The sequence below is a fragment of the Oncorhynchus masou genome, chromosome 3 (genome assembly GCF_036934945.1).
Source record: "Oncorhynchus masou masou isolate Uvic2021 chromosome 3, UVic_Omas_1.1, whole genome shotgun sequence".
NCBI lineage: Eukaryota > Metazoa > Chordata > Actinopteri > Salmoniformes > Salmonidae > Oncorhynchus > Oncorhynchus masou.
The window spans coordinates 16026832-16098421 of NC_088214.1; the positions used below are offsets into that span (position 1 = coordinate 16026832).

At 43.4% G+C, this 71590-nt stretch overlaps 3 protein-coding genes across 6 annotated transcripts; 2 read left to right on the forward strand and 1 right to left on the reverse strand.

Moving 5' to 3' along the window:
* The first annotated feature begins 5907 nt into the window (after nucleotides 1–5907).
* On the forward strand, nucleotides 5908–16471 carry LOC135511044 (DNA-directed RNA polymerases I, II, and III subunit RPABC1). Of its 2 annotated transcripts, XM_064932521.1 has the most exons (7): nucleotides 5908–6075; nucleotides 7210–7384; nucleotides 7547–7662; nucleotides 9139–9219; nucleotides 11525–11583; nucleotides 15181–15259; nucleotides 15352–16471. In XM_064932521.1, exons 1-7 carry the CDS (start codon nucleotides 6019–6021, stop codon nucleotides 15415–15417), a joined length of 633 nt encoding a protein of 210 aa, XP_064788593.1. In that variant the 5' UTR covers nucleotides 5908–6018; the 3' UTR covers nucleotides 15418–16471. The 2 variants fall into 2 exon arrangements, with proteins under 2 accessions (XP_064788593.1, XP_064788603.1); XM_064932531.1 differs by lacking the exons at nucleotides 11525–11583; nucleotides 15181–15259.
* On the reverse strand, nucleotides 15691–30786 carry LOC135511029 (rho GTPase-activating protein 45-like). Of its 3 annotated transcripts, none has more exons than XM_064932499.1 (21): nucleotides 30559–30786; nucleotides 29472–29874; nucleotides 26093–26260; nucleotides 25888–25972; nucleotides 25699–25771; nucleotides 25510–25588; nucleotides 25194–25328; nucleotides 24882–24943; nucleotides 24659–24763; nucleotides 24192–24272; nucleotides 22245–22409; nucleotides 21990–22127; nucleotides 21388–21749; nucleotides 20967–21190; nucleotides 20491–20550; nucleotides 20168–20322; nucleotides 18298–18483; nucleotides 17964–18101; nucleotides 17002–17213; nucleotides 16618–16843; nucleotides 15691–16173 (listed from the first exon to the last, which is right to left on the reverse strand). In XM_064932499.1, the coding sequence occupies exons 1-21, from the start codon at nucleotides 30643–30645 to the stop codon at nucleotides 16003–16005; spliced, it is 3315 nt and encodes a 1104-aa protein (XP_064788571.1). In that variant the 5' UTR covers nucleotides 30646–30786; the 3' UTR covers nucleotides 15691–16002. The 3 variants fall into 3 exon arrangements, with proteins under 3 accessions (XP_064788571.1, XP_064788563.1, XP_064788581.1); XM_064932491.1 differs by having other exon boundaries at nucleotides 17002–17249; XM_064932509.1 differs by lacking the exons at nucleotides 15691–16173; nucleotides 16618–16843 and having other exon boundaries at nucleotides 17063–17166.
* A 7746-nt stretch (nucleotides 30787–38532) lies between these two features.
* On the forward strand, nucleotides 38533–56302 carry LOC135511055 (kidney mitochondrial carrier protein 1-like). The gene is made up of 9 exons (XM_064932543.1): nucleotides 38533–38775; nucleotides 38882–39029; nucleotides 43356–43450; nucleotides 47392–47477; nucleotides 49589–49684; nucleotides 49755–49879; nucleotides 49990–50116; nucleotides 51846–51926; nucleotides 53140–56302. Exons 1-9 carry the CDS (start codon nucleotides 38712–38714, stop codon nucleotides 53179–53181), a joined length of 864 nt encoding a protein of 287 aa, XP_064788615.1. The 5' UTR covers nucleotides 38533–38711; the 3' UTR covers nucleotides 53182–56302.
* Nucleotides 56303–71590: the final 15288 nt, after the last annotated feature.

Sequence of the window (71590 nt, forward strand, 5' to 3'; positions counted from 1 at the left end):
TCATATTCAGGTCCTGATTGATCAACAAGCTTATTTGACAAATAGTGTTAAATAACATATTTTTTAACATGAAAAGACCCAAACGGCGTTCCATAGAAATTCTGGTTGAGAATGAAACGACTGAACAACGAAACAGCACAGCAAGTAAGTAAAATAAATAGGTTTTGATTATGTTATACTGGTAATGGGGACAAATGTTAATGACAACAAAATAACTTTTTGGTCAGTATGGTGTGTGTAACTTTCATTTAACTAGACAAGTCAGTTAAGAACAAATTCTTATTTACAATGAAGGCTTATCTCTGCCAAACCCAGGCGACGCTGGGCCAATTGTGCACTGCCCTATGGGACTCCCAATCATGGCCGGATGTGATACAGCCTGGATTCAAACCAGGGACTGTAGTGCCGCCTCTTGCACTGAGATGCAATGCCTTAAACCGCTGCGTCCATGTGTGTGTGAACTATACTAGAATGCTTAAAAAGGCCGCTAAAATTGTAAATATCAGTATAGTTTTTTTTTGGCAAGGAAAATATTGGATAGTGGTATCAGCCAAAAATGTCATATCGGTGCATCGCTACTCTGAATACTTTGCGAATGCACTGTAGGCTCATACAGGCACCAGTTTGGCAAATAACTCGCAAGGTGGGTTAGTGTTATACTGTTTGGCTAAACAGTAAAGACAGAACATCACATTTCTGATTTGAGTCCTAGGCAACACCTAGGTGCACATGCAGTGTCAGGAGCGGAGGAGAGGAATTGCAGTTTTTTGCTATTCGAAAGTTTATAATGTTGACGGAGGTCCTTTGGCTGACAAATAACCTGCATACAAAATTCCATGACCATCACAGCCCTGTTTTCCTTCCATAAACTGTCCACATTTCAGTAGGGTACACTGATCCTCGATCTGTGCCTCGCAGCAACTCCTTTCCCTCCCGTCGCCCCCACTCACCCGTGCTCTCAGTCCCATGAGGAGTTGGACCCTCTCTCTGTAAGTCATCAGTTCAGGGACTATTTCCAACACGCTGGTGGCAAACTCCTCCAGCAGCCCATAGTCCATGATGTCTCTCCGCTCTACAACCTGCCACAGAGCTGCACACACCAGGCGCAGTGGAGGAATAAAAAGACGCATAGAAGACAGAGGAAGAGGAGGACCTAGAGGAGAAAATGAAACATTTAAATTAAAAAACAAGCTAGTTACTATAACTTGGGGGGGCATACTTCATATATGTCCCAACCCTTTTTGCTCTTGTTCACTCCCCTTTTCAGTGGGTTATACTAAAAAGCCGAATCAATGAGTTAGCCAGCTAACTTGCCTGAATATTCTGAAATAACATTCAATTTTTAGAAAGATAAGCTTGAAATGGGGATGTTCTAATTAACTCAACAAACCAAAAAGACATATGTATGTTTAGATTTCTTAATTAACCAGAAAATCAGTTTCTAGTTGTTTATTAAAGTTAGCTGGTAGGTGTAAACAACCGTGACATCCAATTTATTTTCTACAGTGCCATCCATGTCAGATCAATGATGAGGAGTAACAGAGGCAGAGAAAACCTTATGGGAATAAAATTCAGCCTTGATCATTGAGGAAGCTGTAGAGATCCTATAAAATTATTAGAATTCCTAATTCTAGGGAGGAAGCTTAATAGCAGGGCTGACCAAACTGAGGCCAGAAGGCCAAGTTAACGATGTTTGGTTTGGCCCACCTAGACCACGAGAGAAAACATTGCCCTGTGCCTTGAAATTCCATTAAAAATCTTTTTGGGAATTACTGAAATAAAATTGGCTACATTGGGAAACGCTAGTAGTCACAAACCACCTGGCTCTGACTGACACCTACCCATGAGCCCGTCTCTTTCAATTTACTGGAACCAGCCATCCGACACCGGACGTCCATGGACGATGAAAAGTAGTTGAAATATGGTCAGCCCGCCCTGGCCTTAATTTTAACATCCACAGATTCATATTTTTGGTTCGGTCCGGACTTGATTTGGCCCAGACATAGAGGTCCATGATTGGTACAGATGTGGTTCACTCTACTGTCCTCTATTAAGCTATACTTTGACGTCCAAACTTGTGAAACATAGACCTCTATGATTGGTTCAGATTTGGTCCGGATCAATCAAATTTGGTCTTGTTTGGGGGCAGAGCTCATTAAAATAATAGCCAGTATGTAGAATACTACCCAAATATGCAAAAGGAGGATATTACATATTTATAATTTTGTGTACCTATTTAGGACACATCACCATGAAGATAATGACATTCATATAGTACAGATCAGAGACCCATGATGAAATTTCATTATGGCAATTCAGTTACCGGGAGTAAATCCACGTTATTTACTGCAGTTCAATAACCAAAAGAGATTTCAAACTCAAAGTGTCACGTCATAGCTGACCCCCCATTATTTTTCTGAAAGCATCTTTTAATCTGAATTCGGAGCAGATATTTAAGAGTTTTGGAAAACGTAGTCACACAAAATACTGAGGGAGATTGCATCTACACAGTTCTTCCAGTAAATGTGTTTTTGGAAAATGTTCAGTGTAAATGGCTAAAATAGTCATTGTACATACTTCTCTTCAAAGGCAAAGTGCAGCAAGTATGAATTTGGTCAAAATATCTTTGATCTGTTGTACTTGCCAGGTATACTACCTGATTATTGTGGTAATTAGTTTCCTGACACCAGAACAAGCCATCCGATCAGAATATACTATGAAGTACAAGAATTTGCTGTCCGTCTAGACCAGGGATGGGCAACTGGCGACCGCGGACCAGTCCCCTCCACCCCTTAAACAAAACACATTTTAAAATTTGGTAATGCATCAGCACTTTTCCCCCCCCTTTTTTCTTCTTCAAATTTGATTCAACTATCTTACTTCAATAACAACAGCTGGAAGAAATGACATCACACCAATTTGTTTTTCAATAAAAAGAAATTGCAAAAACAAGTGTTGAAAAAATAATTCTGAATATTTCCCCTAATGTTATTAGCCTACCTCTTCTTTCTCTCTCCAGTGTTGCTTCATTCTTTCCTAAATGCAATAAGTTTCGTTGTCCTTATATTCATCATTCTAAGGACATGCTTGAATAATATAGGACTAGAATGAGATGCAGAAGGCTTGCACTTCTCTTCATGAAGATTGAATGGTTATGGGTCTGAATAAATAACTGAATAACCTACTGCCATTGCGTGTTCACTCGTTCAAAATGATCTGTAAAGTTCTAATGGCTGCTGTATTTAACATTCAGCAAACATGAATGTTTTCATCTTCTAATATTCTATTGGCATAAGAAATGCTAAAGAAAATCATGTCCCGCAAGCTGTTCGAGTCTAGCATTTCCTGCATGGGACTCCGAGAGTAAAGGAGCATTTTCTAGGGAGGCCAGTGGACCACGCATATTGCGCAAGAGACAGAGACTATACGTACGAAGATTATTATGCATCACCCATCATTCATATATAGGCCTGATATAAATCTTGAACTGGATTAACTGGAATGATGGAATTGATGGAGAGAACTACTGAGAGTATGGTCATGCGTACAATGATTTAAACCAACAAGTTTCGAGTGATAGGCTGTTTTAAAACTCTGCAGCTGCAATTAAAAGAAAATTACAAGTAAAATAATAAGGTGACCCCCAAAAGCCAAATGGAGATGTGTAAATTAAGACACGAATTTGGTCTTTATATTACTGTACCATAATGTGTAAATTAAGACACGAATTCGGTCTTTATATTACTGTACCATAATGTGTAAATTAAGACGCCAATTCGGTCTTTATATTACTGTATCACAGGCAGCAAATGTACGCCTACCTGTGATACGACAAAAAGTTCCCATGATGAGATGATAGGTCTACATGCATTGTGGACTGTGCTCCATAGTGAGATGTCTGTCCCCACCCTGTGCGTTGATGATTCATCATGCAGACAGAAGGCCGTAGAGAGCCAGATTTAGACAATGCATAAACATTAACTGTTCCATTTCACGTTATGATGTTCATATAAATATTTTATTATGATTTACCAATTTTTTTGCAGTTATTTCTCCCGGGAAAGGGGAGTGGTTTTTGGCGGTAAATCTCGGTAACCAGCCATTCAAGCCTAGTAGTGACATCTCAAGGGTTATCAAGGAAATTGTATGCTCTTGAGCTCAATTTGGAGTGTCACAGCAAACACACATTTATTTTCTATACATTTGCAACAATTTCTAAAAACATGTTTTCACTTTGTCATTATGGGGTTGTGTGTAGAAGTGTGAGAAAAAATACTATTTCATACATTTTGAATTTAGGTTGTAACAACAAAATGTGAAATAAGTCAAGAGCTAAAGGGAATGAATACTTTCTGAAGACACCATCTGTTTTGTCTGAGGTAGGCCATGAAAGCAAGCATGGAGAAAATTCAAAAATAGAATCATATTTGCCATATTCTAATAATTCTCATGTGCCAATGTATCCTCCGTACCATGGTGAAATTTGCACTCCTGTAAATTTGAAATAATTGGATGGTGAAACTTGCATCCAGCCAGCCAGCAAAGCAATGCAATTCATGATTTATTTTAAATATTTCAGGACCATCTTGAATCTCACTTAGGGCCCCCCAGCACATATTCACATTTTTAGCCTTGCAAACATAGAAACTTGGTTGCAGTTTCTACAATACAACGGGAAAATATTTAATACTGGTAATCAGAATGTGTTAGGTGTCAAGATATATGGGTGCAATTTGATTGTTTGAAGTGCAATTCTACAATTGTTTTCAAGAAAGCTATTGTTTACCTATTATTTTTTTGTATATTTGTTGGGCCCACCAGTCAGATTATACTTTGGCCCACTAAACCCAAAAGTTTGAGCACCCCTGCTATATAGCTACACACATTACACTAAATTCAACACGTATTACACAAAGAAATACTACTGTCTGAGTTGCAATACATTTCTAATGATTTATATTGAGTTCGAACGCAGGATATTCTATCTGGCTATAGATATTTTACAAAATGGCTGTGGTTTAACCTCGTCCCCCAGGCTCAAGCCAGGGGTGTAATCATTAGTCCAAACAGTTGCAAAACGAAACAATTTGCAGCTAAAACGAGAGTTTCTAATGGACGAATTCAGGGAGGTCCATCACGTTTCATCCAGTTTGCGTCTGCTTAAGAAACGTTTTTCAACATAATTGGCGTAATGAATACGCCCCTGGGCCCAGCTTCAGTCTCAGGTTGAGGGACTGGGGGGAAGGGCTATACATTACGGACATTTCTGACGTGCATGACTAGCCAAATCGAAAAATGACCCGTAACTTAACTTAACCAAAACATTAACCCTGACATTAAGCAAATGTTTTACAAATTCTGACATTAAATATCGATTTGCACGTCAGAAAAGTCCGTGTAGCCACTAAACAAATAACCTTTTATATATGGCCCTTTTCGCGAGACTGCTGGCAAAGATGGTGGTTGGCTAGCTAGCTAGCTAGCTAGAAATTGTGGCAGCAATGCACACTGCAACAGGTCACCTGTACAATTAATTGCAATATATGGATAGTTTACCCTTTTCCTCCCGAAGCGTTTGCATTTTGTTGTTTTGCAAACATTAGCTTGACCAAAAACAGTGGCTCTCTTGACAAATCTATCCGTGAAAATCTTGTTTACGACATTAGACCCAGAGCTCAATGCATCCGACGGTGCATGCACAGTAAGAAATGATTGCCTGTTTTTTACTGCGATGACATAATCTTCAACGTTACAAATTTGAAATATATAATATTTTAATTTGAAATGTGACCTATTTAATTACATATTAAATTATGAAACTGTTTATGTAGCTAATCGTTTAAACGAATTGTTCAAATATCAATATGGCAGGCAAAATTGTAGACAAACAAAAGAAGACCTCCTAAACACGTGATTTTGAAGTGCGGAAGTAAAGTTGTGATTTCGGGAAAATTTCAGTGAAGATTTGTTTTTCACGGGTGGAAAACATTGGAAAATAGCTAACCTATAAAATACATTATGGATGACGAGGAGGAGACCTACAGACTATGGAAAATCCGCAAAACAATAATGCAGGTAAAATTGAGAATACTTCATCCCAGGTACTCGGTTTACAACTTGTTGTCGAGTACCGGAGGTAGGCTGGACACATGACATTTTTAACAATGTTTTTTTTTTTTTTTAATAAAAAGTAGTTAATTGCATCCGCGGTGGAGTCCAGTATCATAAATTAGTTTTGAAGTAATCACGAAAAAACAGGTCTTAATATAACAGCATTTTTCACGCTGCCAGCTCCTATTAGTTATATTGGGCACTGTGGCACCAACTCGCCTTCCGAAGGTTCTAATCCCATGTTGTTGTACAATGTCACAATGGCAGCTTCTCTATAGTTGGCAATGAACACCTGCTCACGTTGTTTATAGTTAAAATGTAAACAACAACAAATTACTCATGGAACTCTGAGGTCGTCCCATTGTTTACTATACGGAAATATAGGTATGTCTGTCTATTTAGCCTAATATCTCGAAATGTGTATATTTAGTTTTTGTATCTGGTCATCAAACGTTAGACCAGAAATAGTCAGAAGTTGCCATTTTTTCCCCCCGTCTTCCTGTTATGCAGACATAAGCACACTTGGCACCATTGAGGTGCAGATGTTTACTTTCTACACAAGTTGTTATTTTTCAGTTTCGTCCTAAGAACAGATTGTAGTGGTAAAATAAAAAGGGATACATTTTTTGGTGCCATTTAGGCTAAATTGAATTCTAACAGGCTGACGACACCGCTCGCGTTGCAAAATAAATGTATTAATCTATATTATTCAATTATTGCACCCACATTACTTGTGCGCGTCAACGAGCGTCTGCGTTGCCAAGGGCTAAAATAGAAGGCAGTTCTATTTCTGACGCAGATCGCCCTGCAAGTCCTGCCTCTCCCTCTCCCATCTCCTCATTGGTTTTTAGAAGAAGGTACCCACGTTCCATCTCCTCTTTGGTTATACCCACATGGGTGACTGAAAGACGAACGGGGTCAGTGGTGGAAATGCACAACAGAAACCTGCGTCCTTCTTTAGTTACAGGTGTCCAGAGCATGCTAGATAGCTAATTTGCACAGGTGGTTGCTTCTGTCTTCCGTCTGTCTTCTGTAATTGATTCTTCAGCTACCGGTAGCTAGCTATCTCCACTTATTTGTTTTTCCCCTTTCACATAGTTGTGCCACGACAGAGGCTACCTTGTGACGCAGGATGAGTTGGACCAGACTCTGGATGAGTTCAAGAGCCAGTTTGGGGACAAGCCGAGTGAAGGGCGCCCACGGCGGACAGATCTCACTGTGCTGGTCGCCCACAACGATGACCCGACCGACCAGATGTTCATCTTCTTTCCAGGTAACTAGAAGACAAACACACCTGACTGCCACAGCAGCATGCATTTCCAAGGTGTCACAAGCTATTTTCTGAAAATAACTTTTGGTCTGTGGGCATCAGTTGTCTGGACCTTTACTTCACTACAATTGTTGCACATCAATCAACAAATCTCTTTGTCCACAGAGGAGCCCAAGGTGGGAATCAAGACAATAAAGATGTACTGCCAGCGCATGCAGGAGGAGAATATCACACGTGCCTGCATCGTGGTCCAGATGGGGATGACGCCTTCCGCTAAACAGGTGGGGCAGGACTAAGCCATTAAGCTTCTCTGTTGCTCTTTAGCCTTCCTTCCCGCTCGGAGTAATCACTTGTATAATACAGTCATACACAGTGTATTCAGACTTTTTCCACATTTTGTTACGTTCCAGCCTTATTCTAAAATGGATTAAATACACATTTTCCCTCATCAATCTACATACAATACCCCATAATGGCGAAGCGCCAATTGTTTTTTATTTTTTTCAAAACAATTAAAAACATAAACAGATACCTTATTTACATAAGTATTCAGACCCTTTGCTATAAGACTCTAAATTGAGCTCAGGTGCATCCTCTTTCCATTTATCATCCTTGATGTTTCTGCAACTTGATTGGATTCCACCTGTGGTAAATTAAATTGATTGGACATGATTTGGAAAGGCACACACCTGTCTAAATAAGGTCCCACAGTTGACAGACGGAAGCCACGCCTCAGTGAGAGGCACATGACAGCCAGCTTGGAGTTTGCCAAAAGGCACCTAAAGGACTCTGACCATGAGAAACAAGATTCTCTGGTCTGATGAATCCAAGATTGAACTCTTTGGCCTGAATGCCAAGTGTCACGTTTGGAGGAAACCTGGCACCATCTCTACGGTGGAGCATGGTGGTGGCAGCATCATGCTGTGGGGTTGTTTTTCAGCGGCAGGGACTGGGATCGAGGGGAAGATGAACGGAGCAAAGTACAGAGATCCTTGATGAAAACCTGTTCCAGAGCTCTCAGGACCTCAGACTGGGGTGAAGGTTCACCTTCCAACAGGACAACAACCCTAAGCACACAGCCAAGACTTTGCAGGAGTGATTTAGTGACAAGTCTCTGAATGTCTTTGAGTGACCCAGTCAGAGCCTGGACTTTAACCTGATAAAATGTATCTGGAGAGACATGTAAATAACTGTGCAGCAATGCTCCCCATCCAACCTGACAGAGCTTGAGAGGATCTGCAGAGAAGAATGGGAGAAACTTCCCAAATACAGGTGTGCCAAGCTTTTAGTGTCATACCCAAGAAGACTCAAGTCTATAATTGCTACCAAAGGTGCTTCAACAAAGTACTGAGTAAAGGGTCTGAATAATTATTTAAATGTGATTTTTCCGGGGTGTATTTTTTTATTTTTTATTTGCTAAAATGTCTAAACTTGTTTTTGCTGTGTCATGGGGTATTGTGTGTAGATTGTTTTTTTCCTCATCAATTTAATCCATTTTAGAATAAGGCTGTAACAAAATGTGGAAAAAGTGAAGGGGCCTGAAGGGTTTCCGAGTAGACTGTAGGTCACAGCCCTAATTACACTACAGTTAACACCTGCTAATTCACATCAGATTACTCCATGGAGCAGAATAATAAAATCTACATTTTTTCATAGTGTTTTAACAGAGATGTTACTTTTCATGTGGCCCTGTCCTATGCGGGTCACTCGTCCCTATCCAGGGGCCAGTTATGACTCCCTTGTTTCTTTCTTTTCAGTCGCTAGTGGACATGGCACCCAAATACATCCTGGAGCAGTTTCTACAACAGGAGCTCCTCATCAACATCACAGAGCATGAGGTAGGTGCGCTCGTTTAGAGTTGCAGTTGCAGCCAAATATATTGGTACACTTCCACTTTTCTTAAATTATTCTCTATTTCTTGCCCCCAAAAAATAGATGAAATTGAAAAACTTTGTCTCGACACCTTATTGGATTTTCAGCATTGCAGAAGGATTTTATTTTTGTAAACATAAGTTTACCATTTTTATTCAGTTTAAATGGTATGGACAAAATTACTGGCACCCTGGAGCAAATACTAGGTTGCACAGCCTTTGGCCAAGATAATGTAGCCATCACTAAGCTTGCTGCACCTTTCTACAGGCAATTAGGCAAACTGGCTCTTATTCTTCTATATTTGAGGGATGCTCTCCACCAACTGCTGGTTTTGGATGTGATTCAGAACTGTCCAGTGTTTCTTCTTGAACCATTCCTTTGTGCTTTTTGACCTAATAATCTGCTGATTTCACGATGCCTTGCACATGTTCAAGGCCCCCAGTACCAGAGGCAGCAAAGAAACCCCACAGCATTATCAAACCTCCCCATGGTTGATTGTAGGGAGGGTGTTCTTTTCATTGAATACTTCATTTTGGATGACAGTAAACAGAGCTCTGATCTGTATTGCCAAAGGGCTCTAATTTTGTTTACTTTGTCCACAGAACATTTCGCCCAGGATTTAGGCTTGTTTAGGTGTATTTTTTGTGAAGTTCAATCAGGCTTTCGTGTCTCCTTCAGTAGTGGGGGCTTCCCCACAACCAAACAAAGCATTCAGAGAAAAACCACTCATCAAAAGAACCCTGGAATGGTTCATTGATGGCTACAAGAAGCATTTGTCCAAGTTATCTTGGTCAAGTACTAATTTCAGGGTGCCAATAATGTTGTCCATGCTATTTGTGCTTTATTTTGAAAAAAAATCCAATAAGGTGTGGAGACCAACATTTTCTTCAAATTTCAACTTTTTTTAGAAGAAGAAATTGGGAATTAAAGGTGCAAGAGTGCCAATTATTTGGCTGTGAACTATAACCTGCACACACAGTATCTTGCCTAAAGGGGACTTTGAGCGTGTTCGAGTTGGCTTACTAAAGCAGATGAGAACAGATGGAAGTCGATGATTGAGGTTGGGGGAGGTACATCTGCGACAACTGAAAGTCAGTGTTTTCTAACAAGGCTCATATCAACATGGCAGTGTCAACAAGCAGGTGTTCTTTTTAAAACTTCTCCTTCAGAATGTCCAAATTACCTTTTCTCTACCATTCATATCACACACTCTCAAACTCAAAACATACAATACATTTGTGAAAGAGGGGTCTCAAAGATTTACATTTATTTGTAGCAAATTAATTGTGGCATAGTTGGTTCTTGTTTGTCACATCTTTGGTCATATTCACATTAGTCAGGGAAAAACACCCTAATGATTGGTTGACAATAGTGCCTCCCACAATGCAGTTGATGGCTGAAGACAGGGTGCAGTTGGCAGTGGTTGGAAAAAGTAACAAATTGTCATACTTGGGTAAAAGTAAAGATACCAATTTTGAAAATGACTCAAGTGAAAGTCACCCAGTAAAATACTATTTGAGTAAATATCTGGTTTTAAATATACTTAAGTGTCAAAAGTAAATATAATTGTAAAAATATACTTAAGTATAAATAATTTCAAATTGCTTAAATTAAACCAGACGGCACAATTTTCTTGTTTTTGTTAATTTACGGATAGGCAGGGGCACACTCCAACACTCGGACATAATTTACAAGTGAAGCATGTGTTTCGTGAGTCCGCCAGATCAGAGGCAGTAGGGATGACCAGGGATGTTCTCTTGTTAAGTGTGGAATTTGACAATTTTCCTGCCCTGCTAAGCATTCAAAATGTAATGGGTACTTTTGGGAGGCAGGAAAAATGTATTGAGTAAAAAGTACATTGTTTTCTTCAGGAATTTAGTGAAGTAAAAGTTGTGAAAAATATAAATAGTAAAGTACAGATGCCCCAAAAAGCTACTTAAGTAAAAATTATTTATAAAGTAATACTTAAGTACTTTACACCACTGCCAGTTGGTGTGGAGAAACTTTAAAGACAGTGTTAAAAAAACTGCCTGACCTTTGATCATGTGGTTTTTGTAAAGTTCATGCAGTCGACATGTAGACAAGTCCAACAATTTTTATACCCAAAATGCAACACATTGAATGTTGGTGATCAGCACTGATCAAAGGTGGTCTCTGAATGCATGAAACTGATGTGTTCAAACAAGCCCAATGTCTATATACTACATAAACAAAATATTTTCTGTAATTATATGCTCTTTGATTTGAGTCTTTTATTTCCTATCTTTTTAGCTGGTTCCTGAGCACATAGTGATGACAAAAGAAGAACTGTCAGAGTTGCTGCTTCGATAGTATCTTTTTAGCACTGAATGCAGAATTATTTCTATACCATGCATTACACAACACAATATTTTTTTGTTACCATGTTCCACACTAATAAATATATCCAGTGGGGTAAAAAAGTATTTAGTCAGCCACCAATTGTCCAAGTTCTCCCACTTAAAAAGATGAGAGGCCTGTAATTTTCATCATAGGTACACTTCAACTATGACAGACTAAATGAGAAGAAAAAAAAATCCAGAAAATCACATTGTAGGATTTTTAATTATTTTTTAATTTATTTGCAAATTATGGTGGAAAACTTTTGTTATTGCCCAAATACTTATTTATCTCAATACTTTGTTATATACCCTTTGTTGGCAATGACAGAGGTCAAACGTTTTCTGTAAGTCTTCACAAGGTTTTCACACACTGTTGCTGGTATTTTGGCCCATTCCTCCATGCAGATCCTCTAGAGCAGTGATGTTTTGGGGCTGTTGCTGGGCAACATGGACTTTCAACTCCCTTCAAAGATTTTCTATGGGGTTGAGATCTGGAGACTGTCTAGGCCACTCCAGGACCTTGAAATGCTTCTTACGAAGCCACTCCTTTGTTGCCCGGGCAGTATGTTTGAGATCATTGTCATGCTGAAAGACCCAGCCACGTTTCATTTTCAATGCCCTTGCTGATGGAAGGAGATTTTCACTCAAAATCTCACGGTACACGGCCCCATTCATTCTTTCCTTTACACGGATCAGTCGTCCTGGTCCCTTTGCAGAAAAACAGCCCCAAAGCATGATGTTTCCACCCACATGCGTCACAGTAGGTATGGTGTTCTTTGGATGCAACTCAGCATTCTTTGTCCTCCAAACACAACGAGTTGAGTTTTTACCAAAAAGTTATATTTTGGTTTCATCTGACCATATGACATTCTCCCAATCTTCTTCTGGATCATCCAAATGTTCTCTAGCAAACTTCAGACAGGCCTGGACATGTACTGGCTTAAGCAGGGGGACACGTCTGGCACTGCAGGATTTGAGTCCCTGGCGGCGTAGTGTGTTACTGATGGTAGGCTTTGTTACTTTACCAGCTCTCTGCAGGTCATTCACTAGGTCCCCCCGTGTGGTTCTGGGATTTTTGCTCACCGTTGTTGTGATCATTTTGACCCCACGGGGTGAGATCTTGCGTGGGGCCCCAGATCGAGGGAGATTATCAGTGGTCTTGTATGTCTTCCATTGCCTAATAATTGCTCCCACAGTTGATTTCTTCAAACTAAGCTGCTTTCCTATTGCAGATTCAGTCTTCCCAGCCTGGTGCAGGTCTACAATTTTGTTTCTGGCGTCCTTTGACAGCTCTTTGGTCTTGGCCATAGTGGAGTTTGGAGTGTGACTGTTTTGAGGTTGTGGACAGGTGTCTTTTATACGGATAACAAGTTCAAACAGGTGCCATTAATACAGGTAACGAGTGGAGGACAGAGGAGCCTCTTAAAGAAGTTGTTACAGGTCTGTGAGAGCCAGAAGTCTTGCTTGTTTGTAGGTCACCAAATACTTATTTTCCACCATTATAATTGGCAAATAAATTCATAAAAAATCCTACAATGTGATTTTCTGGATTTTTTTTTCTTCTCATTTTGTCTGTCATAGTTGAAGTGTACCTATGATGGAAATTACAGGCCTCTTTCATATTTTTTAAGTGGGAGAACTTGCACAATTGGTGGCTGACTAAATACTTTTTTGCCCCACTGTATATACAGTGGGGAGAACAAGTATTTGATACACTGCCGATTTTGCAGGTTTTCCTATATTTCAAAAGTATGTAGAGGTCTGTAATTTTTTCATAGGTACACTTCAACTGTGAGAGACGGAATCTAAAACAGAAATCCAGAAAATCACATTGTATGATTTTTAAGTAATTAATTTGCTTTGTATTGCATGACATAAGTATTTGATCACCTACAAACCAGTAAGAATTCCGGCCCTCACACACCTGTTAGTTTTTCTTTAAGAAGCCCTCCTGTTCTCCACTCATTACCTGTATTAACTGCACCTGTTTGAACTCGTTTCCTGTATAAAAGACACCTATCCACACACTCAATCAAACAGACTCCAACCTCTCCACAATGGCCAAGACCAGAGAGCTGTGTAAGGACATCAGGGATAAAATTGTAGACCTGCACAAGGCTGGGATGGGCTACAGGACAATAGGCAAGTAGCTTGGTGAGAAAGCAACAACTGTTGGTGCAATTATTAGAACATTTCAAGATGACGGTCAACCACACTCGGTCTGGGGCTCCATGCAAGATCTCACCTCGTGGGGCATCAATGATCATGAGGAAGGTGAGGGATCAGCCCAGAACTACACGACAGGACCTGGTCAATGAACTGAAGAGAGCTGGGACCACAGTCTCAAAGAAAACCATTAGTAACACACTACGCCGCCATGGGGCGGCAGGGTAGCCTAGTGGTTAGAGCGTTGGACTAGTAACCGGAAGGTTGCAAGTGCAAACCTCTGAACTGCCCCTGAACAGGCAGTTAACCCACTGTTCCTAGGCCGTCATTGAAAATAAGAATTTGTTCTTAACTGACTTGCCTAGTTAAATAAAGGTAATAAAAAATAAATAAAAATTGAATCAAATCCTGCAGCGCACGCAAGGTCCTCCTGCTCAAGCCAGCGCATGTCCAGGCCGTCTGAAGTTTTCCAATGACCATCTGGATGATCCAGAGGAGGAATGGGAGAAGGTCATGTGGTCTGATGAGACAAAAATATAGTTTTTTTTGGTCTGAACTCAACTCTGTTTTTGGAGGAAGAAGAAGGATGAGTTCAACCCCAAGAAAACCATCCCAACCTTGAAGCGTGGAGGTGGAAACATCATTCTTTGGGGATGCTTTTTTGCAAAGGGGACAGGATGACTGCACCGTATTGAGGGGAGGATGGATGGGGCCATGTATCGCGAGATATTGGCCAACAACCTCCTTCCCTCAGTAGGAGCATTGAAGATGGGTCGTGCCTGGGTCTTCCAGCATGACAATGACCCGAAGCACACAACCAGGGCAACTAAGGAGTGGCTCCGTAAGAAGCATCTCAAGGTCCTGGAGGGGCCTCGCCAGTCTCCAGACCTGAACCCAATAGAAAATCTTTGGAGGGAGCTGAAAGTCCGTATTGCCCAGCGACAGTTCCGAAACCTGAAGGATCTGGAGAAGGTCTGTATGGAAGAGTGGGCCAAATCCCTGCTGCAGTGTGTGCAAACCTGGTCAAGAACTACAGGAATGTATGATCTCTGTAATTTCAAACAAAGGTTTCTGTACCAAATATTAAGTTCTGATTTTCTGATGTATCAAATACTTATGTCATGCAATAAAATGCAAATTAATTACTTAAAAATCATACAATGTGATTTTCTGGATTTTTGTTTTAGATTCCGTCTCTCACAGTTGAAGTGTACCTATGATAAACATTACAGACCTCTACATGCTTTGTAGGTAGGAAACACTGCCGATTTTGCAGGTTATCAAATACTTGTTCTCCCCACTGTGTATATACACACACACACACACACACACACACACATAATTCATGAACATGAATGATGGTATGATGTTGCCATTGTGATTCCTTGATTGACGTGTCAGTAAACTGAAGGAGAGCCAGCTACCCAGGATTCAAGCAGGAGACCCTGTGGCCAGATACTTTGGACTGAAAAGAGGACAGGTGTGACACACACACAAACAAATGACTGAGGCGTTTTATGTGCAATTTGAGTTTTCTCCTGTGTTGACCTGCTGGCCTGTCTGTTCTAACAGGTGGTGAAGATCATCAGACCGAGTGAGACTGCTGGTAGATACATCACCTACAGACTGGTGCAGTAAACACACACCAGCTCTATTATGGACCAGAAGGAGTATGAGATCTGATGATTGCGGACAGGGAATGACTGAAGATGTTTCATATGAAGAAGAAAGAACATGCTCTCATCACTTTGTCTCCCAATAACTTTTGTGAATAAGTTGACTTGCTTACCTTTTGGCACTACTAGTTTTTTATCAATGTGCTTGAGGTGATAACCTCTGCATTTGTTGGATTTTGTTTTTTTTAATAACCATTTTTAACTTCAATGGGCAAATGATTTATTTCAGAAGAAATAAATTCAACTGTTTTTAATGTTGAAGAGCAAGGCAAGGTCTTTTCACATTCGAAAAAATGTCCCACATGCAATGAAATTAACACGTTCACACAACAGCAATATGGTATTCTGCTATCCAGTCAGTGTACTAAGTTTTTCATCAGTAGTCAACGCATTAAAACAGTAAGTTGGCACCACTTTCATTTCAACTGCAATTTCCCAAATGAATTCCAATTTGTAGAATTCACTAAAGTACTTTTTCATTTGAAAAACAATTCCATTTCCATTTTTCCCAGAAGTTATTTTTTGAAGAGTTCAGGTCCAGAGAGGGTCAGTGGGTGCTGCGGCTGAGGGTTCCTCCTCGGTCTGATTCCACTGGTCTCTCAGTGTGGTTATCTGGCGTCTCACCCCCGTCGTGTTTTAAGTCTGTCTTGTTGCCCTCGTCTCTCCCCTGGACTCCTCCCCCACCCCCACAGTCTCTCCCCTCCTCCCCTCCACCGTCCTAGGAGAAACACAGCAGAAACGGTTGAATGTGATAAACAATAGTGTGCATGTGTGTATTTCCCAAGTGGCGCAGCGGTCTAAGGCACTGCATCTCAGTGCTGGAGGCATCACTACAGACACCCTGGTTCGAATCCAGTCTGTATCACAACTGGCTGTGATTGGGAGTCCCATAGGGCGGTGCACAATTGGCCCAGCGTTATCCGGGTTTGGCCGGTGTAGGCCGTCATTGTAAATAAGAATTTGTTCTTAACTGACTTGCCTTGTTAAATAAAAAAAAATGTAATAATATTTTTAAATACGTCCTTCTCTTCTATTTGTTTGGTTGCTACCGCTCTTCCACTCTCTCGAGGCCCATAATTGTATTTTCCTTACATTACTTGTTTCTAGACCAGAACCAGCACACTGTTTCACTATGACACCCTACACCCACAGTCGCTCTCACCTGGCTTAGGGCTAAGGGGGAAACTGGGGTGCCGTAGGAGCTGTCATGGAAGAGGGTGCTGTAGAAGACTATGAGAGTCTCTACGATGCGGGCCTGGTGGGGGTAGTCTACCAGGGAGGACAGGGCCACGGTGGCCCCGGAGGGACGGGGACGCATCAGGGTGGGGCCAAACACAATGCCCAGGTTACTGGGACTCATCTTGTTCTCCTGCTCACACTCACACACCCTGAAATGGGAAAAGTGAAGAAATAAAAGGGAGGAAGGAAATAGTAAGAAAGGAGAAATGGGCACGATGAGCTATTTGTTCTTCATCAAACGTTAGGATTAATGTTCCGTGTTAAAATCACACTTTATGTGTGTGTGCCTTACTCATGGTCACCTCACCTGCGCAGATGCTGTGCAATATAGCGCAGTGTGGCTGTATTAGCCTGCGGCAGCTCCGTTAGCATTAGCTCCCTCAGGCTGTGGACCAGAGTCAGGACCTCCAGGGGAGTCTCAGCACCCAGGTCTGCCAGCACTGCTGCCCTAGCCACCTCACCTCCATCTGGGCTAGGAGACACAGAACGCAGGCTCTCCTTGGCCAGCCCCATCAGAGACTGATATAGATGGAAAGGCAAGATAGGCTCTGGCAGCTGGAGAGGGAAGAAGGGAAAGCGAGGGGGTGGAGATGAAGAGCAGGACAGAGTGAGAGGGTGGAGATTAGGACAGAGAGTAAGGAAGAGGACGACAGAGAGTGAGGGGGTGGAGAGGAAGAGGAGGACAAATAGTGAGGGGGTGGAGAGGAAGAGCAGGACAGAGTGAGAGGGTGGAGATTATGACAGAGAGTGAGGAAGAGGAGGACAGAGAGTAAGGGGGTGGAGAGGAAGGAGGACAGAGAGTGAGGGGGTGGAGAGGAAGAGGAGGACAGAGTGAGGGGTGGAGAGGGAGAGGAGGAATCGGATGACAGAGAGTGAGGGGGTGGAGAGGAAGAGGAGGACAGAGTGAGGGGGTGGAGAGGAATCGGAGGACAGAGAGTGAGGGGGTGGAGAGGAAGAGGAGGACAGAGTGAGGGGGTGGAGAGGAATCGGAGGACAGAGTGTGAGAGGGGTTGAGAGGAAGAGGACAGAGTGAGGGGGTGGAGAGGAAGAGGGGGACAGAGCGTGAGAGGGGTTGAGAAGAAGAGGAGGACAGAGCGTGAGAGGGGTGGAGAGGACAGAGTGAGGGGGGTGGAGAGGAAGTGAAGGAGGGGAGAGGAGAAAAAAGGGGACAGAGGGTGAGCGGAGGGAGTGGGATGCAGAGTGAAGGAGGGATAGTGAGTCTAGAAGTGGAGGGAGAGTATTTTGTGAGTGTATGTAGCAGTATGTTACCTGTCTGAGGTAAAGTTTGAGCATGTTGCTGATATCATGAGGAAAGGCTTGGGACAGTTCCACCAGCTCTTTCCCATTCTCAAAGGCCTGGCACAGCTTCTCCACACGAGTCTTCACCCCATTCACACGATAGATACCCTACACACACGCACGCACGCACGCACGCACGCACGCACGCACGCACACACACACACACACACACACACACACACACACACACACACACACACACACACACACACACACACACACACACACACACACACAAACAGTTTATATGTCAAGTCATTTTTTCAATGTGTGTGTACTACTCTGTGTGTAAGTGTAAAAGCACCTTCATCCTAAGAGCCCTGCTCTCTATCTCTGTGATGCACTTTCTGATGACCAGAGGCACACCATCGGGGTCTCCCAGCCCCTGCGTGAAGTCCCTACCAAACAGCGACAGGCGACCTTGTAGCTTCTTATGGCCACACTGGATAGCCAGGTTCTCCAAGCAACGCCTATGGCATGCCAGATAACACTGCAGGAGGGAAGACAAGCAAATAATATACACTGCTCAAAAAAATAAAGGGAACACTTAAACAACACAATGTAACTCCAAGTCAATCACACTTCTGTGAAATCAAAATGTCCACTTAGGAAGCAACACTGATTGGCAATAAATGTCACATGCTGTTGTGCAAATGGAATAGACAACAGGTGGAAATTATAGGCAATTAGCAAGACACCCCCAATAAAGGAGTGGTTCTGCAGGTGGTAACCACAGACCACTTCTCAGTTCCTATGCTTCCTGGCTGATGTTTTGGTCACTTTTGAATGCTGGCGGTGCTTTCACTCTAGTGGTAGCATGAGACGGAGTCTACAACCCACACAACTGGCTCAGGTAGTGCAGCTCATCCAGGATGGCACATCAATGCGAGATGTGGCAAGAAGGTTTGCTGTGTCTGTCAGCGTAGTGTCCAGAGCATGGAGGCGCTACCAGGAGACAGGCCAGTACATCAGGAGACGTGGAGGAGGCCGTAGGAGGGCAACAACCCAGCAGCAGGACCGCTACCTCCGCCTTTGTGCAAGGAGGAGCAGGAGGAGCACTGCCAGAGCCCTGCAAAATGACCTCCAGCAGGCCACAAATGTGCATGTGTCTGCTCAAACGGTCAGAAACAGACTCCATGAGGGTGGTATGAGGGCCCGACGTCCACAGGTGGGGGTTGTGCTTACAGCCCAACACCGTGCAGGACATTTGGCATTTGCCAGAGAACACCAAGATTGGCAAATTCGCCACTGGCGCCCTGTGCTCTTCACAGATGAAAGCACATTCACACTGAGCACATGTGACAAGAGTCTGGAGACGCCGTGGAGAGCGTTCTACTGCCTGCAACATCCTCCAGCATGACCGGTTTGGCGGTGGGTCAGTCATGGTGTAGGGTGGCATTTCTTTGGGGGTACGCACAGCCCTCCATGTGCTCGCCAGAGGTAGCCTGACTGCCATTTAGGTACCGAGACGAGATCCTCAGACCCCTTGTGAGACCATATGCTGGTGCGGTTGGTCCTGGGTTCCTCCTAATGCAAGACAATGCTAGACCTCATGTGGCTGGAGTGTGTCAGCAGTTCCTGCAAGAGGAAGGCATTGATGCTATGGACTGGCCCGCCCGTTCTCCAGACCTGAATCCAATTGAGCACATCTGGGACATCATGTCTCGCTCCATCCACCAACGCCACGTTGCACCACAGACTGTCCAGGAGTTGGCGGATGCTTTAGTCCAGGTCTGGGAGGAGATCGCTCAGGAGACCATCCGCCACCTCATCAGGAGCATGCCCAGGCGTTGTAGGGAGGTCATACAGGCACGTGGAGGCCACACACACTACTGAGCCTCATTTTGACTTGTTTTAAGGACATTACATCAAAGTTGGATCAGCCTGTAGTGTGGTTTTCCACTTTAATTTTGAGTGTGACTCCAAATCCAGACCTTCATGGGTTGATACATTTCATTTCCATTGATACTTTTTGTGTGATTTTGTTATCAGCACATTCAACTATGTAAAGAAAAAAATATTTAATAAGAATATTTCATTCATTCAGATCTAGGATGTGTTATTTTAGTGTTCCCTTTATTTGTTTGAGCAGTATAGTAACTTTACAGTCAGTAAACAGAGTAGACATTACACAGTCTACTGTACCTCCTAGGGAGTGTGTGTGTGTGTCTCACCTCATCACACTCTGCACCCTGGAAGTACACATAGCTGTTACACTCTCTGCATTTGGCAGGTGTGCGGAGCTTGCGGAGTCTGTGGGTCTTTGCTGCCTTGGACATTCCCACATTCCGGAAGGGACCAGTGGGAACGGCGATCTCTGGCTCTGTCCCTGAACACACAGCAAGAGAAAAGACATACAAGAGAGAAGAGAGAGTTCAGAATGAGAAAGAGAGGGTTGTAATTCTAACCTGAACTATTCATGCAATTCTCCCGCTGTGTGGATCTGGATTTAGACAGAGTTCAGACAAACGGAGACCTAAGAAGGAGTGTTTGTTACCCTGTTCAAATGAGGTGATGTTTCCATCGTGTTCTTCTTCACTGGCTTTAGGTACATGCCCTGAAACACACATGCAATAAACTATTATATATCGTTGAATATTCTGAATGATACATCGCTGGACCCTTTTCTGTAATCTAGAAATTGTTGAGGCTCTATGGTAGCTGTGCTGGAGGTTGACATTCTAGTTTCTACATCAGGAGATACCAGTGCTGGAGGACTCCAGACCATAGACTCCTCCAAGACAGTCCGAGTCCTTCATCGTTGACGGCCAGGACTTGTGTGATTGGTGACCTTGCCCTTCAATAAGGACACATACCACTAATGAGCTTTCAAATGAAGCACCCTAATGAAAAGTTCTAATCTTGGATCGTGGCTCCTATAAATCACATCTGTGGTTAGAAAAGTGTGCTTACTCTTCTTCTTAGACCACTAGAGAAGTGGATGACCCCTTACACGAGTCAATCAGGACTCACCACATCTCTGTGTGACTCCATCCTCAGCACCACCATCCTCGTCTGTGGTAGGCGTGGTCTCCATGCTGATTGGTGAATCCGTGGGAGGTGTGGTCTCCGTGCTGAGTGGTGAATCCGTGGGAGGTGTGGTCTCCGTGCTGAGTGGTGAATCCGTGGGAGGTGTGGTCTCCGTGCTGATTGGTACATCCGTGTTAGAGCTGTTGTGGCGGGTGTGTCCAGACAGACTGATGAGGGAAGGAGAAAATTACATTGCTTCCTCCTGTAAATCATAGTAGTTGGTAGCCAACTAACTGGCCTGTTCTGACCCTTTGAAGGGTAACGCCACTTACAAAACGTTTCTCTGCACCTGGTATTTTCTGATCTCAACAACAATATGAATTACTGAAAGGTCAAACGTAAACAATTTCAAGTGGGAACCAACTGGTTTGATGAGTAGGGCTCGAAGTGGTAGTGAGCTGCAGGCTCTGGGTTCGACAGATGTCTGGCATCCTCTGTGCTCATGTAGAGATGTCTGGCATCCTCTGTGCTCGTGTAGAGATGTCTGGCATCCTCTGTGCTCGTGTAGAGATGTCTGGCATCCTCTGTGCTCGTGTAGGAATGTCTGGCGTCCTCTGGGCTCGTGTAGAGATGTCTGGCGTCCTCTGGGCTCTTGTGTAGATGTCTTGCGTGAGCGGCGTACTGTTGTCCCGGCTCGTAGAGCTTGGTGCTCTCACACAGAGTCTGGTAGTGGACTGGCAGCACTGCTGTCTGCATGTGCAGCAGTTGATAGTACGACACCGTGCACTGGGGAGGGAGACATGTTGTAAAGAACTACAACACCCAGGAATAAGCAATTCGATGGAGACAAACTACAATTTCCATTAACACATTTTGTCTCTCCCAAGATCTCTCGTGAACAGACTTCATAAACATAATCAAACCTAAATGTGGATGTAGTCATGATTAGGACGTTTGATTGGTCAGTGCAATCCACCTGCAAAGTTGAGGGTTTTACTTCACTGACAGAGGCGTGAGTTGACTTACAGATCTGAGGGTGTGGTCTGTGTGTCTGATGACATCATGGATCTGTCTGAGAGTGCTGCCCTTAGTCTGCTCTCTCTCCTGGTGCCGCGCCTCCGCCTCGGATATACATGCACGATACACAGCCTCTGCCTCTTCAGCCTGTAGAGACACACATGGACCAGCCATTAGGTGCGATTCATTTTGCTTGCCTGGCATAACTGAGTTGGCAGAGTTGGCACTTCAGGATCTATGGAAAGGTCAGACAAGTCAGCTGACCTTGGTCCTGGCCTCCTCCTCCAATCGCTTCTTCCGGTCCAGAGCTTTAAGCCCGCCTGCTCCCCCTTGTTGCTCCTCCTCTGCCCGACCCCTGGCCTTGTCATACTCCTCACAGCGAATCATGTATGAGCCTCGAGTTTTACGCATGCCACTCTCAGCATCAGTCTAGGAACAGACACACACACACACACACACACACACACACACACACACACACACACACACACACACACACACACACACACACACACACACACACACACACACACAAACACATGAAATTATAATAATAATACATTTTATTTGGTGGATGCCTTTCAGGGTAATCAAGGATATATTACATTACAAGTAGCCATTAAAAGCAAGTGTAGTACATAGTACAGGGTAGAGGATAAGAACCTGGTTTAGGTAAGGGTTTAGAGGGTAGGGTTGGGTAGAGGATATGAACCTGGTTTAGGTAAGGGTTTAGAGGGTAGGGTTGGGTGGAGGATAAGAACCTGGTTTAGGTAAGGGTTTAGGGGGTAGGGTTGGGTAGAGGATATGAACCTGGTTTAGGTAAGGGTTTAGAGGGTAGGGTTGGGTAGGGGATATGAACCTGGTTTAGGTAAGGGTTTAGAGGGTAGGGTTGGGTAGGGGATATGAACCTGGTTTAGGTAAGGGTTTAGAGGGTAGGGTTGGGTAGGGGATATGAACCTGGTTTAGGTAAGGGTTTAGGGGGTAGGTTTGGGTAGAGAATACGAACCTGGTTTAGGTAAGGGTTTAGGGGGTAGGGTTGGGTGGAGAATACGAACCTGGTTTAGGTAAGGGTTTAGGGGGTAGGGCTAGGTAGAGAATATGAACCTGGCTTAGGGGGTTGGGTAGAGGATACAAACCTGGTTTAGGTAAGGGTAAGGATTTAGGGGGTAGGGTTGGGTAGAGAATACGAACCTGGTTTAGGTAAGGGTTTAGGGGGTAGGGTTGGAAATAGGACACGGACCTGGTTTAAGGTAAGGGTTTAGGGTAAGGGTTTAGGTTAAGACTTTAGGGTAAGAGTTTAGGGTAAGGGTTTAGGGTAAGGGTGTAGGGTAAGAATTTGGGGTAAGAGTTTAGGGTAAGGGTGTAGGGTAAGGGTGTGTGTTGGGGGACACATAGGGATACATAGGTATAGTGAGAATACACAGAATGGAGCGTAGGACAGAGAATCATAGAACACAGGCTATAGGTTATAGGCATCTTTGAAGGGGTGTGTTTTAAGGAGGTTTTTGAATGAGATGATTTTATCTGCATGTTGTATGTGTGAGGGGGGATCTCATTCCAGCAGCTGAAGGCCTGGGCACCCATGGTGGAGAGGTGGAATGAAGGGGTGACAAGGAGACCAGTAGAGGAGGAGCGAAGGGAGCGTGAAGAGGCATAGATTGAGAGAAGGTTAGAGAGGTAGGTGGGTGCCAGGTTGTGGAGGGCATTGTAGGTGAGGAGGCCTGTCTTTAAGTTAATAAAGGATTGCACAGGGAGCCAGTGTAGATTGATGAGGATTGGTGTGGTGTTCAGTTGATCTGGTGCTGGTTGATCTGGTTCTGGCAGCAGAGTTCTGGACCAGTTGAAGTCTGTTGTTGAGTTTGGTGGGGATACCAGTGAGGAGAGTGTTGCAATAGTCCAAGCGGGAAGTGACCAGGGCATGGATGAGAGTTTCCTTGCTGGAGTGTGATAGCGAGGGGCGGAGCCTGGAGATATTGCAGAGGTGATGCCATCCTGGTGATGGTTTTTATGTGGGGTTCGAAATAGAGGGAGCAGTCTAGAGTGACACCGAGGCTTTTGACTTTTGACAGAGCGATTGGTAAACCATCTACTCTCACTGAAATATGGAATATCAATGTCTTTCTCATACATGACATAAGAGTGAGACATGATAACACGTACGCAGCATTAACATGTCAAAGCAACATGGACAAGACATAACAGTGACTTTACCAGTTTCCTCTGGGCCCTCTGCCACTGCTCTCCGAGCTCTCTGCGTCTCCTCTCATGCTCCTGTTTACACTGCATCAGAGGCTGGGCCAGAGAGGGGTTGAGATAGAGACATTATTTCACTTGTAATAATCCTTGTAGGTGTGTGTGTGTGTGTGTGTGTGTGTGTGTGTGTGTGTGTGTGTGTGTGTGTGTGTGTGTGTGTGTGTGTGTGTGTGTGTGTGTGTGTGTGTGTGTGTGTGTGTGTGTGTGTGTGTGTGTGTGTGTGTGTGTCACAGGCTGCTGAGGGAGGACATAATACTGTCTGGAACGGAACAAATGGAAAGGCATCAAACACCTGGAAACAATGTGTTTTAATGGATTTGATACCATTCCACTGATTTTGCTCCAGTCATTAACACAACCGTCCTCCCCAATTAAGGTGCCACCAACCTCCTGGTGTGTGTGTGTGTGTGAGATATTGTATCTACCTGTAGAACAGTGTGTATGGAGCCAGTGGTTTGCTGCACACCCACACTCTGCTCCAAGTCCTGCTCCAGAGCCAGAGAGTAGATTGAGAAGAATGGCATCTGGGGCTGAGAGAGAGAGAGAGAGAAAGAGAGAGAGAGGTAGAGGGAGAGGAGAGAGATTTTTGTGTGTTTATGCACGTATGTCCATGTATGTGTGTGTTATTTGTGTGTGTTCTCCCATTACCTGTGCAATGCTCTGCTTACAGGACTGACACAGCCTCTGCAGACCCTTGGCAAACTCCATCTCTGGAAAACACAGACACAGAAACTCACACACTACTTACACACACACACTGCCTTGTTAGCAGAAAACTAAAAAAGCAGAAATTGAAATAGACAACAAAAGGTTTGGCCCAGTTCCATTTCTGCCCCTAGATACTGGACAGGTGTATGTAATGTAGTTGAAGCCCTAAGAGGCTGAGAACAACTTCTGATGGACACAGATAGAAGAGTAAAAGAGACAGAATAATTGGATGAGTCAAAGTGATCAACCCACCCAGAGCAGTCCTTTTCTCCACATAGCTGATAATGTCCTTCAGATATCTGGACACAGCCTTGGCATAGGAGAGAGCGGAGTCCACTCCTCCCTCACTGCACTGCAGTAGGAGGTCAACCTGCTCTCCACTCAGCACTGACACACACACACACACACACACACACACACACACACACACACACACACACACACACACACACACACACACACACACACACACACACACACACACACATGAGAATGTATGAGTATGACATGATTGGAAAGGGAAACAAAATGCTTAGACATCGAGGACAACATGTAATTTTGTACTTACTGCAGCAGTCCTGCTGGTCACTCCTCCCTTGACAGTCTTTGGCCTGGGCCGAGTCTAAGCCATACAGGTTCTCCATAGACTGCACACACACACACACACACATCTCTGAGGTCACATAAATGCTTAGACTGAGCCATCCTTTACAATCAAAGAAAACATTGTTTGTTTTTTACACACACACACACTCACCCTGCTCCTCTCTGTTAGCGGTAGAGAAAGGAGGGTGCTGCTGTCCACTTCTCCCATCAGAAGTTCTGACACACTGAGGGGGAGAGAAGGAAAGGGTGTAAAATAGGGAGAGAGGGGGAGAATGGGAAAAACCTTAGCAATGCAGATCCTAGGGATAGTAAAGCGAAACACACACACACACACACTTACCTGCTACTGAAAGCCACAGCCATGGTCTCGATGGCTTTCTCAAAGTCCTGCTTACCCATGTCACTGTTGTCCTTGTAACTAAACCCTGGACACATCAAATCAAATGCACACATTTGATCTCAGTACATTCTCAGTACACACACCACCCACACCTTGATCCACACACATTCCAACAGGTATCCAGTTCTAACAGTAGAGCTCTGACCTTTGACCTTGGAGATGAGTGTTCCAGCAGCAGTGAGGGTCTCTACAGTGTTGAGGAGGGGGTAGGCACCGATCACCTGCCTCAACACACGCAACACCTCTCCCAAACACTCCTGGGCCAGGTCACGACGGTCCACCTGCCTGTCTGAGAGGTTATCTATCTGCCTGTCTGAGACAGAGACAGACAGCTATGTTATTTATTTGTCTAGAACTAAAACTGAAACTAAACATAAAGAAATAAGAATGAAAAATTCCTAATTTGAGGTGACATTCATAATTGTAACAGCAGCGCTTACTATAATAACCTTGGGTTATATGCTCACGCACGTACACACCGCAGAATTTGGATTGAATTCAATTTTTTGTAAAATATCAGAACAAACATTTCCCAGAATGCATTAGATCAAACACGGCAGTATGGAAGGGAACAATCTAACATCAAATGACAAAGAAAAGTCATGTTTTACATCTAAATTATAATCAAACTAATATTTAAAATTTAACTAGGCAAGTCAATTAAGAACAAATTCTTATTTACAATGATGGCCTACACCAGCCAAACCCGGACAATGCTGGGCCAATTGTGCACTACCCTATGGGACTTCCAATCACAGCCGGTTGTGATACAGCCTGGATTCAAACCAGGGTGTCTGTAGTGACGCCTCTTGCACTGAGATGCAGTGCCTTAGACCGCTGCGCCACTCGGGAATATGTGTTACATATACTTGTAACATTAATAAATGGCATATCCTTACGATAAAAGATTTGTCAAATGAATGAAACTTTCATGTTTCACTTCTTAGTTGAATTGGTTTGAATTAAATTCTACTTCATTCAATTAATATTTTGCTTCCTGTAGGTTGAGGCAAATTCAAATTCACCCCAACCCTGACACACACATACACACACACACACACACACACACACACACACACACACACACACACACACACACACACACACACACACACACACACACACACACACACACACACACACACACACACACACAAAGGAACAATATGTTATAGAAAATGTAGGTTATTTAAGCAATAAGGCACTAGGGGGTGTTGTATATGGCCAATATACCCCGGATAATGGCTGTTCTTAAGCACGACGCATCGCAGGGGGTGCCTGGAAACAGCCCTTAGCCGTGGTATATTGGCCACTGCTTTATTCATATAAAAAATCAGATTTATTAATTTCTCCATGTGGTCATCCTCCAGAGGTGCGGTATTGCTATTATAAACTGGTTACCAATTTAATTAGAGCAGTAAAAATAAATGTTTGTCATACCCGTGGTATACGGTCTGATATACCACGGCTGTCAGCCAATCAGCATTCAGGGCTCGAACCACCCAGTTCATAATAGTACATAAACAGGCAGTATAAACACACATATAATGAATCAAGCAAGAGACCATGTAATGAAGCACTGTTTACTGGGAAAAAAGAGAACCAGCACCAGTAGCCGTCATTGAAACACAGCTACTGTTATACTTCTCCTTTTGTGTGTGTTGTTTTTCAGTTGGGCCTTAGACGACTAAAATGTGAAAACCAGGAACTGTAGGGCTGTTGGCTGTCACACTACCACTCTTGATGTAGGAAGTGGTGGTGGACACGGACAGCACGTGAACCAACTTTAAAATGTAGTCAAAATGCAGTTTGGGGCTGAAACGTCAATGTCTAAGAAACATTTACTGTGTACTACTGCTTAGACCCCTAATTATTTAGGGGCCTAACTCTTTGTGAGTGTACCATCAGTTGGCTCTTGTTCTGTGGTTGATTTTAACACTCCTACCTCTGTTGTCATATTGTAATAACACACGTACCCACTAAGAAAAGTCTCTCTCCTCCCTTCGTTCTCTCTCTTTCTCCCTTATCTCCTCGCCCTACTTGGAGACTGAGAACAGGAAGTTGCGATGAAAATAGCTGCCTGGACAGGAAGTGAAGTCACCCTGACATGGCTTAGCGGGTTCGTTCCAAGAAATGAGTGCCTTTTGCATCCCTTTGATTTTTTTAAGTAGAAGTTGTGCACCAATATTGAATGTCAAAAGCCTGTTATATTCAATGAAGTGCCCTTTAATATAGACCACATGGAGAAAATAATAAATACAATTTTTACATGAATAAAGCATTGGAGGGCGGCTGCTGAGGGGAGGACGGCAATAGAGTGAATGGAATGATATCAAAGACATGCTTTTCATCTGTTTGATACCATTCCATTCACTCCGGCCATTACACTCTATTCCATTACTATGAGCGGTCCTCTTCTCACCAGCCTCCACTGGAATAAAGACCTGCTAAAGTGCCAGAATTCAGCATTTTGTCCCTCTGTGACTTCCAGGTATATTTATACCACTTAACCACAACATGTCTCCATGTTTTCACCATCATTGTAAATCCCTAGTTATTTTGTTGCTTTGACAAAGGCATTTCTGAAGATTATTATTTATTTCATGTGATTAATGTGAAAACGTCCCTCATTTTAAGGTCAACCCTGTTACGTGAACTGAACTCTCATTTTAATTTGGTGAAACTATTCCTTTTTAAATAATGTTTTCAAAAATAAACATTGAACATCTAATAGTCAAAGTGTAGTGTAAAAGCAGATGAGCTGGTTTTACTATTTTGGGTAATTTTCTGGTGTTTTGTGGTGGAAAACTGAGTGGGTCGAGCATAACAGGTCAACCATGTTACCCATAGATAGACAGGCTAGAAATGTTTTAAACTTGCATTCAATTGCCCCTCCCTGTTGTACACAACAAGCTTCTATTTTCCCTGTCACATGGAGATTTACGGCTGATTTAAGATGAAATTGTGAACCCTGTTACTTTATTTGGAACTTAATAGGCACTATTAATAGGCACTATAATACTTTTTGAGATGGGATTTTTATTGTTATTAAGTTGAACATGTGGTCTTTATGACAGAATTTTAGAATTAGGTGAAATCTAAATAGAAAAAAAACAAGTTACACATCTGATAAGGCACCGAATAGGTGGAACGACCTGGCTTGCTAAATTCCAAATTGACCCCTAGTCCTCATAATGTAAGGGTTCTGGGTTATAGGAAAGCCTGTGAGCTGTGTTTACACACCAGACAAATACTATAGTGCTGCGTACCTTGTGTGACATACTCCCTCTTCCTTCCTCAGTTTCGCAAGGCATACACACACACACACACACACACACACACACACACACACACACACACACACACACACACACACACACTGGCTGGGACACACACAATGTTACAACATAACTAAGGGCCAGGGTTTTTTGCTTTCCATAAGAAGACTCTGAACTCTAGTTATAGGCTAAAAATAAGAATTTTTACTGGTCAAAAACTCCTGGCCATTATAATGCCTCTCTCACCTTCCCCCAGCACCATTTCTTTCAGTTTCTCCACAGCCTCAGCGAAGCAAGCCACATCCCGGAGCAAAGAGGGGATGTCCTCCACTTCGATGCTCACCTCCGAGGCCTCTGTGGTGGGGCTGGAGGCAAGGCTCGCTCCTTTCCCCTGGGTCTTACTGAAGGCCCAGGCTCCAGCCGCCTGTAGGGGGAAGCCAGCCACACTGGCATGTCGACTCAGGGCTGTGGGCCGTCTAAGGCAGGCTCCAAGGACAGGGGGAGGGCTGGTGGCCGTGGCCAGCCTGGGGTGCAGCAGACAGGTGGTAGTGGGGCAGGGAGGAGCCTGGGGGTCCTGGGGGGATACAGGGAAAGGGGGGGGCACATCCAAGCCACCATCTCTAGTGGGTTGTTCCTGGAGGACAGATAGCTGGTGTTGAGACACACCAAAGGACAAGGGAGAGGTAGGGTGGGGAATGGGAGAGTGAGAGCCGGGTAGGTAGTAAGAGAGAAAGGAGAGGAAAGAGATGGGGAATGATAAGAATGGTGGTGATGAGTGATGACACAGATGTTACGACTAGAGGATGATGATGCTGATGATGAAGACAACTGTTGTTGAGAAACCTGCGCCTCTAAAACACTTTGAAAGGCCATGAATCACAATGCAAAAGCATATGGAAAAAACACAGAAAGAGAAAGATGATTCAATGAGGATGACCAACACTGGAAAATTCCCCAACACTGACAAGTTGACATATCATTGCCAGGTGACAGGTGTGTCAGACTGGAAGCCACGCCCACACCTGGCGTCATTGCAAAACATAAATCCCTTAAAGTTGGCATGAGCCAGCAATTCACGTAACGTAAGACAGTTTCCCCCTCAGGGACATTCGTTCTATCTTATCCTACACTACCAATGCCTGATGCAACTTCAAGTATATTTAGCTCGTAGTTAAATTATGTATATAACAACGCAAACTCGCGGGGCCTTACAAGCAGTGATATAAATTACGAAATTATTCAAACGCGCAAACTCAGAAAACTATCCAGGATTGAGATGCAAATAGTCTTCATAAAGCTAGGCTAGTTTAGCTAGCGAGTTAACGTTACTTACTGTTGAGTTATGTGACCCAAAGTGTCCCCCAAGATTCTTCTTTGAAACTGAAGTTTTATTTAATTCCTTTTTCTTTCTATAGAACATTTTCAAATACCATCCTATCTATTTTAATATAGATGTTACTCCATTAAGTCTGGTCCAAACATAGCTTCCACAAATTCCCTTGTGCTGCCTGGATTGATTGCTTGGCCTGGCTGGCTGTATCAAACTCTGTGGTTGTACGGTTATCTTTCTTCCTGGATGTAGCGAGTAGATGGGGTCAGTTCACACTACGCCCGTAGACCACTGAACTGCATGGCCATACTGACACCTGCAGGGGTAAATATTTAATGATTTCTCACAAAGATGGTGCCAACAATGGCTATTGTGTCTAATTTTGGTGCTTGTGCCAACTAATCAAAATACCTATTTGATTGGTTTAATAATTAGACCCACAACTGCACATTAACCATATTAGATCATGTACGAAGTAATGTTTCATCATGATATGATTACAGCTTTTTGTAATAAACGGTTTATTTGCTATTATAAACTGGGTGGTTAGAGCCCTGAATGCTGATTAGCTGAAAGCCGTGGTATATGATACCGTATAACATGGTATGACAAAACATGTATTTTTACTGTTCTAATTACATTTGTAACCAGTTTAGCAAAAGCTACCTCAGGGGTTTGTGGTATATGGCCAATATACCACAGCTAAGGGCTGTATCCAGGCACTCTGCGCTGCGTTGGGCATAAGAACATCCCTTAGCCATGGTATATTGGCCATATACCACACCTCGTCGGGCCTTATTGCTTAATATAATGATGGTATATACCACACATAGGCCTTTACATTTTGACAATGATTCTCATAAACTTGAGTTTAATTTGAATACAGGAGTGACATAATGAGGGACATAGTGAATGCATGGAATCCCTATTAACACATTGAAATGTTGGCAAATGTAGAAGACAGTATTATACAGTATCTCAAGTGTTTGAGCATTGGAAGCCAAATGGAACTCAACCCAGTGAATGGAACTTCCGTGTGTGCCTACTGTAATTCGTTAAATTAATCTCATTTAATTATCGGCCTATTTTATGACACTCTAATCTCAGACTCAGTCCACGCACCTCAATGAGAGCACGAGATTATCATCATGTTATGGGTATGCTTGTCACCAACAGGAACTGGGAGTTTGTAAGGATCAAAAGAAATATGAAAGGACCAATTTCCAGGTAAAAAGTTAGAGGAAAACCTGCCACAGTCTTCTGAAAACCTAACTCTGGGATAAAGTTTTATTTTTCATCTGGACATTTACAAAAGAATGGATGCCAAAGACACAAAAATGGCTTTCCAAGAGGTGTTGAGTGTTCCTGAGTGGTACAGTCTCAGTCCTGACTGATCAGAATCAATGTTTGAATATTGCCGTCCATCAGTTATTCCCAACTTAATTTACAGAGCTTGACCAATTTTAACAAAAACAATGGATAAATTGGTATAATCTTATTCAACATGATTCATAGCTGTAATGGCTGCCAAATGTTGTAACATAATACGCCAGGAGTCAGGAAGAAGGTGCAGAAGGTAAGTTTAATAATGAATAGATGCAGATGAACAAATGTGAGAAGTGCACAGAACGTGAGAGAAAACAATGCTATCTAATGACTGATGTTGTCACGACTTCTGCCGAAGTCGATGCCTCTCCTTGTTCGGGTGGTGCTCGGCGGTCGACGTCACTGGTCTTCTTGCCATCATTGATCCATTTTTCATTGGTTTTGTCTTGTCTTCCTACACACCTGGTTCCAATCCCATTCATCACCTGTTGTGTATTTAACCGTCTGTTTCCCCTCATGTCCTTGTCAGAGATTGTTTGTTGTTCATTTATCGTGTTGTTTGTATTAGTGCGCGACGGGTCCTCGTACCCACTTTGTTTTGATTATTGTCATGGTTTTGGAGCTATGATTTTAAGTTATTAAACTACTCCATTTTACCAAGTTCGATTCTCCTGCGCCTAACTTCCCTGCCCCCTGTACACACGTCTATGACAGAATCTCTGACCAAATATATGAAGTCAGCAGGAGAAGGTACCCCGGCCATGGAGGTGGAGGAGCGCGTCCAGGAACATACGGAGAACATTTACCATCTGATCGCCGCCATGGATCGCGTTGTCCAGAATATGGACCTCTGGGAGAAAACAGAGATTCAGCGCCTCCACCAGCACAACCGGGGTCTATCCTGAGCGCCCCTTTCCCGCCTGAACCCAGTGGGATCTGTCTATCCATGCCACAGGGGTACGATGGCGGTGCTGCCAACTGCCAGAGTTTCCTCCTCCAACTAAGCCTTTACCTTGCCACGGTCCACCCAGCTCCATCAGACCGTGAGAAGAGTTTCACCCTCGTCTCGTGCCTCACCGGGAAAGTCCTGGAGTGGGCCAGTGATGTGTGTGAAGAAGAGGATGCGGCGTTGGACCATATTGAGGAGTACACCCGCCGTTTCCGGGCAGTATTCGACCACCCACCCGAGGGCAGAGCGGCGGGTGAGCGCCTCTACCATATGATGCAGGAGACGAGGAGCGCCCAGGAGTTGCTCTGGAGTTTAGGACCCTGGCTGCCAGCGCTGGATGGAGCGACAGGGCCCTGATCGACCATTACCGTTGTAGTCTACGCGAGGACGTCCGTCGGGAGCTGGCCTGTAGAGACACCACCCTCACCTTCGACCAGCTCGTGGACCTGTCCATCCGACTGGAAAACCTGCTGGCTACTCGCGGACGTCCAGATCGGGGTCTGGTTGTTCCATCCTCCCGCACCCCTTCTCCGATACACATGGAGCTGGGAGGGACGGTGCGCAGGGAGACCGGAGGGGGTTCCAGCTCGTGCACCATATATGGTCGCAGAGGTCACACTGCTGGTCAGTGCCGGGTTGGTTCCTCTGGGAATTGAGGCAGCAGGCAGGATTGTGCGATAAATCTCCTTGTGTGATAAATCTCCTGGTAGACGCTGCAACTTCTTGTCGCAAGCGGAGATGGTGGCTATGGAGACATGTCTCCGAATCCCTGCGTCAGGGGTACATTCGGTCCTCCACGTCACCTGTCTCCACAAGTTTTTTTTTGTGAAGAAGAAAGATGGAGGTTTGCGCCTGTGCATTGATTATCGAGGTCTCAATCAAATCAAGGTGCGGTACAGTTACCTGCTACGTCGTTTGAGTCAATGCACGGGGTGCGCTACTTCACTAAATTGGATCTCAGGAGTGCATACAACCTGGTGCGTATCCGGAAGGGAGATGAGTGGAAGACGGAATTTAGTACCACCTCAGGGCATTATGAGTACCTCTTCATGCCGTATGGGTTGAACAATGCTCCATCATTCTTCCAATCCTTTGTAGATGAGATTTTCAGAGACCTGCACGGGCAGGGTGAAGTGGTGTATATCGATGACATTCTGATATACTCCGCTACACACGCAGAGCATGTGTCAATGGTGCGCAAAGTGCTTGGTCGCCTGTACATCAAGGCTGAGAAATACCTGTTCTTTCAACAGTCCGTCTCCTTCCTAGGGCAGAGTATTTACACGTCCGTAATTGGCCGACTCCCACCACGGTGAAGGAGGTGCAGCGCTTCTTAGGGTTTGCCTTCTACTACCAGAGGTTTATCCAGGGTTTGGTCAGGTAGCTGCTCCCATTACCTCACTGCTAAAGGGAGGCCTGGTGCGCTTGCAGTGGTCAGCTGAGGCGAACAGGGCTTTTAGGCACCTGAAGGCTCTGTTTACCTCGGCTCCTGTGTTGGCTCATCCGGATCCCTCTTTGCCTTTCATAGTGGAGGTGGACGCATCCGAGGCTGGGATAGGAGCTGTGCTCTCTCAGCGCTCGGGTACGCCACTGAAGCTCCGCCCCTATGCCTTCTTTTTGAAGAAGCTCAGCCCGGTGGAGCGAAACTCTGATGTGGGGGACCGGGAGCTGTTGGCTGTCGTCACGGCTTTGAAGGCGTGGAGACATTGCTTGATGGGGCTAAACACCATTTTCTCATCTGGACTGACCATCGCAATCTGGAGTACATCCGGGAGGCGAGGAGACTGAATCCTCGTCAGGCAAGGTGGGCCATGTTCTTCACCCGTTTTGTGTTTACCCTCTCTTACAGACCAGGCTCCCAGAACGTGAAGGCAGACGCACTGTCCCGGTTGAATGACACAGAGTTGCGGCCCACGGATCCCACTTCCATACTCCCAACCTCTTATTCGGTGGCGCCGGTAGTGTGGCAGCTGGACGCCGACATTGAGCGAGCGTCACATGCAGAGCCCGCTCCCCCTCAGTGTCTAGCTGGGCGTCTGTACGTTCCAGCTGCTGTCCGCGACCAACTGATCTATTGGGCACACATGTCACCCTCCTCTGGTCATCCTGGGATCGGTCGTACGGTGCGCTGTCTTGATGGGAGGTACTGGTAGCCCACTTTAGCTAAGGAAGTGACGGTTTATGTTTCCTCCTGCTCAGTGTGCGCCCAGTGCAAGGCTCCTAGACACCTGCCCAGAGGTAAGTTAAAACTCTTACCCGTTCCACAACGGCCGTGGTCGCACCTGTCAGTGGATTTCCTAACCGAGCTTCCACCTTCACACGGTAACACCACGATCCTGGTCGTTGTGTATCAACCTACCCCTCCGCCTGCCCTGCCGGAAGCTGGGTCCGCGGTTTGTGGGGCCATTTAAGGTCCTGAGGAGAGTGAACAAGGTATGTTATAGGTTACAGCTTCCCCCCAATTACTGCATTAACACCTCATTCCATGTGTCTCTCATCAGGCCAGTGGTGGCTGGCCCGCTCCAGGAGGCTGAGGTGCGTGAGGTTCCTCCACCCCCTCTGGACATCGAGGGGGGCCCGGCGTACTCCGTTCGATCCATCCTGGATTCGAGACGTCGGGCGAGGGGCCTTCAGTACCTCGTGGACTGGGAGGGGTACGGTCCGGAGGAGAGATGCTGGGTTCCGGTGGAGGACGTGTTAGATCCTTCACTGCTGCGAGAATTCCACCGTCTCCATCCGGATCTCCCTGCCCCTCGTCCTCCGGGTCGTCCCCGAGGCTTGTTTTGACGTGCAGCTGGAACCGCGCGTCAGGGGGGAGGACTGTCACAACTTCTGCCGAAGTCGATGCCTCTCCTTGTTCAGGCGGTGCTCGGCGGTCGACGTGACCGGTCTTCTAGCCATCATTGATCCATTTTTAATTTTCCATTGGTTTTGTCTTGTCTTGTTTAAGTTGTTTAAGTTTGATTCTTCTGCACCTGACTTCCCTGCCACCTGTACACACGTCTATGGCAGATGTCTACTGAGGGCTAAATAAAGGGGGAGTAAGCGCAGAGATAATGATGAGCAGGTGTGCATAATGATGGGGAGCAGGAGTGCATAATCATAGTTGCCAGAGCTGGTGGTTAGCAGACCGGTGAGGTTGAGCACTGAAGGGAGGGAGCAGGAGTAGGCGTGACAAAGGTGCTTCCACCAAATATTAATTCTGGGGTGAGAAGAAATACGCAATCAAGACATCATCTTTTTTTTGGTCTATAATTTTCTTTCCCTTTGAAAATGTGGAGTTGGTTGTGTAGATCTGTAGGGAAAAAACAAATGTGAAGACTGTGCAAGGGATGTGCATGACTTTCACAAGGGACTGTAGTTATTGGGAATGTGTTTTATTGTGAGACATTGACTCTTGTATATATTTAGAGGCAGAGAATCCCAGTGGAGAGAGGGGAACCTGCCAGGCAGAGACAGCAAGGGCGGTTCGTTGCTCCAGTGCCTTTCCGTTCACCTTCACACTCCTGGGCCAGACTGCACTCAATCATAGGACCTATTGAAGAGATGAGTCTTCAATAAAGACTTAAAGGTTGAGACCGAGTCTGCGTCTCTCACATGGGTAGGCAGACCAGTCCATAAAAATTGAGCTCTATAGGAGAAAGCACTGCCTCCAGCTATTTGCTTAGAAATTCTAGGGACAGTTGGAGGCCTGCGTCTTGTTACCATAGAGTACGTGTAGGTATAACCAACTCATCATCAAGCATTGATTATTTCAAATCAAATCAAATTTTATTTGTCACATACACATGTTTAGCAGATGTTATTGCAGGTGTAGCGAAATGCTTGTGCTTCTAGTGCGACAATGCAGTAATAACCAACGAGTAATCTAACCTAACAATTTCACAACAAGTACCTTATACACACAAGTGTAATGGGATGAAGAATATGTACATAAAAATATATGAATGAGTGATGGTACAGAACGGCATAGGCAAGATGCAGTAGATGGTATCGAGTACAGTATATACATATGAGATGAGTAATGTAGGATATGTAAACATTATATTAAGTGGCATTGTTTAAAGTGGCTAGTGATACATGTCTTACATAAAGATGGCAAGATGCAGTAGATGGTATAGAGGACAGTATATACATATGAGATGAGTAATGTAGGGTATGTAAACATTATATTAAGTGGCATTGTTTAAAGTGGCTAATGATACATTTTTTACATCAATTTTTCAATTATTAAAGTGGCTGGAGTTGAGTCAGTATGTTGGCAGCAGCCACTCAATGTTAATGGTGGCTGTTTAACAGTCTGATGGCCATGAGATAGAAGCTGTTTTTCAGTCTCTCGGTTCCTGCTTTGATGCACCTGTACTGACCTCGCCTTCTGGATGATAGCGGGGTGAACAGGCAGTGGCTCGGGTGGTTGTTGTCCTTGATGATCTTTATGGCCTTCCTGTGACATCAGGTGGTGTAGGTGTCCTTGAGGGCAGGTAGTTTGCCACCGGTGATGCGTTGTGCAGACCTCACTACCCTCTGGAGAGCCTTACGGTTGTGGGCGGAGCAGTTGCCGTACCAGGCGGTGATACAGCCCGCCAGGATGCTCTCGATTGTGCATCTGTAAAAGTTTGAGTGCTTTTGGTGACAAGCCAAATTTCTTCAGCCTCCTGGGGTTGAAGAGGCGCTGCTGCACCTTCACCTCGCTGTCTGTGTGGGTGGACCAATTCAGTTTGTCCGTGATGTGTACACCGAGGAACTTAAAACTTACTACCCTCTCCACTACTGTCCCGTCGATGTGGATAGGGGGGTGCTCCCTCTGCTGTTTCCTGAAGTCCACGATCATCTCCTTTGTTTTGTTGGCGTTGAGTGTGAGGTTATTTTCCTGACACAACACTCTGAGGGCCCTCACCTCCTCCCTGTAGGCCGTCTCGTCGTTGTTGGTAATCAAGCCGACCACTGTAGTGTCGCCTGAAAACTTGATGATTGAGTTGGAGGCGTGCATGGCCACGCAGTCATGGGTGAACAGGGAGTACAGGAGAGGGCTCAGAACGCACCCTTGTTGGGCCACAGTGTTGAGGATCAGCGGGGTGGAGATGTTGTTACCTACCCTCCCCACCTGGGGGATTTGAATCAAGGGGAGGGGTCCCTGGACCGAGTTTAGTGAAACTCTAAAACTCTACTCTAATGGAGTGAGGGCTGTGCCTGCACAACTTTTTTAGGCAGCACCTTAAATCCTGTTGCTAACAGTAGGGGGAGCCAGTCACTCTGTCCTAAAAAAGAGAGGATCAAACAAACACTATATGCCTTTTATTATATCTTGTGTTGCTTTTAGCTACTTTAATTTCAGATGAGTGTTTATCACAGCCTTATCAACTGTTTATTTAGTAAGTGTAGGACCTAGTTGAACTTTCTTATTGGTCTATTTACTCATTTACTACCTGATGATGTCACCAGGCAGGCCGAAACTCATACCCAAACAGGCTGACATTTCATGCAGTCATTACAAACAGCTCTTACACGTTTTCTCTCTGCCTCGTGGCAAAATGTGTATAATTGCAGGATATTATTCTTAAAGCAGCAACAACAAAAACTAAAACTGTATCTGGATCAGTGAGCAAACTGTGATCGTGGCGGCGCGCGCAACCCTGATCCACTGCTGCTATGGCAACGGCTGTGGGAGGGGTTAAAGAAAGAGCAGGTGGGAGTGGCGACGCAATGTGCTACACTACTGAAAAGAGAGAGGGAACTGAGTAAGTGTGCGATAGCAACCTTTTTTACCGGTTTATTTGTTAGTCTCTCCGGCTGTCACTAATAGTGTGCTTACCACAGATATTGAAACCACCACACACCGGTATACCTTCTGTCTACCGGAATAACTTCAGCGTGTATCTAAATGTCCAACTTCAACTGGAAACCTTTCGTTTTCGGCGGTCTGGCATCCGTCACTGCAGAATGCGGTGAGGTTTTATTTATTCATTTTTTACTACACATAGGTGTTTTGAGGTGGATTAACATTAATTTACTGTCATTGTTTCTCAATTGATGTCTTTCTATCCGTTGTAGGTACATTTCCTATAGATTTGACCAAGACGCGGCTGCAAGTTCAAGGCCAAGTGGGCGACAGCAAGTACAGAGAGATTCGATACCGGGGAATGTTGCACGCCATCGGCAGAATATGCAGAGAGGAGGGAATAAGTGCACTTTATTCAGGGTGAGTGTTGACCAGTCTTATGATGATGATTCCATTTTGATTGAAGTCCTTTTCTGCGTTTTGCACAAAATTAGCATAGATTAAGCCTAGTTCTAGAATAAAATGCATGTTCAATTCAGATTCACCATTGAAATGTGTTCTTCGTAAAGTATTTGTCTTAATCTGTCTCCATCAAACCTGCTACTCAATAAATACTGAGATATTTGATCATCCGTGTGTTACTACACATGCCAGCGAAGTTTCCAATAAATTAGGGGTTCCTAAACTTTTTTGGCCAATGACCACATTTTGATCTGGAACTCTGGAAATTCTCATGACCCCCCCCTACTTTTTCCCATTTCTGCCTGAAGACATACCCAAGTCTAACTGCCTGTAGCTCTGGCCCAGAAGCAAGGATATATATATTCTTGGTACCATTTGAAAGAAAACACTCTGAAGTTTGTGTGAATTGAGTGTAGGAGAATATAACACAATATATCTGGTTTAGATAATACAATGAAAAAAAAACATTTTTTTTATTGTATCATCTTTAAAATGAACAAGTTAAAACAAACATTCCGACAGGATGATGGGGACAATTTCAGGGACAAATATGAGGGCAACAGTACTTGTGCAAAGTTTCAGAATGGTAACTTCCAAAATGAGTGTGCTACATACATGACATTTGTCATGAAGTCACCCAGGTGTCCCACACAAGTAGCCCAAATGTACCCAAGTGGCCAAATTGGTGAAGGTAGACATTTTGAAACAAATAACTATATACAAAATGGTATTCTAACACACTCCCCCAAAAATGGAGAAAAAAATATGGGTAACTATTTACACACTTTCAATATTTGGAAGACCCTCAGTCCTCTCAAATCAAATTTATTTATAAAGCCCTTCGTACATCAGCTAATATCTCAGTGCTGTACAGAAACCCAGCCTAAAACCCCAAACAGCAAGCAATGCAGGTGTAGAAGCACGGTAGCTAGGAAAAACTCCCTAGGAAGAAACCTAGAGAGGAACCAGGCTATGAGGGGTGGCCAGTCTTCTTCTGGCTGTGCCAGGTGGAGATTATAACAGAACATGGCTGAGATTTTCAAATGTTCTTAGATGACCAGCACGGTCAAATAATAATAATCACAGTAGTTGTAGAGGATGCAACAGGACAGCACCTCAAGAGTAAATATGAACAGTTTAGGGTTCCATAGCCACAGGCAGAACAGTTGAAACTAGAACAGCAGCAAGGCCAGGTGAACTGGGGACAGCAAGGAGTCATCATGCCAGGTAGTCCTGACACATGGTCCTAGGGCAAAACGGTGACATTGTTCCTCTTCTGCAGGCACGTTACAGATTATACACAGTGGCTACAACGGTGTCCTCTCCGTTCAAAAAATATTCCTCCACTTGGGAATCGCTAAATGAATCATCCTACAACACTGTCTCACTTTTCCGATCAATTTCTTCTAAAATTGTGTGTACATCTGTATATCTAGACTTAGATTTAGCTTTCCCTGATTTAGTCGCCACACTGATTGATATATAAACAGCTGAATCTGAACGTTTACCAAAACAACGCTGTGCCTAAAATGCGTAGCTCCTTCCGCAATAACTTCAATAGCGAATGACTCTCTTTACGTCAGAGTTTACGACATGGGTTGGTCTTCCAACCCACAACCATTGCATACTGCCGTTTACCTCAGCTCATTGGCTATCTACCCAGCTAGATTTCAAGACGATCAGTGGTCATTGGGTTAAAATACAGTCAATCAACAAAACAGTGTCATATCATTGGTGCACAGTGATGTCATTACTTGTTGTCTTCAAATTGGTATCTTTCAGTCAATACGTCCCGCGAAATGGCCCATCAGGTTTGGTTGTGTTACAAACTAGTTGATTGTAATGAAACCAAACATGACTGGAAAAGTCACGTTCTGTATGGGTTATTTACCTGGAATGTGTCGGCAAATGGAATGAGACGGAATTCACACAAGCGGTTCACAAAATGTTTCGTGTTAGGCTATAAAAACGGATTTTATCAAACAAAAGATCATTCATTGTGTAATAATGAGCATTGTGATTGCAAACAGAGGTAAACTATTTATTTTAATACAGCATGTGATTTTGTTACGCCTGTGCTGGTTGAAATTGTTTTTTTTTTTATGGGGCTCCATACGCAGATAATCACATCGTATTCTTTCGCAGTAAATCCTTTTTTAAATCTGACAACACAGTTGGATTAGCAAGATTCTAGACTTTCAATACATGTGAGACACCTGTATTTTCATGACTGTTTAATATGACTATTTATGTAGCGGTCACCGTATGTTGTGGAATTTCAGCCCGCTACCGGGTTCCGTGCTCAGAGAGGTTAACAGCCAATGTTAACTTTTTTACTTGGTGCTATGGCAGTCAATTGAAAAACATTCTAACAGTATTTGGGATTTGTTTTCTCAATTCACCATCGCATAGTTTTAATGTGGGGCTATGATAGTCAATTGCAAATTAGTCTGATGTTTTATCTCACCATCACTAATGAGATGGGTGTTCTTGATGCATGTTGAATCAGCACTTCTCAAAGTCAGGGGAATTGGTTGACAGTGCGTATCTCAGCTGCCACATCCAACCTGAATCGATATTTTAATGAAGACAAGAGCACTGATGATGCTGGGGGGAAAATATGAGGTGAAATCAGGACGACCGTGACCTTTCAGGTCAGAGCTCTAGAAAGGTTCCTGAGTTGGAATTCCAAGTTGGCTGACCGGTTAAAAGATTTTTCCCAGTTGAGCTAATTTTTGACAAGTTCCCAGTTGTCTTAAATGCAGTATTAATGCTCAGAGGGAGATGGCAACATATTTCCACAGGTGGAACAATGAGGCAGCTATTTCACTGGTTGTATAAATGTGAAGCAGCTGCTTGGTGTTTCCTCCACTCACTTCCAAATATGAACAACATGGATTTTGGCCAACATTCTGCTACATTTCTCATTGGTGAAACATTTGGTCTCAGTACAATTTTCTGTTCCCAAACTATAATATTTTACGAACATAGTGGAAAATTTTTTGTAGACTTTACTTTCTGCCAAAGTTTGTTTTTTTTTAATTGTGTTTGGGAGTGCAAATGTATATTGAGTTATTGCACACGTGCACTTCAGAGTAGGTGTTCCCTAAAGGAAATATGCAAATGGGTGTGCCAATAGGATTGCGCTAGCTCGTGCTGGCACTGCCCACCTCCTTGCTTATTCTGTTCACTGACAAATTGGTTCCCATTCAAAATGACAGGCTGTGGTTTATCTTGGTTTAGTTATAAATATCTTTGGTATTCCCTTTGAGTCAGAACTAAAAGTCCTCCTTAGTGACATGACACATGACAACTCAATCAACAGATCCAGGATCAAAATAAAACGGATTGGGGAGTAGGTCCCAATGTGCTCTTCTATGCGTTGGAGGTGAGCAGTCATTATGTGTGTGTTTGTATGACACTTACTGATGCTGTTTTCTGTTTGAAAAATGCACAGCTGAGGGAAGGGGGAATGGTTCGCTTTTGAAAGACTCTCCAATAAGAATTCTTTCCTCTGAATCCACTGATTCGGTCACTCATCTGTAGAATGTTTTAGTATTTCTCCTGTGTGCTTACGTTCAGTTTACATAACATGTATGTTACATATGCAAGGAGACAAATGTATTTTCATTACACAGAAAGTAAACTTTTTAACCTTTATTTTTTTACATTCATTGTGAACAGTTCCTCTCTGAATGTGAGAAAATATTTCAAATACATCGCCTCAGTGTAATGGAACATTGTCCTGCTCTGATTCCATATCTCCACTTAGTTTTGTGAACAGGTGTGTGTATTTACCAGAAAAGTTAAATCAAAAATCATTTTATATTCTTTATATAACTGCTCAGCATATGTGGGAACTCCTTCAAGTCTGTTGGAAAAGCATTCCAGGTGAAGCTGGTTGAGAGAATGCCATATGTGCAAAGCTGTCATCAAGGCAAAGGGAGGCTACTTTGAAAAATCTCAAATATAAAATATATTTTGATTTGTTTAACACTTGTTTGGTTACATGATTCCATATGTGTTATTTCATAGTCTTCACTATTATTCAAAATAAAGAAAAATCCTGGAATGAGTGGGTGTGTCAACTTTTGACTGCTACCTTTTTTTCGGGATTTTTGAAATTCTCCACATTGACCACATTTTCATATTAGGAGACCCCACATGGGGTCACGACCCCTAGTTTGAAAACTGCAGCAATAAGTGGAAGTCCTCCTTTGATTGTAACTGTTAAGCCGGTTTTATTTACGTCATACTCACGCGTTGTGTGTTTCTGTGTTGCAGTCTCGCCCCTGCAATGTTGCGCCAGGCATCCTATGGGACCATAAAGATTGGCACATACCAGAGCTTCAAAAGACTACTGGTGGAAAGGCCAGAAGGTAAGAGAACGCACACACATCAGGGTTTTAGATCTCAAAGCCATTTATTCACCTTGTTACATGTGTCCTAAATCTGTCTGTAGGGTGTATGTGCATTGCAATGAACACTGACTTGGATATATCTACATCTATATCTCACACACACAGTGTTAACTCAAAATTGCACAATGACTAGGTTCGAGTTTAACAACGTTACCTACCACAATACATTGTTGCCATTACACTCAGGCCAGGTCCATCAAAGTGAGATTCTTGCGCAGACTCACTAACAGAAATATAAGGAAACTTAATATACAGTACTAGTCAAAAGGTTGGACACACCTGCTCATTCAAGGTGTTTTCTTTATTTTTACTATTTTCTACATTGTAGAATAATAGTGGAGACATCAAAACTATGAAATAACACATGGAATCATGCAGTAACCAAAAAAGGGTTCAACAAATCAAAGTATATTTTAGATTCTTCAATGTAGCCACCCATTGCCTTGATGACAGCTTTGCACACTCGTGCCCTTCTCTCAACCAGCTTCATGTGGAATGCTTTTCCAACTGTCTTTAAGGAGTTCCCACATTTTATATATTTGAAGAATATAAAATGCTATTTGATTTAACTTTTCTGGTAACTACATGATTCCATATGTGTTATTTCATAGTTTTGATGTCTTCATGATTCTTCTACAATGTAAAAATGAATGAGTAGGTGTTTCCAAACTTTTGGCTGGTACAGTGTATGTATGTATATATCTCCCAGTCACTTTCATTGCGATGTGCACATGCTATAGCTATAAAGTGTGTATACAGTGGGGCAAAAAAGTATTTAGTCAGCCAACAATTGTGCAAGTTCTCCCACTTAAAAAGATGAGGCCTGTAATTTTCATCATAGGTACACTTCAACTATGACAGACAAAATGAGAGAAAAAAATCCAAAACATCACATTGTAGGATTTTTAAAGAATTTATTTGCAAATTATGGTGGAAAATAAACTTTTGTTATTGACCAAATACTTATCTCAATACTTTGTTATATACCCTTTGTTGACAATGAGAGGTCAAATGTTTTCTGTAAGTCTTCACAAGGTTTTCACACACTGTTGCTGGTATTTTGGCCCATTCCTCCATGCAGATCTCCTCTAGAGCATTGATGTTTTGGGGCTGTTGCTGGGCAACACGGACTTTCAACTCCCTCCAAAGATTTTCTATGGGGTTGAGATCTGGAGACTGGCGAGGCCACTCCAGGACCTTGAAATGCTTCTTACGAAGCCACTCCTTTGTTGCCCGGGCGGTGTGTTCGGGATCATTGTCATACTGAAAGACCCAGCCACGTTTCATCTTCAATGCCCTTGCTGATGGAAGGAGGTTTTCACTCAATCTCACAATACATGGCCCCATTTATTCTTTCCTTTACACGGATAATTCGTCCTTTTCCCTTTGCAGAAAAACAGCCCCAAAGCATGATATTTCCACCCCCATGCTTCACAGTAGGTATGGTGTTCTTTGGATGTAACTCAGCATTCTTTGTCCTCCAAACACGACAAGTTGAGTTTTTACCAAAAAGTTCTATTTTTGTTTCCTCTGACCATTATGACATTCTCCCAATCTTCTTCTGGATCATCCAAATGCTCTCTAGCAAACTTTAGACAGGCCTGGACATGTACTGGCTTAAGCAGGGGGACACGTCTGGCACTGCAGGATTTGTGTCCCTGGCGGCGTAGTGTGTTACTGATGGGAGGCTTTGTTACTTTGGTCCCACCTCTCTGCAGGTCATTCACTAGGTCCCCCCGTGTGGTTCTGGGATTTTTGCTCACCGTTCTTGTGATCATTTTGACCCCACGGGGTGAGATCTTGCGTGGAGCCCCAGATCTAGGGAGATTATCAGTGGTCTTGTATGTCTTCCATTTCCTAATAATTGCTCCCACAGTTGCTTTCTTCAAACCAAGCTGCTTACCTATTGCACATTCAGTCTTCCCAGCCTGGTGCAGGTCTACAATTTTGTTTCTGGTGTCCTTTGACAGCTCTTTGGTCTTGGCCATAGTGGAGTTTGGAGTGTGACTGTTTGAGGTTGTGGACAGGTGTCTTTTATACTGATAACAAGTTCAAACAGGTGCCATTAATACAGGTAACGAGTGGAGGACAGAAGCGCCTCTTAAAGAAGTTACAGGTCTGTGAGAGCCAGAATTCTTGCTTGTTTGTAGGTGACCAAATACTTATTTCCACCATAATTTGCAAATAAATTCATTAAAAATCCTACAATGTGATTTTCTGGATTTATTTTATTCTAATTTTGTCATATTTGAAGTGTCCCTGTGATGGAAATTACAGGCCTCATCTTTTTAAGTGGGAGAACTTGCACAATTGGTGGCTGACTAAATACTTTTTTGCCGCACTGTATATATATATATATATGTATCGATGTAAATAAAAGTTGTACAATTAAAGGTCAAACTGCATTTCAAACAGCAATAATCTAATGAATTCCCGGCGTGTGAAGTTATACCTAGGATAACTATAAGCCTTACACAACCATAAGACCCTCTAATTATTTTATGAAAACAGTTTAACCTCAATTTTTTGGGGGGGGACACACTCATCACTGATCTGGCTTTCAAGTCTATGAAAATGCCCTACCCAGGCATAATGGATATCCACTAATAATAACTAACTTTTTGTATTAGGCTATAGAAAATTAACACGTCTCATCAATCTCTCAAGGCCACGTGCTAGTGATTAGCCAGCTAATCTTTATACTGTATTTTGAGTTTAGCAAACTTCAATCTATTTGCTAACTAACAAGGTTGAACAGTTGATTTTGTTATAAACACAATGTTCTGTTTGAAAAAGCATGTTAGCCTGTCCACTTTGTTCAGATGTTGAAATCGTGACGCATCTTATTTCTCAGAATGACGAGTTGCCAATTCGATATATAATTGTGTTTTATGCTTATTGCACATTTATAAAACACTGACTAGACAGCTAGTTTAAGTCTTTTGCTAAATTGCTGCTAGTGGTATCGCAATGTCACAAGTGATTCTGGAAAATTTATTTCCAGTTTGTCAATGTTCATTGATAGTCATGTTTCAGTAGGTTCTGCTCTGCGTGCAATTTGAGTAGTTGAGACATTTGAAAAGGATATCTTTAGAAAAGTCACCTTCTCCCCTGAGACATTATTTTATGTGTATTGGTGTCCATATGACCTTTTTTTTTCTTTTTTCTTTTGGACTAAATGGCGAGTTGAAACCACTTGTCAGAGAAAGATGTCATCTCTCAACTTTGTTGGCGTGAGAGACATGGAGGGGCTTAGTGTGTGTTAACAGAGGAAGAGGCCGATGTCTTTCCATGGGCTTATTTTGGACCTACGTTTTTTTCAACTGCTTCTCCTGTCTTTGGGACAAGGATTCCCATTGTTAGGGCGGAGACGTGCATCTCATCATTCAATACAGATCTCTGGTGTAAATGGGAAGGTGCACAGAAGGCGCGAAGGAGACGAGACTAAACATACAACATGAGAACAAGCAGGCATACATGTTCAGAAAAGTTACTTGATTCTGTTATACAGGCATTTGGAATAACACGCAAAAACATATATCAAATGAATTTGATTTATTAAAATTTATTTCCCAGCCCTAAGACTAGGTATGAGAAAAGAAGAGTAGGTAGGAGCTATGAGATGCCTTCTGGGGCATATATTCCACAGGACAGAAAAGCTCCTTATGTGCTAGGCCCAGAACATGCTACGGGCTTACCTACCCCAAGCTGTGTGAAGGTTATAGGTCAAGTGAATGTGTGTGACCCAGTTTCTGCTGAGAATAATATCTCCATTATACGCTATTGTAACACGGACACACACATCATAGACGTAGTGTGTGCGCGTGTGAGACTTAGAGGAACTATAATTCAATGTACAAAGACTAGCCTGAATTGAATTTCTCCTCTCTCTTTCTCAGATGAGACATTGTTGACCAACGTCCTGTGTGGTGTTCTGTCTGGAGTCATCTCCTCGTCCATCGCCAACCCAACGGACGTACTGAAGGTAATTAGAGTCACACACACATTTGTAAACGTTGTCAGTAGTTTCCTGGGTATTAGAAGCCAACATAGACCGGCAGGGTTGATCTGAACAAAATACAGAGTTTTGGCTCTGTTTCTTTGTCTCAGAACATAAGCGGTGATCCTCTCTGGGCCTGCCTAATCCAGCTCAGCCTGAACGCTAGGGGTTTTCTACATTAATACGGGATCGGTCTTCCCCCTCCCGCGGGATGGTTGAGCTAACATAGGCTAATGTGATTAGCAGGAGGTTGTAAGTAACAAAAAAACATCTCGGGACATAGACATATCTGATATGGGTAGAAAGCTTAAATTCTTGTTAATCTAACGGCAATGTCCAATTTACAGTAGGTATTACAGTGAAATAATACCATTCTATTGTTTGAGAAGGGTGCACAGTTGTGAACTTAAGAATGTATTAATTAACCAATTAGGCACATTTGGGCAGTCTTAATACAACATTTTGAACAGTTATCCAATGGTTCATTGGATCAGTCTAAAATTTTGCGCACACACTGTTGCCATCTAGTGGACAAAATCTAAATTGTGCCTGGGCTGGAATTATACATTTTATTTAACTTTTTATTTAACTAGGAAAGTCAGTAAAGAACAAATTCTTACTTACATTGACGACCTACCAAAAGCGGATGGGGGCTGGGATTAAAAATATATATTTTTAAATATAAATTATAGGACAAAACACACCACGACAAGAAACATTACATAGAGACCTAAGACGACAACACAGCATGTTAGCGACACAACACGGTAGCAGCTACAGTAGATATCTCAGATGGCGGGGAGTGAGGCCTAAGAGGGGTTTATAAATAAGCATCAACCAGTGAGTCTTGCGACAGGTATACAGAGATTACCATTTTTACAGAGGAGTATAGAGTGTGGTGATGTGTCCATTAAAGAGCATTGGTGGCAAATCTGATGGCCGACTGGTAAAGAACATCTAGCTGCTCGATAGCACCCTTATCTGCCGATCTATAAATGTCTTTGTGTTCTAGCATGGGTAGGATGGTCATCTGAATCAAGGGTTAGTTTGGCAGCTGGGGTGAACGAGGAGTGATTACGATAGAGGAGAAGTCTCGATGTAACTTTAGCCTGCAGCTTTGATGTACCAAGAGAAGGACAGTGTACCGTCTAGCCATACTCCCAAGTGCAAATACTTTCTCTTGCATTTCAAAGATGATGGTACAAAAAAACTCATGTTTTTTTACTTTATCTTTTAACAGATCTAATGTGTTATTTTCTCCTACATTCATTTAACATTTCCACAATCTTCAGTGTTTTCTTTCAAACAATATCATTTAAATGTCATTTTCAGCGGAAAATGAAAAGGGTCAGATCCTTAAGAGGTTTTAATGGATTGGAGGGTGTGTGAGGGGGTGAAAGTACTTGTAGTTTCTAAATAAGGTTCCTATATTAATTCTATGGGTACAGGGTTGTGTCTGGGGGGCGGTGGGGGTTGAAGTGTGTATGGGAGGGTGTCACTGAGATATTTCCAGACTCCTGCCCACCAGAAATAGCCATATCATGTGGGCGTATGTGTGTTTTTAGGATTTAATTGGGTTGGCTGAAAGTTAGAACAGTGTGTTTTCAAAGGTTGTGCGTTGCCTTTTGCGCTGTGTGTGTGTCATTGGTCAAGTGCTTAGCTCTATTCACACACTTAAATAACCCTCTGGACATACACACACACCACTCAACCAGGTATGCAGGCAGGTTTATATTTCCCTTTAAGTTGGATGAGACTGATCTGCATTCAACACATTAACATTGTTATTGTTATCATTTGTTTGGTCTTAAGAGCATTGGCAAGGCTTTAAGTAGGCCAGAATGCAGAACACAGTGGGTCAGAATGCAGATGAGGACAGCTGGTGAACCCTTGGCACCTTAACATTGTGGCTCTACACACACCTCAGCAGTGTTTCCCCCTAGGCTTAACTCTTCGTGGCAGATTGCCGAAGGCCATGTTAAATTGTCATCCAGTGCTGATAACTCTCACTAGTCTCTCCTGTCATCTGCACACTGGTTTTCTGTTAATTTGAGTTGACTTTTATCCTAACAGTTTTTCCTTCCTGGTTTTCCCAGATCCGTATGCAGGCTCAGGGCAGTGTGATCCAGGGAAGCATGATGGGAAACTTCATCAACATCTACCAACAGGAAGGAACCAGGGGGCTGTGGAAGGTAGGTGTATGGACACACAGTTTCAAGCACACCCACTTTTAACCCCCCTCACTCTCTCTCGCTCTCACAGGGTGTGTCTCTGACAGCGCAGAGAGCAGCCATCGTAGTGGGGGTGGAGCTTCCTGCCTATGACCTCGCAAAGAAACACCTGATTCTGGATTGTCACATGGGTGACAACATTTACACACACTTCTTGTGAGTGACATCATCAATGCTCACCCACCACTCTATTAACTCTCCACAAGAGAGCAACATATGGCTGCGTAAGACTAGGGAACTTCTGACCCTTTCCCTCTGGTTCCCAGGTCCAGTTTTGCGTGTGGTCTGGCGGGGGCTCTGGCCTCTAACCCCATAGACGTGGTCCGCACACGCATGATGAACCAGACATACGGAGCTGTCACCTACCAGGGAACACTGGACTGCTTACTTCAGGTCGGTAGGCACACCAGGGTTTCTGTTATCCGGCTGGCTTTTTGGCCCAAAGATCAAATAAATTAGCACCGTCTAATTGTCCGGGGGAGATCCCATTACAAAATAATGCTTTTAGTCTGGAAATATCAGTTGATGGAAATGCATTTGAATGGTCATGCTTATCGCAGCGGTCTAAGGCACTGCATCTCAGTGCTAGAGGCATCACTACAGACCCTGGTTCGATCCCGGGCTGTCTCACAACCGGCCGTGAACGGGAGTCCCAATAGGGTGGCGCACAATTGGCCCAGTGTCGTCCGGGTTAGGTCGTCATTGTAAATAAGAATCAGGTTTGTGATGACAATGTGCGTTCATTCAATGCTATGATTGATCTCCTGAAGAAGCTATCCCTTTTCCTTTCTGTATCCCCAAATGTTTGGATATACAGGTAAAGTTACTAGGTTGTTAGCTAGCTAGCCAATGATGGAACCATTTGTTTACACTTCAGTCGTGTTAACGGCCCGCAAATAATTTTATAAAGGCCCAAAACATGGTTTATGAATGGGAAATGTGATCTGCTATAGGAAGATAAAAATGTTGCTCTGGTAATATGGTTCAGATCATTTGACCTGGTGGGCTAGAAGCAAGCCATTTTTGCTGTAGTAATGGTGTAGCCTTTACGCTATCGACTCTGCACTCACTTTTTCTCTAGGGCACTCGAAACTAAGTGAAGCCTTATTACAACAGTTGTTGTTATCTGGGATATTTTTTTTCCTATTCACACCGTGCTCCAAAAATTCCTAGATGAACAGCAACATATTTTGTTACATAGAGCTCTGGGTTCATGTCTATTTTCATTAGTTTGTATCTTGTTTATTATGTGGCTTGTCTTGCCTAGCCAAAACTATTTTATAGAGACTTCCATATGCCATTAAAACCCGCCTATTTCTCTCATGTTCTACTGGTTTTCAAATCAACTTTTATTTTATTGTCAAATAGCCGAACTTCATTCCTAGTCATATTAGAAACCCATGCTAGTTGCATCTTTAGATCTCCCATATTTCTAAAGAAATTTTAATCTCTTTCACATGAAACCACTCGCATGTGTGGTGCGCTTTTGGCACCTGGGTTTCTCTGCTAATTGCATTATGGAACCAGCATTCGCGCGTAGCTTACTGCTTTGTGCGCATTGATGTGCTTAAACAATTATTTCTTCACATTATATCAAAATGTTAAGCTAATAGATCTGATCTGTTGCATCAGTCTCATTGCTTTTGAATTGATTTATTTTTTGGTGTAACCTCGGACTACTGGTTGTAAAGTTTGGGATCTATTGTCCCATAACTGTCCCAGAGTCTGTTTTGGAATAGGCTATTTATTTCCCGCGCAGAACAACATGCTGACCAATAGAATAGGGGAACTTTTCTACTATGGGGGATAGTAGATTGACATAGACTAGTGATTTTGCTATTAGTCACTCCGCTAATATTGGTATTTCTCAAAAGTCCGGTAAATAAAAATGCTGAAAGTCAATTATCCTAACGGAAACCTTGATGAGGACACCATATGAACCAGGGGTGTAATCATTAGTCTAAACACCTGCAAAACAGAATGTATTGGACAAATTCAGGTAGGTCCCTCCCCGTTCTGTTTAAGAAGCGTTTTGCAACAGAATTGGCATTATGAATACAGCCCATAGATGCGGGGAATGATTGGTAAAGGGCTCTGTGTGTGTAACGTTTTGTCTCTTCAGACGTCGCGGTCTGAGGGCTTCATGGCACTCTACAAAGGCTTCTTCCCCAACTGGCTCCGTCTCGGCCCATGGAACATCATCGTATCCTTTCACCTACACAGTGTTTTCATTTGTGTATGTTTATCTACCTCTGACGGTTTGCACCAGAGTCGAGGTCAATTCCAGTTTAATATCCATCTGTAGAGTTGGTCATGGAATTTCTTTATAGGAATGCAATTCCTAAATTGACTGAAATTTTTATAAAATTGATCCCAACCTTAGTTTGGACATTCCAATGGCGCCAGAGGGTGAATCTAATGCCAGCTAACGCAATTATGTAATGCAGTTGCACACATTACATTACATTTTACAACTCATGCACCGTCTTGTCACAGGTGGATTTGGTCTTGTTGCTGTAGCAGCCCAGTAACCACAGCGGATGTTGCGACAGTTGCACAGACATGAACTTTTTTCATGTCTATGCAACAAGGAAACCGACGGTCTACAGACATTCCATTGGAGTATAAATTAAATTTTTTGAATAGCGGCACTTGTTACATTCTAATTAATTATCTACAGATATGGCATTAGATCAAGTATAAACCTTTAGGAGAGTGGGCCTATAGATTGGGCAGAGGTAGCAGCTATAACTAAACCTCAGCCATGTAATGTGATTATTACATTGAGGTAACCAGGGGATCACAGAAGGGAGCTAAGAACCTGTAACCAGGTGAGCTAGGAACGGGTAACCAGGGGATCACAGAAGGGAGCTAAGAACCTGTAACCAGGGGAGCTAGGAACGGGTAACCAGGGGATCACAGAAGGGAGCTAGGAACCTGTAACCAGAGGAGCTAGGAACGGGTAACCAGGGGATCACAGAAGGGAGCTAGGAACCTGTAACCAGAGGAGCTAGGCACGGGTAACCAGGGGATCACAGAAGGGAGCTAGGAACCTGTAACCAGGGGAGCTAGGCACGGGTAACCAGGGGATCACAGAAGGGAGCTAGGAACGGGTAACCAGGGGAGCTAGGAACGGGTAACCAGGGGATCACAGAAGGGAGCTAGGAACGGGTAACCAGGGGAGCTAGGAACGGGTAACCAGGGGATCACAGAAGGGAGCTAGGAACCTGTAACCAGGGGAGCTCGGAACGGGTAACCAGGGGGTCACCAAGGTGCGCTCGGAACGGGAATGGAAGTCTACAGGGTGGAGTGGAAGTGGTGTGTTTGGGATGTGTTATGTTCCTAGCAAAGCTCCTGCACGGAGAAGTATGTCTTTATTTTTTATTTCTCTCTTTCTGTCCTTAACTCCTCCTTAGTTCTTTGTTACCTACGAACAGCTGAAGAAGATGGAGGTCTGATGGAGAGAATGAAATGTAGCGCTGTGGAGAAGAGGAAAGAACTCGGCCAGAGAGGGGAAAGAATGGACCAAAAGAGGGGTGGATGTATCCTGTCTAGCCTCCCACTTCTTGTCTGGGTGGTGTTGACCACGCCCCCTCAGACACATTTCTCCTTTCTGATTGGCTGCTTACGTAATGGAGCTCTGGTTGGTTGGGAAAGAGGAAGTGAAAGTTGCGGTCAATTGCACCATCAGAAAGCAAGGTGACGCGAAGACCATAATTTTGAAACTGGCCCTAAATTATGTATTTATTATTATGTTTTGAATCTGTCGAGCCTCAACCACTGGTATCATATAAACACACACGACATGGACAAATGTGGGTTGTGAGTTGGGGGTTTGTTACTACGATGATATATTTCTATTTATCAGGACTTTTGCAACCGAGGAAATTTATATGACCGGACCTTCTAAAATAGTACTTGAGTACCCCTGATGTACAGGTTCTCAAATAATGTTAAAAGCAGTTACTACTTACCTCAGATTGTATGGATTTCAGATGCCTTGGTGTGCGTTCTCTTGTTGCAAGAGGAACTGCCAAAAGAAGCTGTGGAAAAGACTGCTAACTTTGCCATTTACTCAAGGACTGGCCACTTTCTGAAACCCTAGATGTCTGTGCAGCCACTGGAAAGCTTATATTTGTTATGATGGTTGGCTGTGGGTTTGGATTTTGTATGTCAGAGTATTTTCTAATTATAGAACTGGGTTGGTAGGACTTTTAATGGGGCTAGTTGTATAACCAGATTAAGATCACAGGTCAGGTGACCACTAATTCTCCCACACACACTTAATCACACACACACACACAATGGCACATAGGTTATTAATGCCAGGGTGAATTGGCTCAGTGTATTGACTCACTCAGTCATGTGGGCACCCTTAGAACAAACTTTCTTCATTTCAGGGTGACCTGGCACAGTGTACGAATGACCTACACAGAGTTAATGGGGACGGTGTGTACGGACTATTCTGGGTTCATATTATTAATACACTCTGGACAGCCTGATTGGCACGCCGCCCCGTACGTCATTTCAGGACCCCTATCTCTGACACGCCTAGCACCAGTTCTTACTCTGCCACAGCAGCAGACACTCCATATTATATCCCTGTTCAGGTCGAGGTGTCCAATCCAACCTATTTAACCTTTAATTTACAGGATATCTCTTAAACTTCCAGAGACCTGCCTGTAGTCTGACCTGGCCTATGCAGTAACAGGGAAGTGAATGTCAAGAGAGGTGGCTGTTGTATATTTAGCCATTGCACCTGACTACCAATGCAATTTTATGTGTGCTGGTGTTGTTGATTTGCCATTTTATGATCCCAAGACACCGAACAAATGTACGTGTCAACTAACTGTTAATCCTCTATTACCCTTCATTTCTTCTACTTTGTTCTTCACTATTATCAGTTAGATCATTTGAAGGTGAACTTGCTAGTTTTTTTTTCTTCTTGAGTTAAGGTTGAACCTCGGAGTGTGTTCATGTGACAATATGGTTATTGTATATGGTTTGTTTATAGCCCCCAAAACCTTAATTCCAATGTGTCACTGTCATAGCCCCTTAAATACTTCTGTTATCCTGATTTTAAAGCAAGGCATACATAAACTTCTGACTGGTCTCATGTTTTACTTCAACTGGGAGTAAAGCCCAGTCTATTCACTAGGATGAAACGAAAGCAAACGGGGCTAAATGGGGATGGACAACCTGACGTTAAGAAACGCTTGTTTTTCCATTCCAAAAATGCTGGCTTCGGAGTGCGCTAATGAAAACGACCGTGAACTTGTGATCTGACCAGGAATGTAATGAGCATATAGACTCCGTCCCAGTCTATTGACCAATCCTGTATTGACACCTAGTCTCTAGGAACATGCAAAATCATATGGTGAAAATTCAGTTTATGGCTTGATTCATTTGCAGAAGTTCAGTTCTATAGCGGGATTGAAATGTGACGGTAATTTACGATTTGAACCGACATGAAGCATTCACTGAATGCACTCTCCGTGACCAGGGGAACATGGCCTTTTTCCATTTCAATCGCGCTGAACGTCCATGATCAGTATACAATCGAGTCCTTGGACTATCAAGGCAATATTGCTTGCTGTCCAATTCTTTCATATCAGCTATGGATTTGTCATACCTGTAATTTCCTACATGGAAGTCCCACTAGACAGTTACACATTCGTCCACAGGGTGCCGCTGTGTACCATGTCTATGTATAAACTCTCTATTGCAGACATATTTTTACACTCAGGACCCAAAATCTAGCACCACCTTGTTTTAAAATACACACACACACTAATTCATGAATAATTCAAAGGCTCTGATCTAATTGTTCTTTATTTCAGTGGATAAATACCCTTGTTTTCCTCACCAGTTTTTGAAGAGATTGCCATGAACCCTGACTGTATGAATGCTTTGGTTATTTTATTGACGGAGACAACATGGGATGGACTCATTAGATGTATATAGATGGCTGTTATTCTAACTTCTGAATCTGAGCCATGATGGTGTATTTTTACTGCAAAGCTTCACTTCTTAAAAAAAATATTTAAAAAATGCTGGTGTTTTCAGTAATTTCACAGTGGAGCAAACTATCTGACATGAAGGCAATAGAACCAAGAACAGTCCAAATGCGTAACTCAAAGCTTACCAACTACACACACACACACACACACACAGGGCTTCTCCAAAAGCCAATGGCCATGGGGGGTTCCAATCACCATGGTGCATTGTGGGTAGCATTCATTCCTTTTTTGCTCCTGGGGTACAGGGGTTGGCTTATTGTGTTGGAGGGATCTGTATGTGTTAGAGGAATTGGGTTCTGGGCTCCATTCCAAATTCTCCTTGATTTGCTCAATAATGAAAGGACAATAATATAATTGCTTGCAATAATGTACTTTTTGCAATCATGTAAATTTGGTAATGGTGAGAGGTAAAATACTTTGCATAAATTGCAGGGTATATAACAAAGTATTGAGAAACTTTTGTTGACCAAATACTTATTTTTCCACCATAATTTGCAAATGAATTCATTACAAATCCCACAATGTGATTGTTCTGGATTTTTTTTCCCCTCATTTTGTCTGTCATGTACCTATGATGAAAATTACAGGCCTCATCTTTTTTTAAGTAGGATAACTTGCACAATTGGTGGCTGACTAAATACTTTTTTGTCCCACTGTGTGTGTGTGTGTGTGTGTGTGTATATATGAGGCTATATGTAATACAAATTGAGGTGAGGGCGATGGAAATGCATTTGGCCGTTGATCTACTTTTGTTCTGTAAATGGCACTGTGTACTCTTTTCGAAGGATGGATCCCAGTCTTTTCAGGGCTGTGCCATATTGTGGGTCGGGGGTGGTCTGCCAGGCATTGGTATGACAACCCAACTCTAGATGAGGGCTTTTAGCAGTGGAATAGTGGGGACCAATTTGGAGGTTTACTTAGTAGCAATGTAAATATCATGGTACAACAATATAGACACTCAATTATCATGTTACGTTTACAAACATATATTTTGATAAATGGAATTGTAGGTTGTCTCATGGTGAAATAAATATAGCCAGTTATAATTGTAATGGCTTAGCAGATAAGAAAACAACACTAAGGTTCTTTACCCGGCACAACAATTTTAGAATTGTGCCAGTTTTGTGGAAAAAGGATTGAGGGGGACAAAATATATTTCTCCCATGGGCAAAGAAATGAAAAAGGGGTGATGGTTTTAATTAACAGTTAACAGTTTTTTTTTTATTTAACCAGGTATGCAAGTTGAGAACAAGTTCTCATTTACAACTGTGACCTGGCCAAGATAAAGCAAAGCAGTTTGACAGGTACAACAACACAGTTACACATGGAATAAAACAAACATACAGTAGAAAAATAAGTCTATACATAATGGGAGGTAAAGGCAAAAAGATATTAAAAGGCCATGGTGGCGAAGTAAATACAATATAGCACGTAAAACACGAACAGTAAATATGCAGTGGAAGAATGTGCAACATAGAGAAATAATGGGGTGCAAAGGAGCAAAATAAATAAATACAGTAGGGGGAGAGGTAGTTGTTTGGGCTAAATTATAGATGGGCTATGTACAGGTGCTGTAATCTGTGAGCTGCTCTGACAGCTGGTGCTTAAAGCTAGTGAGGGAGATAGTGTTTCCAGTTTCAGAGATTGTTGTAGTTTGTTCCAGTCATTGGCAGCAGAGAACTGGAAGGAGAGGCAGCCAAAGGAAGAATTGGTGTTGGGGGTGACCAGAGAGATATATATATATATATCTACCTACCTGCTGGAGCGTGTGCTACAGGTGGGTGCTGCTATGGTGACCAGCAAGCTGAGATAAGGGGGGACTTTACCTAGCAGGGTCTTGTAGATGACCTGGAGCCAGTGGGATTGGCGTGAATATGAAGCGAGGGCCAGCCAACGAGAGCGTACAAGTCGAAAGCCTTTGGTCAGGTCAATGAATACGTCTGCACAGTATTGTTTCTTATCGATGGCGGTTAATATATTGTTTCGGACCTTGAGCGTGGCTGAGGTGTACCCATGACCAGCTCTGAAACCATATTGCATAGCGGAGAAGGTATGGTGGGATTCAAAATGGTAATCTGTTGACGTGGCTTTCGAAGACCTTAGAAAGGCAGGGTAGGATAGATATAGGTCTCTAGCAGTTTGGGTCAAAAATGCTTATTGAAATTCTCAATTATGGTGGATTTATCAGTGGTGACCGTGTTTCCTATCTTCAGTGCAGTGGGCAGCTGGGAGGAGGTGTTTTTATTCTCCATGGACTTTAGTGTCCCAGAACAATTTTGAGTTAGTGTTGCAAGAAGCAAATTTCTGCTTGAAAAAGCTAGCCTTGGCTTTTCTAACTGCCTGTGTATATTGGTTTCTAGCTTCCATGAAAAGTTGTATGTCCCTGGGGCTGTTCGACGCCAATGCAGAACGCCATAGGATGTTTTTGTGTTGGTTAAGGGCAGTCCGGTCTGGAGAGCACCAAGGGCGATATCTGTTCCTGGTTCTAAATTTCTTGAATGGGGCGTGCTTATATAAGATGGATGAGGATGGCATTTAAAAAAAATAATAATAACCAGGCATCCTCTACTTACGGGATGAGATCAATATCCTTCCAGGATACATGACACAGGTTGATTAGAAAGGCCTGCTCACTGACTGCTGGCCCATTACAGATGCAGGCAATGAGGCAGTGATCGCTGAGATCTTGGTTGAAAACAGCAGAGGTGTATTTAGAGGGCAAGTTGGTTAGGGTGATATCTATGAGGGTGCCCGTGTTTACAGCTTTGGGGTGGTACCTGGTAGGTTCATTGATAATTTGTGTGAGATTGAAAGCATCAAGCTTAGATTGCAGGATGGCTGGGGTGTTAAGCATTTTTCAGTTTAGGTCGCCTAGCAGCACGGGCTCTGAAGATGGATGGGGGGCAATCATTTCACATATGGTGTCCAGAGCACAGCTGGGGGCAGAGGGTGGTCTATAGCAGGCGGCAATGGTGAGAGACTTTTTTTATAGAGGTGGATTTTTAAAAGTAGAAGTTCAAATATTTTGGGTACAGACCTGGATAGTAGCCTGCAGAGTTCTGTCCTATCTTTGCAGTAGATTGCAACACTGCCCCCTTTGGCTGTTCTATCTTGTCTGAAAATGTTGTCGTTAGGGATGAAGATTTCAGAATTTTTGGTGGTCTTCCTAAACCAGGATTCAGACACGGCTAGGACATCTGGGTTGGTAGAGTGTGGTAAAGCAGTGAATAAAACAAACTTAGGGAGGAGGCTCTTATGCTAACATGCAAGAAACCAAGGCTATTACAGTTACAGAAGTCATCAAAAGAGGGCGCCTGGGGAATAGGAGTGGAGCAAGGCACTGCAGGGCCTGGATTCACCTCTACATCACCAGAGGAACAGAGGAGTAGTAGGATAAGGGTACGGCTAAAAGCTATGAGAACTGGTCGTCTAGAACGTCTGGAGCAGAGTAAAAGGAGATTTCTGCGGGCGATAAAATAGCTTCAAGGTATAGGATGTGAATACAGTGGAGGTAAACCTAGGTATTGAGTGATGATAGAGATATTGTCTCTAGAAACATAATTGAAACCAGGTGATGTCATCGCATGTGTGGGTGGTAGAACTGAAAGCTAGGATAAGGTATAGTGAGCAGGGCTAGAGGCTCTACAGTGGAATAAGCCAATAAACACTAACCAGCACAGCAATGGACAAGGCCTATTGACATTGAGAGGCATGCTTAGTCGAGTGATCATAAGGGTCCAGTGAGTAGTGAGGTTGGTTGGGGTCACGGCGATTCAGACAGCTAGCCGGGCCATCGGTAGCAAGCTAGCATAGGATGGAGGTCTGTATTTAGCCACCTCATTTCCGTCGGTAGATTAGTGGGGTTCCGTGTGGTAGAGGGGATCAATCCAATTGGCAAAATAGATATAGTTATAGTGACCCAAGACAAATTGTGTGCAAATTGTCCAAACATATCATCAAAGTAGATGGATAATTTTAAATATGTTATTGGACACTAAACATATGGCTTATTAACCCACACGGTCCAAATAATGATGATCCAAGCTTCTTTGAAAATATATATATAAGAATGTATCAACTCTACAAGCAACACTAGACTATTATTATTGTGGGGAATTTTAATATGGTTATAAATATTTCTATGGACCATAAAGGAAATCACACTACAAATATCACCCTCAGGCACTTAAGGAAATCATGAACGTGATGGATATATTGGAATTAGTGGATACAGTGCCTTGCGAAAGTATTTGGCCCCCTTCAACTTTGCGACCTTTTGCCACATTTCAGGCTTCAAACATAAAGATATAAAACTGTATTTTTTGTGAAGAATCAACAACAAGTGGGACACAATCATGAAGTGGAATGACATTTATTGGATATTTCAAACCTTTTTAACAAATCAAAAACTGAAAAATTGGGCGTGCAAAATTATTCAGCCCCCTTAAGTTAATACCTTGTAGCGCCACCTTTTGCTGCGATTACAGCTGTAAGTCGCTTGGGGTATGTCTCTATCAGTTTTGCACATCGAGAGACTGAAATTTTTTCCCATTCCTCCTTGCAAAACAGCTCGAGCTCAGTGAGGTTGGATGGAGAGCATTTGCGAACAGCAGTTTTCAGTTCTTTCCACAGATTCTCGATTGGATTCAGGTCTGGACTTTGACTTGGCCATTCTAACACCTGGATATGTTTATTTTTGAACCATTCCATTGTAGATTTTGCTTTATGTTTTGGATCATTGTCTTGTTGGAAGACAAATCTCCGTCCCAGTCTCAGGTCTTTTGCTGACTCCATCAGGTTTTCTTCCAGAATGGTCCTGTATTTGGCTCCATCCATCTTCCCATCAATTTGAACCATCTTCCCTGTCCCTGCTGAAGAAAAGCAGGCCCAAACCATGATGCTGCCACCACCATGTTTGACAGTGGAGATGGTGTGTTCATGGTGATGAGCTGTGTTGCTTTTACGCCAAACATAACATTTTGCATTGTTGCCAAAAAGTTCAATTTTGGTTTCATCTGACCAGAGCACCTTCTTCCACATGTTTGGTGTGTCTCCCAGGTGGCTTGTGGCAAACTTTAAACTACACTTTTTATGGATATCTTTAAGAAATGGCTTTCTTCTTGCCACTCTTCCATAAAGGCCAGATTTGTGCAATATACGACTGATTGTTGTCCTATGGACAGAGTCTCCCACCTCAGCTGTAGATCTCTGCAGTTCCTCCAGAGTGATCATGGGCCTCTTGGCTGCATCTCTGATCAGTCTTCTCCTTGTATGAGCTGAAAGTTTAGAGGGACGGCCAGGTCTTGGTAGATTTGCAGTGGTCTGATACTCCTTCCATTTCAATATTATCGCTTGCACAGTGTTCCTTGGGATGTTTAAAGCTTGGGAAATCTTTTTGTATCCAAATCCGGCTTTAAACTTCTTCACAACAGTATCTCGGACCTGCCTGGTGTGTTCCTTGTTCTTCATGATGCTCTCTGCGCTTTTAACGGACCTCTGAGACTATCACAGTGCAGGTGCATTTATACGGAGACTTGATTACACACAGGTGGATTGTATTTATCATCATTAGTCATTTAGGTCAACATTGGATCATTCAGAGATCCTCACTGAACTTCTGGAGAGTTTGCTGCACTGAAAGTAAAGGGGCTGAATAATTTTGCACGCCCAATTTTTCAGTTATTGATTTGTTAAAGTTTAAAATATCCAATAAATGTCGTTCCACTTCATGATTGTGTCCCACTTGTTGTTGATTCTTCACAAAAAAATAGTTTTATATCTTTGTTTGAAGCCTGAAATGTGGCAAAAGGTCGCAAAGTTCAAGGGGGGCGAATACTTTCTCAAGGCACTGTATATGGAGACTTAAATACCCTGACCTAGTGAGATATACATGGCGACTGCTTAATCAAGCTTGTCGTCTTGACTACTTTCTTATGCCATTCTCTCTGGCACCAAAAGTGTTGCTAGGGGACAGAATGTGGTCGGATCATCACATTATTGGCATATATATTACTCTTACAGAATTTCCACGTGGGCGAGGATATTGGAAATTTAATCAAAGCCTACTAGATGATAAATTGTTTAGATCTAGGACAGAAGAATGTGTAACTGACTTTTTCATACATAACAGATACAGCAGATCCCCTTATTGTATGGGACACTTTTAAATGTGCCTTTAGAGGCCATGCAATTCAGTACTCATCTATAAAACAAAAGCAATTTCGATCCAAAGAGTCCATATTAACAAATGAAATTGAAGGACTAACAGTACAGTTAGATAGCAATTAAAAACTACCATAGAGGGAAAAAGAGGAACTTATTCAGCTACATAGCCGTCTTTGTATCTAAGACAATTGTGTAGCCTAGAGCGATTTTCTAGGTTAGCTAGCCAGGTTAGCTAGCCAGCTATTGTCGTTCTTTTAAAGTAACGTAACGCAATTAACCTGCTAGCTAGCCAGCTAGCCCCCGAATAGCAGCACTGTAGTAACTATTACACTCGACGGAACGACTTGATTAGTGTAGTGTCAACATCGCAGCCACTACCAGCTAGCCTACTCCAGCAGTACTGTATCATTTCAATCATTTTAGTCAATAAGATTCTTGCTACGTAAGCTTAACTTTCTGAACACTCGAGACGTGTAGTCCACTTGTCATTCCAATCTCCTTTGCATTAGCGTAGCCTCTTCTGTACCCTGTCAACTATGTGTCTATCTATCCCTGTTCTCTCCTCTCTGCACAGACCATACAAACGCTCCACACCGCGTGGCCGCGGCCACCCTAATCTGGTGGTCCCAGCGCGCACGACCCACGTGGAGTTCCTGGTCTCCGGTAGCCTCTGGAACTGCCGATCTGCGGCCAACAAGGCAGAGTTCATCTCAGCCTATGCCTCCCTCCAGTCCCTCGACTTCCTGGCACTGACGGAAACATGGATCACCACAGATAACACTGCTACTCCTACTGCTCTCTCTTCGTCCGCCCACGTGTTCTCGCACACCCCGAGAGCTTCTGGTCAGCGGGGTGGTGGCACCGGGATCCTCATCTCTCCCAAGTGGTCATTCTCTCTCTCCCCTTACCCATCTATCTATCGCCTCCTTTGAATTCCATGCTGTCACAGTTACCAGCCCTTTCAAGCTTAACATCCTTATCATTTATCGCCCTCCAGGTTCCCTCGGAGAGTTCATCAATGAGCTTGATGCCTTGATAAGCTCCTTTCCTGAGGACGGCTCACCTCTCACAGTCCTGGGCGACTTTAACCTCCCCACGTCTACCTTTGACTCATTCCTCTCTGCCTCCTTCTTTCCACTCCTCTCCTCTTTTGACCTCACCCTCTCACCTTCCCCCTACTCACAAGGCAGGCAATACGCTCGACCTCATCTTTACTAGATGCTGTTCTTCCACTAACCTCACTGCAACTCCCCTCCAAGTCTCCGACCACTACCTTGTATCCTTTTCCCTCTCGCTCTCATCCAACACTTCCCACACTGCCCCTACTCGGATGGTATCGCGCCGTCCCAACCTTCGCTCTCTCTCCCCCGCTACTCTTTCCTCTTCCATCCTATCATCTCTTCCCTCTGCTCATACCTTCTCCAACCTTTCTCCTGATTCTGCCTCCTCAACCCTCCTCTCTTCCCTTTCTGCATCCTTTGACTCTCTATGTCCCCTATCCTCCAGGCCGGCTCGGTCCTCCCCTCCCGCTCCGTGGCTCGATGACTCATTGCGAGCTCACAGAACAGAGCTCCGGGCAGCCGAGCGGAAATGGAGGAAAACTCGCCTCCCTGCGGACCTGGCATCCTTTCACTCCCTCCTCTCTACATTTTCCTCCTCTGTCTCTGCTGCTAAAGCCACTTTCTACCACTCTAAATTCCAAGCATCTGCCTCTAACCCTAGGAAGCTCTTTGCCACCTTCTCCTCCCTCCTGAATCCTCCTCCCCCTCCCCCCTCCTCCCCCTCTCTGCAGATGACTTCGTCAACCATTTTGAAAAGAAGGTCGACGACATCCGATCCTCGTTTGCTAAGTCAAACGACACCGCTGGTTCTGCTCACACTGCCCTACCCTGTGCTCTGACCTCTTTCTCCCCTCTCTCTCCAGATGAAATCTCGCTTCTTGTGACGGCCGGCCGCCCAACAACCTGCCCGCTCGACCCTATCCCCTCCTCTCTTCTCCAGACCATTTCCGGGGACCTTCTCCCTTACCTCACCTCGCTCATCAACTCATCCCTGACCGCTGGCTACGTCCCTTCCGTCTTCAAGAGAGCGAGAGTTGCACCCCTTCTGAAAAAACCTACACTCGATCCCTCCGATGTCAACAACTACAGACCAGTATCCCTTCTTTCTTTTCTCTCCAAAACTCTTGAACGTGCCGTCCTTGGCCAGCTCTCCCGCTATCTCTCTCAGAATGACCTTCTTGATCCAAATCAGTCAGGTTTCAAGACTAGTCATTCAACTGAGACTGCTCTTCTCTGCATCACGGAGGCGCTCCGCACTGCTAAAGCTAACTCTCTCTCCTCTGCTCTCATCCTTCTAGACCTATCGGCTGCCTTCGATACTGTGAACCATCAGATCCTCCTCTCCACCCTCTCCGAGTTGGGCATCTCCGGCGCGGCCCACGCTTGGATTGCGTCCTACCTGACAGGTCGCTCCTACCAGGTGGCGTGGCGAGAATCTGTCTCCTCGCCACGCGCTCTCACCACTGGTGTCCCCCAGGGCTCTGTTCTAGGCCCTCTCCTATTCTCGCTATACACCAAGTCACTTGGCTCTGTCATAACCTCACATGGTCTCTCCTATCATTGCTATGCAGACGACACACAATTAATCTTCTCCTTTCCCCCTTCTGATGACCAGGTGGCGAATCGCATCTCTGCATGTCTGGCAGACATATCAGTGTGGATGACGGATCACCACCTCAAGCTGAACCTCGGCAAGACGGAGCTGCTCTTCCTCCCGGGGAAGGACTGCCCGTTCCATGATCTCGCCATCACGGTTGACAACTCCATTGTGTCCTCCTCCCAGAGCGCTAAGAACCTTGGCGTGATCCTGGACAACACCCTGTCGTTCTCAACCAACATCATGGCGGTGGCCCGTTCCTGTAGGTTCATGCTCTACAACATCCGCAGAGTACGACCCTGCCTCACACAGGAAGCGGCGCAGGTCCTAATCCAGGCACTTGTCATCTCCCGTCTGGATTACTGCAACTCGCTGTTGGCTGGGCTCCCTGCCTGTGCCATTAAACCCCTACAACTCATCCAGAACGCCGCAGCCCGTCTGGTGTTCAACCTTCCCAAGTTCTCTCACGTCACCCCGCTCCTCCGCTCTCTCCACTGGCTTCCAGTTGAAGCTCGCATCCGCTACAAGACCATGGTGCTTGCCTACGGAGCTGTGATGGGAACGGCACCGCAGTACCTCCAGGCTCTGATCAGGCCCTACACCCAAGCAAGGGCACTGCGTTCATCCACCTCTGGCCTGCTCGCCTCCCTACCACTGAGGAAGTACAGTTCCCGCTCAGCCCAGTCAAAACTGTTCGCTGCTCTGGCCCCCCAATGGTGGAACAAACTCCCTCACGACGCCAGGACAACAGCGGAGTCAATCACCACCTTCCGGAGACACCTGAAACCCCACCTCTTCAAGGAATACCTAGGATAGGATAAGTAATCCTTCTCACCCCCACCCCCCCCCCCTTTAATGATTTAGATGCACTATTGTAAAGTGGCTGTTCCACTGGATGTCAGAAGGTGAATTCACCAATTTGTAAGTCGCTCTGGATAAGAGCGTCTGCTAAATGACTTAAATGTAATGTAAATGTAGGATAGATCCAATGTAATATGTCATAAAAATAAAGCTAAATGGGAGAAAATGCACCAAATTCTATTTCAATCTTCAATATAGAATGTATTGAACTTGTTACAAATGGAGTCATGCATGTTTCACCGAATGATATTTTGAAAGAGGAAGTAAAGTACTTTAAGAATATGTTTTCATTTCAGTCTCCTCCATCTCTACTAACTGACGCTAATTGTATGGATTTTTTTCCTACTAATAATGTAAAATGAACATCTGTACAGAAAGACTCATGTGAAGGCCAAATTACAGAGGAGGAACTTCTTGATGAAATTAAAGCTTTTAAGTCTGGGAAAACTCCAGGGCTGGATGGCAGACCAGTGGAGGTATACCAAACTTTTTTTTACATACTCAGAGGACCATTATTAGCATTTTGTAACCACTCCTATTGGACACGGAACAAGAAGGTCTGATATCATTATTACTAAAAAAGGACCCAAGTGGTGTGTATTTAAAAAATTGGAGACCTCTTACATTTCAAGTGTTGTGATGCAAAAATCCTAGCGAAATGTTTGGTGCATAGAATTAAAGTATTGTCGGATATTATTCATCCTAATCAGACAGGTTTTTTTTTACATGGACGATACATTGGATATAATATAATACAAGTACTGGAAACAATAGAACACTATGAAATATCGGGGACAGCAGGCCTGGTTTTCATGGTTGATTTTGAAAAGGCTTTTGATAAAGTACGACGAGTTTATATACAGTTGAAGTTGGAGGTTTACATACACCTTAGCCAAGTACATTAAATGCAGTTTTTCACAATTCCTGACATTTAATCCTAGTAAAAATTCCCTGTTTTAGGTCAGTTAGGATCACCACTTTATTTTAAGAATGTGAAATGTCAGAATAGTATTGGTTTTATTTCTCTTTTTTTCAGCTTTTATTTCTTTCATCACATTCCCAGTGGGTCAGAAGTTTATATACACTCAATTAGTATTCGGTAGCATTGCCTTTAAATTATTTAACTTGGGTCAAATGCTTCGGGGAGCCTTCCACAAGCTTCCCACAATAAGTTGGATGAATTTTGGCCCATTCCTCCTGACAGAGCTGGTGTAACTGAGTCAGGTTTGTTGGCCTCCTTGCTTGCACAATAATTTTCAGTTCTGCCCACATTTCCTATTAACTTGAGGTCAGGGCTTTGTGATGCCCACTCCAATACCTTGACTTTGTTGTCCTTAAGCCATTTTGCCACAACTTTGGAAGTATGCTTGGGGTCATTGTCCATTTGGAAGACCCATTTGCGACCAAGCTTTAACTTCCTGACTGATGTCTTGAGATGTTGCTTCAATACAGTGGGGCAAAAAAGTATTTAGTCAGCCACCAATTGTGCAAGTTCTCCCACTTAAAAAGATGAGGCCTGTAATTTTCACCATAGGTACACTTCAACTATGACAGACAAAATGAGAGAGAAAAAAATCCAGAAAATCACATTGTAGGATTTTTAATGAATTTATTTGCAAATTATGGTGGGAAATAAGTATTTGGTCACCTACAAACAAGCAAGATTTCTGGCTCTCACAGACCTGTAACTTCTTTAAGAGGCTGACTAAATACTTTTTTGCCCCACTGTATATCTACATAATTGTCCTGCCTCACGCCATCTATTTTGTGAAGTGCACCAGTCCTTCCTGCAGCAAAGCAGCCCCACAACATGATGCTGCCCCACCCCCATGCTTCACGGTTGGGATGGTGTTCTTCAGCAGTATGACGACTGCGTACTATTGTTTGTACAGATGAATGTGGTACCTTCAGGCTTTTGGAAATTGCTCCTACGGATGAACTAGACTTGTGGAGGTCTACAAAAAAAAAATTCTGAGTTCTTGGGCTGATTTCTTTAGATTTTTCCCATGATGTCAAGCAACGAGGCACTGAGTTTGAAGGTAGGTCCTGAAATACAACCACAGCTCCACCTCTATTTAAGTTAAATAATGTCAATTAGCCTATCAGAAGCTTCTAAAGTCATGACATTATTTTCTGGAATTTTCCAAGCTATTTAAAGGCACAGTCAACTTTGAAGTTAAACTTCTGACCGACTGAAATGATAGTGAAATAAAGTGATAGTGAAATAATCTGTCTAAAAAAATTGTTGGAAAAATGACTTGTGTCATGCACAAAGTAGATATCCTAACCGACTTGCCAAAACTATAGTTAACAAGTAATGTGTGGAGTGGTTGAAACACTTAGGTTGGAGTCATTAACTTGTTTAAGTAAACTTCTGACTTCAACTGTATAAATGCAGAGAATATTTCTATTTTGGGGAATCTCTTATAAAATGGGTTAAAGTTATGTATAGCAACCCTAGGTGTAAAATAGTAAATAATGGCTATATCTCAAAGTTTAAAACTATCTAGAGGAGTAAAACACAAGGTCGTCCACTATCGGCACATCTATTTATTATTGCCATCAAAATGTTAGCTGGTAAAATTAGATCAACAATAATATTAAGGGATTAGAAGCTAAGGTATCATTGTACGCTGATGAGTCATGTTTTCTTTTAAAACTACTATCTCTCCACGGCCTCATGAGAATCTAGATACTTTTGCTATCTTTTCTCGATTAAAACCAAATTATGATAAGTGTACTATATTACTGGATTATTGGATCACTAATTTGACATTACTGTGTAGTTTACCAATGAAATGGTCTGACGGAGATGTGGACATACTCGGTATACAAATCCCAAAAAGAAATGATCTCACTCAAAGACATTTTTATAGAAAGTTAGCAAAAATAGTTAGGTATCCAGCATTTAAAAGTGACCAAAACATCAACCAGGAAGCATAGGAACTGAGAAGTGGTCTGTGGTCCCACCTGCAGAACCACTCCTTTATTGGGGGTGTCTTGCTAATTGCCTATAATTTCCACCTGTTGTCTATACCATTTGCACAACAGCATGTGAAATTTATTGTCAATCAGTGTTGCTTCCTAAGTGGACAGTTTGATTTCACAGAAGTGTGATTGACTTGGAGTTGCATTGTGTTGTTTAAGTGTTCCCTTTATTTTTTGAGCAGTGTGTGTATATATATTATTATTTTGTTTTTACCAAAAAAAGATTGGGGATTGGAAATGATGCAGATAATTACATTGATGGAAGCAACATTCTTTCCACAATATTAAGCTGATCCACCCCTTAAAAAATAGTTGTTTTTTTTAAATTTCAAGAAAATTATGAAAGGACAAAGACATGGTAGAAGCTCCATTCACTTTTATGGAATCATCGCCTATTGTTACCTTCTGTAGTGCATCTTTCAGAATTCAGATCTACCAGGGGTGTCGAGGGCAGAGGATAGGCAGAAACTGTTTAGTTTGGAATGTAGCCCTTTGGGAGAAGAACAGGAGGAGGTTCCAGAAATGGAACCAGACCCTATGGGCCTCTGGCACTGAGCAGAGGTGTCAGTCCAAACTACTGCCCCTGTTTTGTGAATCTATATCGCCCCTCCCTTAATCTCTCAATATACCTTACTATGCCATATGACCTCTGATATACTTGCATTTTGTGAATCATTCAATGAGTACATTAACACGGTAAGTACATTCAACAAAAACACGGTTCTCTAGAACAGTTGCCAGAAGATTGACTCATTTAGGCTAACTTAATTTAGGAAGGCTTAATCATGGCCTGTAGCCTATAATCAAATCAGTCAATTAGCATATTTACAGATCCTGGGCTTTTGGGATTCATTCCTCAATGTTTTTTGATGTATTTTGAGAGAGAGCTGATACACACACAATGCTTTCATGATGTATTCGAGGAAGTGCCTTATGTTTGAGGGTTCCATCCGTAAGTGCGCGAACAGCCTGCTAGATAATTTATCTGACAGTTTCACCAGAGAGGATCTAAACCTTACATTCCGCCACCCATGAGCCAAACAAACACGAAACACGGGTCGGTTGCATTGGTGCCATGGCTCAGATCACACAGTTGATGTCTTTTGTCTGGTCGAGGATTGAGGTCAGTGTAGTAACCTAGAAGGAACACTAGATGAAGCTCTGGCTTTGTAGCTGTGTCCTATGTGTGGGGTTGGTCCTCACTGAATAAGTCCCTAAAACCTCTTTCCTCCTTGCTTTCTCTCTAAACTTCTCACAGCTTACATCCTGTATTGCTGCTCCAGATAAGGAATAAACATTTAGAAAATATAGCGATATCAGTTTCCCTCTGATGCCTGATTTAAAATTCCCTGCCCTGGGACAGGTGCAGGGGTTTTGGTGTCCAGCTGTGATCCCATCAGCTTTCCTTCAGGAGCACAGGCCGCTGGGAAACCTCACTGTAGTGATGGAGAGAACGAGAGAGGAGAGGGGGTCGCACAGTACAGTCATTTCAGCAGTGCTCTCAAACATGGTTGTAAAAGTAGACTGGTGATGTGGGCAGAGAGGGAGACGGGGGGGCTGAACATGCAGACATGCACAGCCAGACAGATAGATGCCACACAGAGTCACTCACCTAGGTCAGTGAGCTTGATGTGGTCTGGGTTCACTGACCTACTCACTAAGTTTAGTGGAGATGTCATTTTTCTAGGGATATTGGTGTTTGTGGTTACTGGGACTTTTTGTGCCTCAATCTGATGGAAGATGCAGCCTCAACTCTTCACCTCACATATAATATTACATTTACTCAATTTAATTCAATACATCCTCACAATAAAAAAGTGGACAATTGGTCTCCATGCAGCAAAAATAAACAGACACACACACACACACAGAAGACCTGGGTTAGCTGACCCGCTGTCTCCCACCAGTACCGCATGTGGAATGCTAAACTAATCCATCACAAACGGAAAGTGAAGAAAGTCTGTGTAATCCACTTTCACCTTTGTCACAAGATTAGTGTCACATGAAGGCATGAGACTCCGTATCACTTCATCTTCTTCACAGCTACACAATACTGTTAGTTGTACAAGACGTGGGAGGAGGGAAAGAGGAGACACGTTTTATAACAACCTACACGATCTCTATCTTTACCTGGTTACACGCACATACATACTCTCACAGCGTGGGTTTGTGTGTGTGTTTCCCTTTGTACAAGTGGCCCACATGTGGGAACAACTATTGGCCTGCAGTTCATTTACTGGGAATAAATCATTAGCAACCTTTTTTTAGACATAAAATAATGACCCTTTAAATACCTTTGAACAAAAGATGGGACTCTCTCATTATAGTGTCACTGGGGCTCTCAATGCAGCTGCTGGTTCCAGTGCTTTTAACACTGTGGTCATTCATTCAACACACACTGCTCAGTACATATCCACCCACACATTAGATAACTAATAGCCTAGTTCTGTAAATAGCAGTATTAACTGTGTTATGGGGGACCCAGTCTCATACAATGTGACCTCAGTTTACCCCCCTACCATACAGCCATTAACGAGTCGTTAAACCTCAATTAGAACAGGCGATCTGCTGTGTGTTCTTTCATGGTGCAAAATGCAGACATTCTGCAGACAACATACTAAACACAGCATGTATGTGTTGAATGTGTGTAAGACACCCATATTTGGAAGGCCGCCACGCTGCTTCGATTAAGACCCAGAAACCTCTGCCTCAGGCATCCAGTGTACAGTAATGTGTGTGTGTGTGTGTGTGTTCATAAGTCCAGGCATCTGTATGACCTTTGATCATTTGGGTCCTTAGTATTTTATTGCTCCACTGTGAACCCTAATAAAGTATTCAATATGTGAGTTTCTGTATTTAGCCTTCCAGTAATAACATGGCTCAGTGTTTGTCAGGACAAAGGTCCACTACACACGACCCCATGGATACTGTGAAATGACTACAGTGAAAAAGAGAAGCTTGGAGAAGGAGACAAGGGGATGCAAGGCTTTATTGAGTTAGAATAGACAGACAGCCAGAGGGCAAATTCATGATTAGCGGGCCGACTGTTAACTCTTTGCCCTCTGTTTCTTAGAACATTTGATAAAAAGTGTATCAAATTCAATAACCAAATTCAGCGTGTCCATCCATCTCTCGTGCGCTCCCCTCTTTTTCTCTCCTTTCTCTTATTTCCCTC

What these genes read in the sequence shown, in the direction of transcription:
- LOC135511044 (XM_064932521.1), top strand. Translation starts at nt 6,019, where the DNA reads ATGGATGACGAGGAGGAGACCTACAGACTATGGAAAATCCGCAAAACA. An exon ending in TCCGCAAAACAATAATGCAG is followed by an intron (nt 6,076 to 7,209) that starts GTAAAATTGAGA and finishes CCTTTCACATAG; the next exon opens with TTGTGCCACGACAGAGGCTA. An exon ending in GATGTTCATCTTCTTTCCAG is followed by an intron (nt 7,385 to 7,546) that starts GTAACTAGAAGA and finishes CTTTGTCCACAG; the next exon opens with AGGAGCCCAAGGTGGGAATC.
- LOC135511029 (XM_064932491.1), bottom strand. Translation starts at nt 30,645, where the DNA reads ATGTTCTATAGAAAGAAAAAGGAATTAAATAAAACTTCAGTTTCAAAG. An exon ending in AGAAATGGTGCTGGGGGAAG is followed by an intron (nt 26,261 to 29,471) that starts GTGAGAGAGGCA and finishes TCTCTGTCTCAG; the next exon opens with ACAGGCAGATAGATAACCTC. An exon ending in CCCCCTTAGCCCTAAGCCAG is followed by an intron (nt 16,174 to 16,617) that starts GTGAGAGCGACT and finishes TGTTTCTCCTAG; the next exon opens with GACGGTGGAGGGGAGGAGGG.
- LOC135511055 (XM_064932543.1), top strand. Translation starts at nt 38,712, where the DNA reads ATGTCCAACTTCAACTGGAAACCTTTCGTTTTCGGCGGTCTGGCATCC. An exon ending in ACTGGTGGAAAGGCCAGAAG is followed by an intron (nt 43,451 to 47,391) that starts GTAAGAGAACGC and finishes TCTCTTTCTCAG; the next exon opens with ATGAGACATTGTTGACCAAC. An exon ending in ACCCAACGGACGTACTGAAG is followed by an intron (nt 47,478 to 49,588) that starts GTAATTAGAGTC and finishes TGGTTTTCCCAG; the next exon opens with ATCCGTATGCAGGCTCAGGG.